This window comes from Uloborus diversus, chromosome 8 (assembly GCF_026930045.1).
Source record: "Uloborus diversus isolate 005 chromosome 8, Udiv.v.3.1, whole genome shotgun sequence".
In the NCBI taxonomy this organism is placed as follows: domain Eukaryota; kingdom Metazoa; phylum Arthropoda; class Arachnida; order Araneae; family Uloboridae; genus Uloborus; species Uloborus diversus.
Window position 1 is genome coordinate 114,849,479 of NC_072738.1, and position 72,089 is coordinate 114,921,567.

Genomic DNA, 72,089 nt, shown 5'->3' on the forward strand with positions numbered 1-72,089 from the left:
AAGTCTGCTTTCGTGCATCATTTAGCAATTCAGGAAATTTTTTTGCAAAGATACTTGATTCTGCGGGGAAACAGGTGAAAACCTCTGAAATTCCGAAACGTTCCACGGAAATAACCAGTAACGTTTCGGAATTTTTTTACAGTGTGACGCTGTTATTTCTTACTTTAAAACTTTTAACACAGAGGTATTAGAAGTAGTATTAGGGTGGAAGAGTCGGAGTCAGAATTCGAATGCTTTAGAATTCCAAGAATCGGAGTCTGTCATTTTCCCTTGGGTCTGACATTCTGCCAAGGCTGCGGAATCGGAGTCAGAATTGTGAAGTCGAAGTCGGACTGATTTTGGGGCACATAAGACGGAGTCGGACGCGGGAGTCTATGATTTTAAAAGCGACTTTGCAGCAATGCAAAAACATTTGCTCTATGAATCATTTAGTTCTGATCAGTCATATTTATCTCTAACTTGCGTCAGTATTAAGTCTACTAGATATGCTATTTCGATTCGCACGGCAAAAGTAGATCCTTAAAAGGTGCGAAACCAATACGAAATCCATTATAAATAAACAACTGTGGCATTGGAATGTGTCTAAATGATACAAATATAGAATAATGTATCTAAATAATATATACGGAAACTTTACGTCCGGGTCATCAATATGCAACTTAGGATATGGACGTGATTGGAATAAGCGATGCGTGTCATTGGCGGTTTTTGATCCACGCACCTTTGTGATGTTAGAGGTAAAGACCACAGTGCTTTACCTCTAAATCAAAATGTCTTTAAGATTCGGGGGCCAAGCTGGGTTATGTGCTCTCTGAGTGTGCGCCACAAAAAACCAATACTCATCCCAATTGAAAAGAAACAACTATGGCAATACACAATAAAGGTTATATTGTATATGTTGCTCGAAATCCATATCCTGCAATAGTTTAAATTAATACAAGCATATATAAACCATCAATTTCCATTATTATTTTTTTCTGTCTTTTAAATTTTGAATTTACATCTAACTCCCTCAAACACGTCATAAGTACATTCATGTAGATAAAGAATAATGGTTGAGAAATGCCCAAAAGAAAAACAAAATATCAACGGTTAGAAACAAGTCCTTTTATAAAATCCCTCGTGCCAAAAAAAGTTGTAGTTTTTCTAAACGTCGATAAAGATTACACAGGGAAGCTTACTTTTGTAAAGAAAATGAAAAGAATCATTCCGTAAAAAAGAAAAAGGATCTTAAGAGAATGCAGTTAAGGGATCCTAAAGGATCAGTAGATCATTAAGAATAAGTCTGACGAATGATCAGAACTGTTAATGACGGGCCATTGCAAGGCTTTGTCTTCTTGTTTCTTTTTATATATGTTTTTTTTTCTTTAAGTCGAGGAACTTTTCCAGTTTTAATGACTGAAAAAAAATGTTCGGATCTTAAGCGCTTCACCTAATTAACGATTAAGACTTCCGAAACTTTTTTCATTTAAATTCATTTTTTTAACAATGCTTCAAGCTGTTTAATTTTCTTGAGTCAAATTTTGTAAAATATTCTAACGGAATGCGCGAAAATTCTTTGTACATGTGAGGCAGTGAGAAGCAAACGGATGCAAATAGCAAAATTAAATATTTGGTAATAACCAGTACAAATGGTAGGTGAACATCTCCTATGTCTTGTGGCAAGATATAGTACTAGTAGCCCGGTAGGTTCTGTTATTCATCATGATTTGGAAAAACTTTTCAATGAATGCATACCCAGGGGACTTATCTTTAAAGCGTTTTACTCAAAACTGAAAATGTCTACTTATATCACTTTGCTTCTCACTGCCGCATATGGGTTATAACTATGTGATGCATTAAGTATCAAAACTATCTAAATCCCATTTTTATAAATTTTACAAAAATAAGTACTTCCTCCTTTCCAATTTCTTAATCCATGATGATATGGATTTTTTGCGCCTTCTAGAGAAAGCTATTGCTCCCTAACTCATTAACTGACATTATACTTGTTTCTAAAGTATATCGTTACAAGTATGGATTCAACGCTACATCAATCAGCAATGGGCATAATTAAGTTCGCATAATCGAATCACCCGTTAATTTAAGATCATTCAAGAACTCGATTTTTACGAGTTCTCGACTATCCCAACTCGAGTTCTTGATTATCGTATCTCGGTTCAAAATAATCGAGAAGTCAATCGCCGGAGATCTCGATTATCAACCGCTCGAGTTTTTGATTTCGAAAGATCTCGATTGCAATCAGTTCTGATTTCAAGAGATTTCGCACGACAATCTTCGAGTTCTCGGTTTCGAAACATCCAAATTGTTAATCACTCAATTATAAGAAGTACTCGATTCTCGAGATCTCGATTATGGCCATCACTAATATCAGATAATTAATTAATTAATTTCTTTATTTAACTCCCACCAACCACCACCGTACCAACCCTGATAAGGGTTTAACCGGAAGTGGTGATACTTTTCACTTTTCACTCCAGAGTCCCTCGTACCTACCCGGGACCGCTGCGAATCTTAGAGAGAAAGGGGAAAAAATCTTGTGGGCCTGGACCAAACAGATTAAATAGCATCTTAAATAGCGCTAAGCGATGGGAAATTTCTTTTGTCCAGTATAGCAACATGTGTATTTCTTGTGATCTTTAATTTGCATATCGGCCAAATTTTGCAAAAATTATCACATATTCCACTTGATGTTTTTAATGCTGTAAGCGTTCATTATGCTTTGTATTTTCAAATATTTTAAAAATTTTTTTCTTTGCCTTAGTTTTAAGAAATATTTTTACTTTAAGACAAAATGCTTAGGGCATGATTATTGAAGGTAATTCAATTGAATTAAAGTCAAGGTTGAATTGAAGTCAAACGTGCAATGAGGATATGCTAATTAACTAATTTTATGCTTTAATGAAATCGCAAATGATGTATTCAAGAACTAACTTAGTTAATCTTGCAGCGTTTATATCAGAAAACGTCTTCATATGAAGTAAATGAAAATCTTTTAAAATATATGAATGAAATATAATTTGGCAAAATTACTATTTTCAAAATTGAGGGCAACTTACTTCGTTAAAAGTATTTGTCAGTATTACAACCACTTCAACAGCAGTAAGCAACCGCTTCATTTTGAAAAGCTTCCCTCAAACCAGGATACACAATTTAAAGGATATATCCATATTTCTGAAGAGTTGAAAGTGGGAGGAGGTTCTAATGGAAGTAGGTGTGATGAAAGAGGAGAAGAGGGAGGATGATAGTTTGGCAGATACTTGGCGGGCAAACTAGATATCATAACTTTTTAAAGCTGAGGGTTTTGGGGTTTAGAATGAAGACCTTCGTTTTTGTGCAGAAAAGTTAAAAGGTTTTCTTGACGGGGAAATATTTGCAACAGGGATGTTTTTGATGAGATAATAACAACCTGAGTATTGAGTTATTTGTTAAAGATCGATGTTGGTTTTTGCAACTACACCGAAAAAGAGGAAAAAATTTACCTTTTTACATTTATATTTCTGGATGTGCCATGCAAAAAATTAAAAATCACTTGCACTGTCACTCTTGTGCTAAATTTTTATCCTCAGACAAATCAGTTTTGCTTGATATGGCAGAAGAAACGACAAAGAAACTATCTATTTGATATTGATAGGGGGCGAATAACCTATCCCAATCCAGAAATTGTGAAAGCTTTTATAATTTGACATAAAATGTTTCAGTTTACTTTGAGAAACCAAGAAGAATTATTGTTTTTGCAAACCGTGAAAGGTGTTTTAAAAAGTACAGTTAAACCAAAGCTTCCAGAATATGACAGCACGAATGAAGAATGAAAGCTGCAATCGCCCTGTGATAAAACTTGTTTTGAAATGCGTTTCTTTCTTTCTAAATATACTTTTGAACAATTACACAAGGATAAACAATTACCCAAATGTAAACAGAGGAACGAAGCGTAAGTAGACAATTGTAAAGTCTAGTGCAACAGAATAATATTTTTTGACATTAACTTATCAAGTAAAAAAAAATCTAGTTACATTAATGAAAAATCACTTATACACCTAATACAGCCTCATCGATATCTTTAGGGATGGGAGGAGGGGTGAGAGAGTAAAGACCAACCATAATTTCCCGTGGAGCCTCTCGGGAACGCTTTTTCTCTTTTTTCTTTTTCAGTAGACAAACATGACATTGGCAAATATCAACAATTTATAAAACGCGATTCGAAATGTTGAAGTGGATTAAAAAATGCAGGTGTTCTATTCAAAATAACACGTTCAAGTTTTTATTTAATTGTTGGAACATAAAGTTTACAAGAACAACAATTGCTAAGTATTTAACTGAAGAAATTATTCATAGAGCAACGAAACTTTATTAAAACATTGTTTAACGAATCGCCTGTTTTTCGAGGATCAAGCCCTTAAAATCCCCCCCCCCCTTATCTCTTAAGATTCGCGGCGGTCCCGATCTACCACTATTTGTGGCTCAACCAGTTGGATGGGACCCTGAAGACAGCTCTTATTTTTTGAACTAGAAAAGAGACCTAGCAATCCCTAGTCCAGCACCCACAGAGGTATCGTTTCACTTGGAGGACTTTGTGACCACGAGAATATTTAACGTCCCCCAGTCACCATTAATGAAGAAGGTGGAACTTCGAGCAGCGAGGATCGAACCCGGGACTCTCCGGTCCTAAGTCCGACGCCTTACTATCAGCCCACCTCGGCCCCATCCGGATGTGGTGATAGGGGGGGGGGGATAGAACGGTTTAGGAGCAACCAAGCTCATGCTGTAACAATTTTGATATGTGCAGATACACATACAAACAGGATTTACATAGAAAGATATGAACAGGATCAATAACATTATCAATAGTTATTGAATTAATTTATAAGCAAAATAACTTTAAATGGCATCATATCAATACTGCTTCAAAACTACAATAAGATTTCAGACCGCGTAGTAAAACAGTAAAAAGAAAAAAAAAAAAAGAAAGAAAGGCAGGGCTATGTTACATTTATTCTTTCGATTATTACACTCTCAAAAATGGACTTTCAAATTTGACGAAATTTTCTTCGTTTTTGACGAAACCACTTCCAGGGATATGCTCCGAGCGAACATTTCGTCAAATTGAAGAAACTGCTTTTGTTAGTGGTTTGAGGATGCGAATTTCGTCAAATGTAGCAAAATATTTCTTCACTCTAGTTTCGTCAAATTAACAATCATTTTCGTAGTTTTGAGAGCATTAGTTTCATCAAATTAATTTCGTCATATATGAGGACGTTAATTTCGTAAATTTGTAAGAAAATTTATTTCCTTTTTTTTTTTTATCTTGGAGCACATTAGTTTTTTTTTATTTTTCAGAATACAGTCGAACCTCGTTAATCCGAACACGCTTAAAACAAATAACTGCTGAAATGAACTTTTTTGCAATTCTTGTCTTATTGTTTTGTTTCTCGGATAAAGCGAACGACGTTTTTAATCGATTTTAATGGTCCCTTTAAGTTCGTTATAAAGAGGTTCGATTGTATTTTATAAGATTCGTGTGCGTGTGATCAAATCGTAACTTCAGAAGCTTACCACCGTAGTTTCCCATTTAATGCGTATGGTTACTTTCACAGGCCCGTCATTTATGGGGTCAGGGGGTCAATTGACGCCCCCCTCCCTTCCCGTCTTGATTTTTGAACATTCATGTTTTTACACATGACTGGCCGTCGTTTTACTTGGTTTTCTGTAAAATTTTTATTGAGTACAGACTCTTTGCCATATTTGGGAAAAAATATAACGGGCCTGCAGCTCCCCCCCCCCCATCAAAAAAAAAAAAAAAAAAAAAAAGACAAGTAATTGTTGAAAAAAGAGGCACATAAAATATGTCAAGCAAATTTTTATTTATACAAAAATGCAAACAAACAACTTCTTAAAAAAAGGAAAACAAATCATTGCAGATTAAACTCCCCATGGTATCTAATTAAACCCCCGAGGTTTTTAGATGCTCTAGAATCACGCAGGGTAGTTTTCATCACTTTATAAGGAGGTGGGGGGGGGGGGGGGGTCCTTGAAAAAATCTAATTTTTGTCGGATTTTTCCAAAATTTGGCACAGAGGTTCTTTGATGCCTGGGATTCACCCAGAGTAGTTTTCGTCCCTCTTTGGGAGGGGGGGGGGCAACCCCTATGGTAGTTTTCCTACAAAAAATCCAGTTTTTGTTGGATCTTTCCGAATTTGGCACAGAGTTTCGTTATTTGATGCTCAGGAATTCTCATAGGGTGATTTTCGTTCCACTATGGGGGCAACCACCATACGGGGGGGGGGGTCTTATAAAAAACAGTTTATCATATCTTTTCCAAATTTGGAACAGAGGTCCTCTGATGCTCGGAAATTCACACATGGTAGTTTTCAACCCTCTATGATGGGGGGGGGGGGAGCAACCCCGCATTGGGGGTTCTCCTTATATAAAAAAAGTTTTTGTCCCATCTTTTCTAAATTTGCCATAGAGGTTCTTTGATGCTCAGGAATTCACGGAGGTTAGCTTTCGTCACTTTATGGGGGGGGGCACCCCGATGGAGGTTTTCCTTGAAAAAAATTCATTTTTTGTCGGATCTTTCCAAAATTTGGCATAGAGGTTCGTTCATTGATGTTTAGGAATTCTCATAAAGTAGTTTTCGCGCCGCTATGGGAGACAACCACCAAATGGGGGGTTTTCTTATAAAAAACCAGTTTTATCAGGACTTTACCAAAATTGTCACAGATGTCCTTTGACGCTCGGGAATTCCCGTTTTCGTCCCGCTATGGAGTGGGAAACCATGTGTGTCGAGGGGGGGGGGGGTCTTATAAGAACCCAGTTTTCGTCTGATCTGTTCCAAATTTGGTACATTTGTCTTTTGATGCTTGGGAATTCCCATATTGTAGTTTTCGTCCCGCTATGTGTGCCAAACCCCACAGGAGTTTTCCTTATAAAAATCCAGTTTTCGTCGAATCTTTTCCAGATTCGGCCCAGATGTCCTTTGATGCTGGAAATCTACATAGGATAGTTTCCCATGGGGTAGTATTCATATGGGTTACTACCCCATGTGATTAAAGGACCTATGTGCCAAATTAGAAAAAGATTTGACAAAAGCCTGGATTTTTGTCAGGAAAACTCCCCTAATGAGGGAGGGGAGTGCCCCTAAAGTGGGAAGAATATTTCAAACTGTTTGGACTACATCGCGATGTAAGGATGGCGATGCATCACGATGTAGAAATTCCTACATCGCCCTGTCCTACTGGGAATATAAAAGTGCTACTTCCTCAGCTGACATTGGGTTCTGGAAAAATAAAATCATGTGCCACTTTTATGCACAGTTACATCGATATATGCTCGAAAGAAATTTGCTGGGAATTTTCTTCTTCATTGCATTGCATAAAAAAATTCCAGGAAAAAAAAATAAAAAAAAGATTTTTATCCAACTTATACCACAAATTTCAAAGAAAAAGTACAATAAAATGGACAGTTTTAAGTTAGTATATCTTTGTTCTAAAATTAGATACAGAAAGTAAAATTAGATTATTTTAAGAAAAAGTTTACCTTTTTCTTTTTCCAATCAATTATTTGTTTTATTAATTTTGCTTGTATGTAGAATGTTTATTTGGCCAAATTTATGTTTAATACAGGAACTTTATCATTGCATGCATTTAATACTTCATACTTTGAAAACAATTCTCTGCCAAAATTGCAAAAGGTATTTGAAAATATGAATCTTAAAAAAATTCAGATGTGAAATAAATCTTTTGGTAAAATTAATTTAGTGTAATGTTTGCTAAATAATTATAAAATATACCTTTGCTTTTTACTCCTAAGTTTTTATTATTATTTCCAAACATGTGTAACATGAGATCAATGTATAATATACGAACACTCTGAATATTGTTATAATTATGGAAAAAATCTTCGTCTGTGTTGATTCTGATTATCTCCATGATGTTGGATCCATCCTAAAAGAGTTTTAAAAAGAAAATATATGTATAATAAGTAAATGTGTAAGTCCATGGGTGTATGCCCTCATGCACATTGATCTTTTTTCTATTTCGAGGCAAGTTTTATGATTAAATGCAGCAACTTATTTCTGAAATAAAGCATTTTTCCACAATTTCTTTCAAAATTGTTCCCCTTTAGTTAAAAAGCTACGACTCTCTTGTGACTTTAAGGAGTATCTGATTTCATTTTCATATTTTTCAAAATATGATTATTTCGACGGTGACAGCTATTTTTCCAAGCAGATTGCAAGAGTAAGTAATTTTTACAGAGGATGGGCAAAATTTTTATTTAGGCAGACAGACAATGATTTCTCTCAGTTGGTATCTGAAATTAATTTCTGAATAGCGTTCTGGAATTGGAGTTTCTTCAATTTATCGACAATCAGCATTACTTAGCCATTAAACTAGTTAATTCCTTTGCATATCAAGTCGTGAATTTTCATTTTTTTTTCGAGCTATAAAAAAAATCAAGGGTGCGACAATTGTTGATCTGTAATTTTTTTTTAATTTATTTTTTATTTCAGACGACAGCCAAAATGCACCGATTTCTCCCGACTTTCGTTTTCAGATTTGCAGTTTTCTTGACGAATGTTTTCTGAAGTACTCCCTCCACCACAAATTAGTTCTATTAAGATACTAACAAATTAAGTAGTACTGAAACTGATGTGATTATGATTTATTTTTACTTTTTTCAGAAATTTTATTGTGTTATGTTATCAATAAGTAACATTTACTTACCGAGCCTTACCTCCTTAAACCACTACCAAATTAGAGTCAAAAACCAAGGGCTCCAACACTCGATTAATTGATAGTATAGTACCTTGAAATCTTTAAAAAATATTCAAACAAAATCATAAAAGCGTCAGAATTAATCACTGGTACAAAAATATTCAAACGTCGCTCTACTAGTTTGAGACGGAGGGAGTATTACCAAGGAAGTATTATCTTTTCCCCAAGCATATTTGATTTCTAAAATATGTAATTTTCACGCAGTAAATAAAAAACACGCTAAGGGAGAAGAGTTGCCAAAGACAGGGGAAACCCAATAACATAGTGCATTTCATTGTTTGTGTCTTGAGAACTAATTGACAGATATCGATGGATTTTCTTTTCTTTTTTTTTTTTTTTGATTATCCTTTCAATTTTTCAATTAAAGTATAGTTGTTCGGTTAAAATTTCAGATATTTTACTTTGCACCCAGCAAAAATCACAACTGTAATTTACATTTGGATTGATTGGTAGTTCATCTATAAAATGCTTCTTAGTCTGGTTTCATGTAGACCCGGATTTCTCATTTTTTGTTGACAACACCTTGAAACGTGAAATATGGCAATAAAATTAATGCTGCTTTAATTTTAGCCGTAGAAACTATGTATAATAGAAGAACTCATAATTATCACAAATCATGTAACACAAATTGTCATAGAAAAACTTATAAATTTAGTGTATTAAGTGTGGAAATAAACAAAAAATGCTTATCATTATTATTTTCAAAACATGCTGCTATATATGTTTTTTTTTTTTTTTTAAATCGAGGTTAAACATTAAAACTCTATTTTCATTAATTTATTTAATTTGCGGAAAAATTGAAAAAAATATTGAAAATATTCTGCTGAAATATCAAGCACAAAGATAGAGTTCTTTACGGAAATTAATATCTTCTCTAACTTAAAATGATTTGTATTAAATTGATATTTACTTTACTTCATGTTTTATGCAAGTAAAAAAAAAGGCTCCACAAATAATGAGCATAAGCACTTATTGCTAGAAACATCTGCCGTAGGAAAAGAGATTATATAAACAACACGGGGTAAGCATTTATAAGTGCTGTCTACGAACATAAAAAAAAAAAAAAAAAGAGGGTATCATTTCGGATCCAAAAGCTGATATAAGCGATTTGCATTTATTTTTTATTGCATTAAGCGCTTTTTTTCCTCGAGTTTCATCGGTTTTATTTAAAGATTATAAGAGCAATATTTCATTGAAAATGATAAGTGTACGAACACTTTTGGGAGCAACTGTATAAATTATAACATTGAATAAAACATTACATGTAGAGTGGAAGAAGAAAAAATATCAATACTTATTGGGGAATGGGTACATATTTGTTTAAGAAAATAAAAATGCAGAGTGAAAAAAATTTTGAACTATTAAACTAAAAAATAAACTTTGTTTTACAGAATTATTTTTGTAAAATTTATGGAGAAGAATGAAAACACATAACCATGCAATATATTCAACGTTGAAATTAAAAGCTTCAAAGTTCTATGCCTTTTATAAAAGCGCTGTATTTATCATCCGCGTTAGTTTAGCTACGGTGGAATTTTTTTTGTAAGTTTAAATTTGTACAAATTCTGTGGTCATGTTTGACATTTTTTAACGAAATAAAGGAAGTACGTTTTTGGAAACTAATGTCAATAAACCAACATTTCCTTTCTCAAATAAAAAAAACAACGCTAGTTAAGCCTAACGTGGAGGTGACTCAAAGTTAGTTCAAAAAACACACAGAGTTCTAAACCTAATCGAACGGTTCGTTTCCAATTTTAATGTGCTTTAAACACAACTATAAACAATACTAAACAAAAATGTAACAATAAATAAAAGAAAAAGCACATTGCACATACAAATTTTAATAAATACTAACCTTTTTTTATGAATCCTTTAGGATAATTTAACGAGCAAGTACAAGACTGAAACGAAAACTCCCAGAATGCACTGCAATATGAGGAAATCGGGACGAAATAATTTCGTCAAAAAGTTGAGATTTCTGGTTTCGTCAAATATCACGTGATTTGGTAACGAAAGGATCGTCGAAAATAACGAAATAGTGCTCGAGGATTGCCAGATCGTCAAAATTGAGCGTTTCATTTTTGACAGTGTACAATCCACTTGCTAAACACATTGTGCTCAATAACTGTAACGGCTTGGAAACTCTTTAAAGAGCTTTTTTTTAATTTCCTTTCTGTGACAAATTTTGTGACAGCTTTTTCGCGCTTAAGCACATAATTAGTTAATAGGCGGAACTAATGGAAGCCGTTAAGATTCTTATAAAAAACTGAAAATGTTACTTCGGTCGAGCATAAGGCTAAACAACCGTGATATTTTCTGAATTTCGAAGAGTAGAAAATTTTAAACCTTCTTTCTTGAGTGCAAAGAGAAATAGGGCAGCTCGACCAGTAAATGAACACGTCACAGTTAATGAACAGTTCATTTAGAGCAATGGTTTTTTTTTCATTGGATGGATTGGCAACAGTTATTTCCTTCTATTTCTCAAACCATTTGCCCGGGTTTCACAGTTCTGCGCATTTGTTTGTACTTTATTCCTGGACTTTTAATCTTTATCTTCCAACTGTAGTAGGAAAATTCAAATTAAGGTAACATTATGTATCATAATATAAAGCATCAACTTAAAAAAAAATGAACTCCCAAGTCACGTGACAGATTTTCAAGCGAAGCATTGGAAGAAATCGGGATTCCTTCGCTAGTTTCACGCAAAACGTTTCATTCATCGTTGTTGAAGGTGACTTGGGGTTTTGCCTCAGCTTTTTAATAAGCAAATGATTGGACTTCCTCCATTTACTAGTAATCTACTTCCATTTAATAATTCCTGCCCTAAGATTTGTACGCGCTGCAGATGTGTTCGTACGACCACACCCGCAACACATACAGATCATTATTTTTGAATTACAATAAAACTTTTCAGCACTGTAAAATTTTTTTTTGATACGTTACTGTGTATTTCCTGTAACGTTTCAGGATTTCAATGGTTTTTATCCACTTCCTGGAAATATCAAGTATCATTGTCAAAAAGTTTCCTGAATTCTTACACGTTCTCCGAATGCAGACTTCTCTCTGTTGCAAAAATTATTTTTAGCTCCCAGTTTAAAGATTAACATAGATTATTTATAAGGTGTATCGGCTTCGCTTCTGCTGCGACTCGTCCATGCTGATTTAACTACCAAAGGGAGCGAATAAGTGTGGACTAGAGCCCCTTGAAAAAGACAGGCTGACTTATCCGACATTTTGGTTCCAAGACAGAATTGGATCCAACCTCGTTTCTAGTATTTATAAATACGTCATAATATTCGCTGGTTGCTAAGTCGTAAAATAATTGATGATAAGTTGAGTAAAATGTCACTTTAGGTAAATTTTGAAAGATAACTTCGTTTACAAATTCAGCTAAAATGTATCGGGAAATGTTTACGGTAATAAACCTCATTTTCATACCTTATTTGTTTTTAATTTGTATTAATTAAATTGTATTCATCCACAGAATAAAATAATCAAACATCAATCGGGCAACACACCTAAAGTTTGGACACCAGTTTTCTGCAATGAGGCTTTTGTACAAATGTTTATTTTTTTCGCCCGATAATTTTGGAACCAAAATGTCGGATAAGTCAGCTCCCCTTATATAGGAGCCTTAGTGTGGACTACGTAGCATTGCAATAATTGCAATCAAGCGAGATGTTTGATACGTACTTGCGATTCTGGCTTAGCTTTGGCCATGACTGCAATACTGTTTTTGGAACAGTCTTGATAAACTAGGAAGGTGTCAAGCTGTCATATTATCTGTACCTAAGATGACTCTGATGTTCCAGAGACACGACTGGTTTTAAACGAGATGATTTCTGTTTTTTTCAGGAAGGTTACTGAATTTCAGCGGAAAACGTTCCTGGTTTTTGCGAGATATGTTACTGGCAGAAAGTGGACAAATCAGCTGCCCATTATTTTCCAGAAAAGTTTCTGAATCGTTTTTACAGTGAGAAAGCTGAGACTAACTCAGTGTCGCAAAACCCTCCCAGATTTTCTTTCTTTTGTAAAACAGTTACGTGCTTCAATCAAAAGGCTTTTAGTGGCATTTGCCAAGTTTACAGTTTTTACACGATGTTATGAGTTTTTGTAAATGACATTGTGGGTAAATATTCATTCACTGGTCATCTTATCCAATATCTATTTTTTTCTCATACTTATTTATTATTGGATGGGCAGAATATTAGGGTTCGTAGGCATAGCTGTATTTTGAAGCATATAAAAACATTTAAAGGCATTTCGAAAGTAATGCTAGAAATCAGATTTTATAATACAGGGTAAGCATTAAAGAATATCCCAGTTTAAAAAAAATATATTTCATAAACTATTGCGATTGTCACTATAATTGATAGATGAAAATACAGATAAACTAGCTAAGTTTTTTTTTTTGAACGTAATTAACTGCTTAAACTTGCACGTTCCGAACCAGAGCAGCCAGAAATTCCTTCAGGAACAGGTTTGTTTTGGTCTCAACAGTCCTTACACGTGTACTAACTAACTGTATTAGGATTGGCAACCACTTTAATTCCAAGACTTCCCAAAGGTTTTGGTTTTAACATTGTCCACCCCACATGGTTCTAACATAGTCCACCCTCTCTTCGCTGCACCACTAACGTTACGCAACGCTGGATTGGCCGTGCAGGTGATAGTGATTTACCCTTTATACGTTGACCAGTCAGATCCCCAAACATAATCCCATGTGATTTTTTTTAAATGAGGTTTCGTCAAAGACAGTGTTTATATACCACCATTGCCTACAACACTGCAAGAATTGAAAAATCGAATATGTATAGCATTACGAAAAATTGACAGTGAAACACTGCAAAATGAATGTTCTAGATGTGTGTCGCGTTACGAAAGGCGCACAAAGTCAAACATTTGTGAGTGAAAAAATAAACTTGGACAGTTTATCTTTATTTTTATGCATCATTTTAAGTGGTAAATGTAATAGTTTATGAAAAACAAAACCCGGATATTCTCTTATGATAACCCTCTATGTTACAAGCAAAACATTAATTTTTTAAAAAATATCAGACTAACATTATTATTGAAGTGGTGGTGTGATAAGTTTGTCTAAATTTAAAAATGATGCCCCGGAGAAACGTAAAATTGTTTATTAGGCCTTTTATGTCAAGTCAAAAAAATAGATTTGAACGGTACAAAGCGAACGCTGTATGAAGACTGGGTCGAGAAATCCCTAAAATCGTCCGTTCTTTAAGCCTTTGGCTCAATCTGACTCTTTCTTTTATTCCTTTTTTAAATTTCATTGTCTTTTGTTTTATTGTCACATTTTTTAATTTTTCATTTTGTACTTGCCACGTGACAACAACAACAACAAGTAATTAATGTATTTACTTTTATTATTGAAAAAATAATACACAATTTTGTTTCAAAGCAAAAGTAAGCACACATATTTTGGTAGTAAAAAAGAAAATTTTATTTTCAGCGTCAACGGGAGGAAGATTTTTTCAACCAGACACAGGAAATGAATAACGAGAGAAAGCAAAAGAAAATGTTCCTTAAAGCTTTTCCCACTTTTTGTTTTCTTTATGTGTTTACTTGGTTCATATTTGTGTAAAAATCTTTCGCAGCTGTGATTTGAACTCTTCCTTTTGTATATTTCATACTTTTGAATTTCAGGGATAGAAAATTTGCGGTAAAAGGAATTTCTTCCTCAAACAGCATAAAACGGATGAAAATATGTTATGTTTACAGTATGTAGTTCTGAAAAAATATATCAAGATATGAAAAAGATAAAAAAAAGGGGGGGGGGGTAGACATCGTATTCTTCAGTGAATTGAGCCTTCTGTTGTTCTGGAAGTTACGATTTCCTTCGGACAATTTATTTTCGGAAATATAAAATGTCTCGTAACAGATAAAATGAAATTTTCTTCAAACAATGCATCTACTCGCTAGCTGACAGTGAAAGTCTGCGTTTTTGAAAAATTGGGTTACATTTATTTCTAAACGGTTTTTTTAATTATGTGTATACGAACGTTTTCGAATAATATGAATTAAATTTAAAACTCTTTAAGATGTGGAATAATTTATTTTTTGAGGAATCGAGAGTTTGAAGCGAATAAATAACTTCGCACAAAAGTTCAAAGTAGGAAAATAAATAAATAAAGATAAATGAATGTACACACATGCATAAATGTCAATATTATTTGCATTAACTTGTATCTATAAGCAAATGCATTGTTCAATTTCAAATCTTTACTGTAATTGTTTAAATCTTTTCCCTTTTTTATGATTTATATAATTATTCCGTAGGTGCAGTTCTAATCTTAATTATATTCCGTCCTTTTTGTTTAGCGACCTTATTATTATTAGATAAAATATCACCAATTCTTTGAATAATGATTGTTTTCTTAAATAGACCTTACATCTAAACATAATATGTCTACAACTAAAATGAAAATCCCTTAATTTAAGTGGATTTCTACACTGAACAGAACGAATTGCAATTTCACTTGCTTGCTGAGAAAAAGTACAATTTGTAAATGCTTTTATGAGTTATGAATTTTAGAAATATGTGCGTAACCGTAAAAATATTCAATACAAACTTTTCTAACATAAGAAAAATTACACATTAACATTTTTGATCATGTACCCTTTCAACCTTTTATCAGGATTTTAAAGTAAATAATCCAGAAAATACCCACTTCTGTGCTGAAAAGTTCAATAGAATTCAGATTATCAAAGGCCGACGTCGTGTATTGTGATAAGACAAACAATAATCCCACAGCTTGAGAGAAATCACATGTAACATAAGCCGACATTGGTCGATATAACTTTGCATAACGCTTTACACGTGTACTTAGGCAGTATAATTATATTACTAACCGAATAACTATTGATGTTTCAAGCTAGAAGAAGTATATGTATATTTAATATAACCCAGAGAATAAGTAGAAGAGAAAGAGCTAAGTGCAAAAACATTTTTTCAGATTAGTGAAATCACGCAAATAAGTCAATTTTAAACATTTTATCAACAACAGGAAAATAGTGTCGTTTTTTCCAATTTTAGAACATACGTTTAATAACATAACTACAAAAATTGAAAATGCGTTTTTTAAACATATCCGATTAAAGGTTTAAATAATAATAATAATAAAACTGCTTAAGCTGAATAAACATGGGAATTACATATTCTTTAAAAAACTTGATACGATTAAATATGATAGAGAAATATACTAACGAACTTATATACAATAGAAAATCAAAATAAGAGCTAAGGTTTGTGCTGTAAAGATTTCTTTGCTTTGACGTAATTTCCAATTTAAATTTTTTATTTTTTATTTTTAAAGGGGGGTAACTCTTATAATGATATGATTATAATATTTCTGTTGGTGGTTTCAGTGCTGAATTGAGTTATGCAACATTAAAATACTTCATTTACTTTAGCACTGAAAACAGGACAAGGGGTCATTGTTTTAAGCTATTTAAATCTCAGGCTAACATGGATATTAGGAAAAATTATTATTATAGCAGGGTAGTGGAACCTTGGAACAGCTTACCGGAAGAAGTGGTAATGAGCAAGATAGTAGATAGTTTTAAGAGGGACATTGATCTTCACTGGGGATTGTAAATTGACTAGGACCAGTCTAGCTGGTCCCAGAGCCTGTTGCTGGTCGTCACTTTTGTATTTGTATTTGTATTGTTTTTGTATAATTTCTTTTGAAATCTCATCTGATTCTTTGAAGTTGCAAGATTTTTGGAACACATTTCACTAAACCTCCCCCCCCCCCTTTTGTTCGTTTTATGAACTGTCTAAATTCGATCATAGTTTATAAAGGACTTTCTTATAAAGCTCTAACCAGTCATTAGAGTTTAAAAGTGCAAACATTTACTTATAAGATATGTCTGCTGTAATTGGCAAATTTGCTTTTTTTAACGTTGTTTTTCTTACTTTATTTACTTATAGTACTTCTAAGGAACTGATGCACTTTCAAACAGTACTGGTTTTATCGTCACACTGAATGTGAAAACGAGTAATTTTCACAATTCTAGCTTAAATGCTGTCTGGTCATGTGATATAAATGATGAGAAGTCAATGAGAGGAATTAATAATAATAATAAAAACTCTTTTGTGAGAAGGTGTATCTAATAGTCATCATTAGTTTTCCAATGAATAATTGCAACCGGATTTCCTTTTGAATAATTTTAATTTTTCATTAAACCCTAAACGCAGCAGATGCATTGTTTACCTTTTATCGTTAAAGTTTATTTCAATTTCCCTATTTATTGTAAAAAAAATCATCGATTTAACATCAACACTTTCATGAAAGAACAAATTGCTCTACGATTAACGAAGCTCCAAGGCCAAGTATTCTAAATATTTTCCCTTCAATTCAATTTCCCCGAGGTTATGAGGATTTTGTTTGCACTGGGAGATTTCAGTTGGAGCTTCTGAAAGGTTTTTTCTTGACATAGAAGGGCGTAAGAATGAAAAGGAATTGATTCAAAATACATTGAGTTACAAAAATAAAATTCAATTTATTTACTTTTTGGCAGCTTTGTTTGCGAAAAGAAGAATAGGTGATGTATGCACAGAATTTCACTCAAACCAAAGAAATTGTCTATTGTAGGAAATACGTTACACAACAATGTTTATTGAAATTTTGATTTTTTTTTTTTAATTTTGAATTTACGCATAACAATATTATTTGCAAAATGTTTTGGAGAATACAAATAATTTCAAAGAAAATTAGAAGTTTTTGCGTATACATCGTACAAAATAGGTTTTTTCTGTATTAGAGTTTCAAAGTGCTACATTTTTTTAAATTACGCTTCTTGAATATATTTTTTTCTTTGGAAACAGAAAAATGTAAAAAATTGAAATAAAATGACAAGAACAAGATTAGTTTGAGTTTTATGTCACTTATTATTTGTTTACATTTTGATTTAGAATAATGTAGTAATCGAATCATCTATATGTCATGTGCAAGTAGAACAAGTTGCACAGCAAAACGAAAATGGAATTTCTCAACGATGTTCTCAAATCAATTAGCTTTGCAAAACAGCTGTCTAGACTATTGACTCATAGAATATGTTTTTCTTTTTTACAATCGTTAACATAATGTAAGGAAATGCAAATAGTAATAGTAGAAAGCATTCTAGATTTTTATTTTCCTCATTTACATTAATACTTATTTGGTTTCCCATTCAAATTGCTCAAATATATCATACAGAGATATGTTTACTACAATAACTTATGTGTGAAAATTATAATGGTAATAGAAATTAGTTTTTACATGAAAAAAGGGGTTCAATATTTTTCTAAAGAACAATGAAATATGTCTTTTACAGGGAATGGAATGAAATTTGCATTTAGTGCAATACAAAAAAAAAAAAAAAAAAAAATCGAGAAAAAAAAATCGTAAGCAATTAATATTATAATTATATATGAGCTAATCGTGATTAAAAAAACAGGCAAATAAATATAAAAATCTTTTATGGTATATCTTAAGGGATTTTAAAAGTTACGTCTTATTAAACGCAAGCCGAATAATAACTCAACTCTTCAAATACTAATGATAAACAAATTTTTCGTTTTATTAAGAAGAAAAAAAAACTGTCGAAATTTACTACCGTTTGAAATTTGTCCAGTTTTAAAATTTAAGACTTATGTAGTGGCTATCGTCTAGCATTGGCTGTCGTAAATAAAATAATCTCATCAAAAACAACCCTGTTGTAAAAATTTCCCCCGCCAAGAAAACCTTTAACTTTTCCGCACAAAAAAGAAAACCTGCATCCTAAACCCAAAACCCCTCAGCCATAAAAAGTTATGATATCTAGTTTGCCCGCCCAGTATCTGCCAAAATATCATCCTCCCTCTTCTCCTTTTTCATCACAGCTACTTCCTTTAGAACTTCCTCCCACCTTCAACTCCTCAGAAATATGGATAGATCTTTTAAATTGTTTATCTTGTTTGGCGGGAAGCTTTTTAAAGTGAAATGGTTTGCTTGGTGAGCAAAAAGCTTCCCACAAAACAAGATAAACAATTTAAAAGATCTATCCATATTTCTGAGGAGTTGAAGGTGGGAGGACGTTCTAATGGAAGTAGCTGTGATGAAAAAGTAGAAGAGGGAGGATGATAGTTTGGCAGATACTGGACGGGCAAACTAGATATCATAACTTTTTATGGCTGAGGGTTTTTGGGTTTAGGATGCAGGTTTTCTTTTTTGTGCGGAAAAGTTAAAGGTTTTTCTTGGCGGGGAAATTTTTACAACAGGGTTGTTTTTGATGAGATATCACATCTTTTTGCATTAATATTATTACTTTGTCTGTATTTTTAGAATTGGGAACTTTAAGTCAGAAAAATTTCAATTGAAACAACGCTGTTTTGTGTTTTTAAGGAACAATAATGGCTAGCCTAATTTTACGTCAAGTTATTTTCTGACTATTAAGATTCTATGTTCCTTTTGCGAGAATTGGGTGGTTTAAATTTTATTGAAATTCTTGTATCCTCTCTGTTGCAAAGAAAACTTCTTGGATAATGAAATACTATATTTTAAATTATATTGTTTTCGAGTATTTTACAATTTCGCAATAAATTCTATTAGTTTCTTTATTTGACAGATTATTCAACATTTTCATGAAGGTTTCTTTAAATGTTTTACAGCTTGAGGGCTATTTTAATCTAGCTTTTCACTTTTTCTTTAATTACATTTTTTTTTTTAAATCGTGGATTATTTTACGTTTTTATGGGATAATTTTAATTGTTTGGTGATTTTTTTTCTTGATAGAAGTCTTTGTCTTGTTTAATATCTAGTTTTGTTTAAAAGTTCATTTAAAAAACGAAATAACGCATGTTATCACCAAGCAAAAAAAAAAAAAAAAAAAAAAAAAAAAAACTAAGCCATAAAATATTTTGAATTTGAATGTGTCAGAAGATCTATGCAACTTTACTAAATATCAAATCGCGGATATCCCAAATTTGCCATAGCGAATGCGCATGTTGCGCGCGGACTAAGCTCATTAAAACATTCATATTTCATATATTTTCAATTCATTATGTGTTGTTTGTGAAAAATCCATTAAATTCATTACGTGTTGTGTGAAATTTTAGAAAATAAACAAATCAATAAAAAAATGCTATTTTTCGCTTTTAATTAAAAAGTTATATGTGCCGTATTCATATGCGTACAGTTTCATATAATTTGTCACGTAAAATATTGTAATGGTTTAACCCCAGTTTCGCGACGACATTTAAAATTTCTTCCCTCCATAAATATATCAAAACTGAAAAACAGGGGGAAGGAAATTTCGTATTGGCAAAACTTGGGGGGGGGGGGGGACAAAATTCTAATCTCATTCATTAATTTGTTTCTCTGCTTAAATATAAACAAACAACATGGAATCTTAAAAACAGAAAGCCCAATGAACCAAGTCCGCGCGCATGCGCAGTCGCTGTGGCAAATTTGTGATATCCGCAATTTAACGTCTAGTTGCAACTGTTGGATATGTTTTACTCTTGATTGAATTTCATTTCCTAAGACAACTTTGGAATAACTGTTAGATCTGTTTTAATCTTGCAATTGCAGTCCGAGATAAACAAACCCTATGAGCTGAGAGTAAGTACATACGAATTTAGGGAAAATTAGTGATTTTCAAATTTCAATTACTCCGGCCCATAATGTCCCTGGGGGTTGAATATATATACTCAATGGCCCCCCAAGAATATGTATACAAAAAAATCATTACCGTATCTGTCCGGGGGGCTGTGATAGAACCCCGGGAAGGTACAATTTGGGGGGTAAAAAACGAGGGGGGAAGGGGAGGGGGGTCAAATGGCACAGAAGGCACATCAGTAGGGCACAAGGAATGTGTCTGCGAAATTTCAGCTTGATTCCTTTTTTCGTCTGGGCTGTAGCCCTGTCAAAGAAAGCGAAAACTTTTTTGAACAGCGATTTTAAAACTTTAATACCTCCTCCCCCTGATGGTTCAGGGGATTGAATTTTGGTTAACGGCGTCAGGGGCCCCTAGAGATTGAGTGTACCAAAAATTAACTCTGGGGGTCTTCATGGGGCTGAGATACAAAGGGGTGAAAAACCCAAAAAACCCGAATTCGTTCTGTCGTGTAATTTTGTTCTTGGTCGCTTTTATTTTCTTTCGTCTTTGGCGGTGGATTTGCTTCTGTTGGCTGCTGACGTTTGGTTTCCTTGGCGGGACGGGACGCTCCTGCGTCCCGTGATTACTGCATGAATCCTTACTCTTTAAGTAAGCTTCCACGTAAAAAAATCAAAAACTGAACGCTACCTTTCTAGCAAGCGTTGCTCCGAACAAGTCAGAAGTGGTGTTCTTTGATGACACTCGGGAGAAATTTTTTTTTTAAGATCGATTATTTGGAAATTTACTCTATTTTTAGTGCTATATTAAAATTATCTAGTATTTCTTATAGTATGTATAACTGTGTATTTGTTAAATATGTTATGAAAAATAATATTAGTGCAGTTAAAATGAATCTGTACAATTATTTGAAAAATAACGAGTTATACAGGTGAATGAATGAGAGCATTTAATCAGATTGTGATAAGTGTTCTAAACTCGTCTCTGATAGGATATAAAATGCGCATTTTAACTACACAAGTATACTTAAAGAATGAATCCAATGTAGAAAAAAATCAACTTTTATTTAAATTCACACTCATATTTATTTTCAAACTATTACACAAAAACAAAAAAAAAAAAAAAAAAATAAAATAAAATAATAAATTTCGTACACAAGATGATATTAGTGAAAAATAGTCTATTGAGTTAAACAAAACATTATACTCGTCATGTCGCTACTTTCATAACATTTATGCGATTAATATTGATCCTTATTATGGTAAAGAAAAAATTATGGTATCGAAATGGCAAACCTTAATTATAATATGGTTCGCACAAAATAATTAAGCTAATCTTTTACCTAAATGTTACTTTAACCTCTCTCTGAGTTTACATGTAATTAATTTGCACTAAAATATGACTTAATTAGGCTAAATAACACGCTTAACAACTCACTTAAGGCAGTGCAACTACTTAGTGTGAATTATACATTTCCGTTATAGCGATAATATTTCCTCATTTTATCAAAATGGTTCAAAATAATGAGTGAAACAAATTCAAAACTGTGGTAAGTGCGTTTTGTAAGGATATAGACGTATAGATGTCTTGCTTTTTTTTCTGCTTCGAATCGTTTGGAGCATATTTCATAACCAAAAGTGACTTCTAGGGAGGGAAATAGGGTAACAATACTTCAAAGTAAATATTAATGACGTCACTCTGGATGGCCGTTGTGAAACTGAAGCCGTTGCACTTAATAAATACGCTCAGGTAATCTTTAAACTGGAAGCTATCAAACTATTTGGGAAAAACCGGTTAATATTCAAGAAGTTCATTTATTTCTGAATATAATGGAGTATGGCAAGTGACAGAATATTAAGTTTTAAAATTCAAATGTCATGTCGCCTTGTTCCTGGAATTCACCAAGAACATTTTTTTGAGGGAATCCAAAAAAAAAAAAAAAATGCTCACAGAAAAAAAGAAATAATCTTATCAAACAAATGAAGAGGGAAGAAAAAAGAACGAAATAAATTAGCTTTGCTTTGAAAAACATTTCTTAGATTAGGAACTTTCTAATGATGTCACCCAAACAGAAATATTTCCTTAAGAAAATAAGCTGAAACTAAACTACTTCCACACAATGAAATTACTTGTCATCAGCAGATGTTGTACGTCTTGAACTCGATATTTGATCATTAAAATACAAAGCCTTTCTGAAAATATTATTTAGTTTAAAATGTTTTCTTACAATTTATCAAACTTGGGAAATTATAATCTTCTATAATACTTATAGAATTTAAATTTTTTTTTTTTTGAATCTTTAGTAGAAAATGAATTTAAAATGACAAGGGGGTGGGGAGCATTAGTTAATCTGCCTAGTTAAATGAGTAGACACTTTAGTTGTCTTAAATTTAAACTTTCTATAAAACTTGAAGTAATTTAATGTTGTATTTGGTTGTGAATTTTCCCTATTTTGGAGGGAGGAATAATTTTGCATGCAATGGAAAAAAATGCAACAGAGGTTAAATACCTTATATTATGCTTCAACTATATTACAAATATGTGACATAAATTTCTTTATATATTTTAATTACACAAAATTAATTTGTTGTACGGAAAACCCAAGTATTGAAGAGCATATCTTGAAGAAAAAAAAATATAAAAGTTAAGTGCATGAAATACACTGCCAGCTCAGTCATTTCCAGCCGAAGACTGCAGTTTCGTGCTTACTAGCATTCATCAGCCCGGCATAGGAAAGTGATTGAGCTGGAGATGGAAAACCTCTTAAGGAAGTCAAGAGTGCCAATCAAACAGGTAGCTAGTACAGAATTAGCACAGACCTAACGAGTGACCGAAACAATTGGTCGGTTCACCTCGAAGTTTGAAGGCAAAGCATTGTATATTCAGTAAATTACCACCAGTACGCAGGGCTAAAGCAAAAATACATCGCAAGCTCAGTCATTTCCAGCCAAGGACTGGAGTTTCATACTTATCAGCACTCATCAGCCCGGCATAAGAAAGTGACTGAGCTGGAGATTTAAAACTTCTTAAGGAAGCCAAGAGTGCCACACAAACTGGTAGCAAATATAGAATTAGCACTTGTGCTACTTGCACTTCTTCAGCTCAGTCACTTTCCTATGCCGGGCTAATGAGTTGCTAATAAGCACGAAACTGCAGTCCTCGGCTGGAAATGACTGAGCTGGCGGTGTATTTCATGTATTTCTGCTTTAGCCCTCGCTAATGGGCGGTAATTTAGTGAATATTGCCTTGCCTTCAATCTTCGAGTTGGACCGAAGCAGTGGTTCGGTCCAACTCGACTGGTCTGTGCTGTACAGGGGAGCATGACTCAAGCTACCCAAATTCGATCTGGCAAATCTGCAGGAGATTCTCTAAGGCTTAGTTTTCCTAGAATAACTCTAAAAAGGATTGTAGAACAGTTTCTCCAGAAGCAACTGTTTTCTGAAGCCGTTGCTGAAAAAAGGTTTCGCTGAAGTCCAAGAAAAGGAATTGGTGCAACATCTCGTATTTGACTAGCTTTTTAGCGATGTTTAGGTCTTTGAACTTTATTACTCTGAAAATGACTTATAATGAACAATATACAGCAAAACCTAGTTTATATGGACTAACTGGAACCAAAGGCAGTCTGGAAGATCAGAAATCCTACTAATCCAGGTAGTATAGGTAATAAGCAAAGAAAATTCTTAAATAAGCAGAATTACCGTTCATTACGATAAGAAACCATATTTTGAAACAAAGCTAAATAGAATTATTTTCAAGATTCTGAAGAATATACAAACAATTTTTCACACTATCTTCTAGGTCACACACGTAAGCTTCATAATAAAGCCCTATCATTCATACACTTTTTCATTATAGATCAGATGCAATGGTGTTGGTTAGAGATCACAGTAAAACCTGTAAAGTTGACCCCCCTTGTAAGTTGATCACTTGTCTAAGTTGACCGCTATTTTCAGGCACAGAATTATATCTTAGCATATAATTCAACCTTTGTAAGTTGACCACCTGCTTAAGTTGACCACTAAAGTAGTGAACCGTAAGTGGTCAACTTACACAGGTTTCACTGTACCATAATTTGTCATACTCTCTATGTAGGATCTGTAAATTTAACTAAATAAAAATCAAATGTTTGGTGCACTTACACTGTAAAAACGATTCAGAAACATTCCTGGAAAATAATAGGTAGCTGATGTGCCCAACTTCTGCCAGTAACATGTCTCGCAAAAACCAGGAACGCTTTTCGCTAAAATTCAGTAACCTTCCAGAAATCTTCCCGTTTAAAGTCAGTCGTATATCTGGAACTTCAGAGTAATCTTAGGTAGGGATAATGTAACAGCTCGGCACATTCCTGATTAATCAAGACAGTTACAAAAGCACTACCGCAAACGTGGCCAAAGCTAAACAACGAGTAAGTACCAAGCATCTCACTCAACTGAGATTCTTGCAAAGCTGCGTACTCTATAACTAATCACTCCCTTTGGGAGTTTAATCAGCATGGACGAGCCGTAATCTAAATGAAGACAATACACCTTATTAATACTCTACGTTAATCTTTAAACTTGGAGCTAAAAATATGTTTTACAACAGAGAGAAACTGCATTCGGACAACTTGTAGCAATTCAGCAAACTTTTTGACTATGATACTTGATATTTCCAGGAAGTGCATAAAAACTATTGAACACCCGAAACGTTACACGGAAATACTCAATAACGTTTCGGAATTTTTTTACAGTGTGTAATTCAAAGTTATAAAAGTAAACATAACATTTTTTTTAAGGCTACAAAGTTGATCCGGATAAACGAGGACCGGATAAACAAGATTTTTCTATGTTTCACCTCACCTAAAATTTTACGTAATATAAATTAAAAGCTGAAAATATACACTGTAAAAAAATTCCGAAACGTTACTGAGTATTTCCGAGTTACGTCTCGGGATTTTAGTGGTTTTTACCCACTTCCTGGAAAAATCAAGTATCCGTGTCAAAAAAGTTTCCTGAATTGCTACAAGTCGCACGAATGCAGATTTTTCACTGTTGTCAAACTATTTTTAGCTCCCAGTTTAAAGATTAACTGAACGTATTTATAAAGTGCATCGGCTTCAGTTCAGTTACGGCCCGTCCATGCTAATTAAGCTTCCAAAGGGAGCGAGTAAGTGTGGACTACTTTGCTTTGCAAGAGTTGCAGGTGGGTAAAATTCTCGTCATTTACTTGCAATTCTGGCTTAGCTTTGGCCCATGTTTCCAATAATGCCCTTGGAACTACCTTGGTAAATCAGGAAGATGCCGAGCTATCATACTATTCATTCCTAAGTTTAATCTAAAGTTTCAGAGACACGACTGGCTTCTAACGGGAAGATTTCTGAATTTTTCAGGAAGCTTCCGGGATAATTTTAGGAAGATTACTGAATTTCAGCAGAAAACGTTCCTGGTTTTTGCAAGTTCTGTTTCTGGCAGAAATTAGGCACATCAGCTGTCCATTATTTTCCAGGACCGTTTCTGAATCGCTTTTACAGTGTACGCTATTCCCATGGACTCTTTTTAATAGTAAGATTTACATAGTTACTTTAAAAAGAAATGAAAAAATAATAAATCAAAATATACACACAGTGGACCCTAAAAAATTCGAACTAATTGCCACCGTAGGTAGCTTGGATTTAAAAATTGTTAGAATTTTCGAAAGTAACCAAGAAAATACCGTTTGGAAAAATAGTATGCCATTTAATCAAATAAAGTAGTTAACACTATGTAGTATACATCATAGCGCTTTTTTTTCCAACTAAAAAAAATCTCATTGTTTGCAGAACGTAAAAGGAAAAAATATATGAACTTCTTGGGAGTGGGTTCGGATTTTTGTCGGATTTTTGTCGTTCAGATTTTTGACATTTACTGTAACTAAGTCCCCCCCTCCTTTTCAGACAAAAAGTCTATAAAGAAAATAGAGAAAAAAGTCATCACAAATATCATTTTTAGTTAGAAATATTCCACACTGTTAACTAAAAATCACTTTTAACTCTATATTTTGGATAATATACAATATTATTTTTGATTTGTCAAGCCCCTGAAGTCGAAAAAAATACATGTAAGTTAAATTTAAAACATTAAAAAATGCACATTTTTTGTCTATTAAACATTTTTATCCCGACACTTTATACAGAATGAAAAATTACTATTCTCTTTTATTTAATTTCTGGTTGCAATTTAGATTATCCTAAGAACATTTTCAAAAACTTTTCATGTCCGAAGTCATTATTTTTTCAATTAAATCCGAAGATCGATTATATCTTTTATGTAGGATGGAGTCTTAAGTATTGATTTATGATAAGTACACAATATGTGGGGAAAAAACACTTTAAGTAAATTTAATCAAAGTATTTTGATTAATCAATTCTATAAGAGGAGCTTTTTTGGAATTTAGTTCAAGATTTAGATTTTTTTATAGCTTTACATTAAAAAAAGTCCTATTCAATGCAAAATATGTTACAAACATTGCAGTGACTAAAAAACTTCACCATTTGTTTTTTGTGGTAAATGGGAAAGGAACGTTTCTAAATATTTTATACTTAATGCAGTTAATTAAGAAATATATAATTTTAGTTGGTAAAGGGAATAATAAAATTAATGATTCAGAACATTGATTGTAAATTTGGTTAATTTTAATTACGTATTATTTATGCGATGGAGTACAAAAACATTTTTTTCATTCAAATAAAACTATTAGAAGATGGTTTTCAATAGTCTTTTAATTGAATATTGTATACAAAATACTTATATTACCTAGATTTGACATTGAAATGTGCACTTACACTGACATATGACAGTTCCTCGCATTTTTTTTTGCACAAACATGACTTAAATGAACCTTAATTATGTTTTATAAATACACTAGTGGCACCCGCACGGCTTTGCCCCAGTAGAAAATTAAAAGGTCTTTTGGTTCTCCTATCTATTTACAAATAATGTATGATGAATTTCTCGCCAACTGGTTTGCCCATTACGGTTCCACGTTATGATAACTTGGTAATTTACTCGTCTATTTTATGATAATTTTGCTCGGGAAAATTTTCTTAAATTTTAATAGAAAAATAACAAAATCGAATTTTCTAAAAATCGCTTCGAGGTGCATACCTTCATGCAACAAGCTAATTTGTGCCAAATTTCATGAAAATCGGTCGAATGGTCTAGACACCATGCGCTTCACAGAGATCCTGACAGACAGAAAGAGATCCGGACAGAGAAATATCCGGGCAGAGAGAAATCCAGAAAGAGACTTTCAGCTTTATTATTAGTAAAGATCACACAAGATAAGGTAGAAATCTTAGGAATTTTAAATATATTTTTTAATGATAGCCAAAAGTAAATCTTACAGCATAGGATTGACAACAAAAACAGTAACCGATTACACTGTTTTAGGTTTTTGATTTTCACAGAAACTTAGTTGAAATGAGACAAAAATTTATTAATGATACAAAAAGTAGTTTTCCATTAATCATTAACAGTTCAAACTCAGAGAGAAATATCATACATGAGGCAGTGAGAAGCAAAGGGATGTAAGTGGACAAGATTAAGTTTTTAGTAAAACGACTTTAAAGATAACGTCCTAGGTAGACTTTAATTGATTTTTTCCCTAAGCTATCATGCTGTACTGCAGTACTTACTAGGGATGCTTGTACTATCTCTCGTCCCAAGACAGAGGAGGGGTTCACCTACCCTTTGTACTGGTTATCACCATTTTTTTTTAAAATTTTGCCACTTACATCCTTTTGCTTCTTACTGCCTCATATGGAAACTCAAAATATGAAGTACGTCTAGCTGAGCCACATGAGCTAGATCTAACACGTAGCTGCAATCTTTGGTCAATTCGCAAGCGTTGCCATTCGATGAGTTGAAATGAGGCGTTCACGCTCCGGTTTTATATATATAGATGTCCCTCTGTAATTATATAGCTTTTAAATATTGAAGGAATTTTTCGAATAGGTGCAGTGTCACCTTTTGAACTGTTTTATACTAGTTGTTTCAAATAGGTGTAGTGGTCCCTATTGGAGATTCCCCATGATACAATTAACATACAAAATAAATTTTTAATAAATGTAGATATGTGCAAAATGGCATTGTAACGTTAACAAACATGGAAATTATAAATTAATTGAAACGGCGCACGTTATAATGCGGCTGACTGTTCCATTGTTTTTCACTTTTAAGTTGGGTCTAAGAACTCCGTCTAGTTTGTCACCAAATTCTTATGTAATTGCTCTCAATTAATAGTGGGTGTGTGGCTGAAGTTGCCAACTTTTTTTTCTCCTAAAGTAGTCTTAGAAAGTAAATTTCAAAAATAAATCTACGATTCGCGTTGTTATGAAAGTTAAATAAACGTGATTAATTTAATCTAATAAAATTTATCAGATATAGAAGTTGTAAAATTTTCGAAGGATCAGGGTGGTGAACAGTTATTTAGAAGTCAAAAAAATAATGACATAAGCTTGTATATATTGTGCAGGTCATTGGAAAATACTATCATTTCTTGAAAAGGAAATATCTGATGTATAGAATCCAAACAAGTTTCGTTAAGTTGTAATACCTTATGATATGTAAACACACGTTTTCCCGATTAAAAACAAAAAGTGCTGACATTTTTGCAAAAGCTTTTAAACTCAAATGACCTGAGAATTCTGAATTTAATTTTGCGCGTAATACTACTTTATCTTTGTTGGATGCGAAAATGGAAAAAAGGTACTTCATATTTGGTGAACCCTAAAATGTTCTATTGGAACAGCTATGTTTTATTTACTGAATAAAAGTAATGTTACTACTAATTGCAAAAATTATATAGCTAGCGGTGCTTACTTACATTTTTCCTCTTGTAGTTCAATGATTTTTGATCATTTTCGTCACATAAACTATAATTTTTAATGTTAGTACCTCGCTGACCCATGAAAGTATTCCCGCTTGAACACGCTTCAAGCATATTAACTCTAATTAAACAATGTATACTTGAAGTAAATCCGACAGCGATTTAGATATGATAAGGAATATAGAATGAATGTTTGGTTGAATCTTAGGTATTATAATTTTTAAAACGTGATAAACGTATACGAAAACGATGAACGCGTGTGCACATTTACAGCTCCTTTTTACATAAACTATTTTTTCAATGTTAGGTGAATGTACTTAGATTTCTGCAGCACTTTTTAAAATAAAGTGCTAAACTTTGTCGCAGCGAAATTACTTTTGCTATTTTTGTCTTCCCTAGATGACAACACCGGTTTGTTTTTAGGAGACACTTTCTGTTTAACCAATCGAATTCATCGGAAATCTGTTTTTTTTTAAGTGTAGTTTTAAAAAATAAAAAAAACAGACAAAATATGATTTGTGCGTTTATTTTTAGGCGATAACGGTAGACATAAACTTGATAAGAATGTCTTACCGATAAAAAATTATAAAGTATATATTGCTCACCAAAACACCTTCGAGAAAAAAATGTACATGAATTTTATCGAAGTAAATGCATTATTCATGTCAGACTGTAAATAAACAATGTGGCAATAGAACCACTTTTTCTTAGACAATATATTAAGATAAATATTGGCATAATGCCTCAGAGTGACATATTAGAATGAATACATTTGAACATGCAGTGTATTTATCAACAGCCCAGGCTCATAGATTTTCAAAATACGGCTTTGTAATTTCAATTGTTTAATAAGAAGGGTTTTTAAAGGAAGAACATTAATAACAAAAAATATCAGTTTTTAATAATTTTTCATAGTTTTTGTCGTGAAAAATGAATATCATTAAATAACAGCCATAAATTTATGTAAGCATCTAAGTATTGCGAAAATAATGTCAAATAAAATTACATACGAAATTCATTATCTTTCTTATCGATTAGGGGTAAAAAAAAAAAAACTTCGTATATGGTGATGCATGGTTTTAATTTTCTTGCCCTGACACTATGGATAGCGTACTTATGAAAAATTGCATATACGTCCATAATTACTGGTCACTGTTTAGGGCTCTCTTTCGAAGAGCGTTTTCAGAAACTCTTCCTTCCTCTCATTATTTTTTCAATTAAACTCACTATGATCCATTATTAACTGATGGAGCGGGCTAGTTTTTGCATTGATTTATGGTAAGTATCGAATTTATGCATAGAAGCACTTTGGCAAAACTAAATGAGGGGAAAAAAGTTAATATTTAGGCGATGAAAGCAAATTTCCAGCTGCTTTTGTCAAAAAATAGAGTCATTTATTTAGAGTTTTCTTTTCGTTCGAGGTTTCTTTTCCTACGTATTGAGAAAATTTCATCAATCAGAACGAGCTGATTATTTGGATAAAGTATATTATTTACTCTTTCGTTTTCTGTTTCGAGTGAAAAAGGGAAGGGGAAAAAATTGATTATACTTCAGTAGCTGATTTCAATTTTTATACGAATTTTTTTTAGGCAATTTAACGAAAAATATTATTGGATGTAATGAGATACGGATCATTACATGGTCTAAGCTTTTGTAGGCATTTTTCGCGGTTAACTGGTTATTAAGAGTAAATTAGTTTCTGTTCCAAAATTTTTTTTTAAAACAATAAATAATGCTAAATTAAAATCTAATGAAATATAGAAACGAAAAGAGTTTCAGAACTGGATGATTATTCACATAAGATATATTATTTTTGCTTTGGTTTTCAGTTTTGACTGGAAAGAGCTAAAAAAATAAATAAATCTGGCCTATACTTCAGTTGCTGATTTCAATTTTTGTTAGAACTATTTTTTTTTTTTGAAATATCAATTTATATTGAGCATTGTTGAATAATATGATTGGTAAAAAGCAGGGTTGGGTTTTGAACTGTCCAAAACTGGTTTAGGACAGGACAGGTGGTTTTATCGTCCGAAAATGTCTTATGCTGCCCAGAAGTGTGATAAAGCTAAAGGAGTGTAATCTAATAAATTCGTATTTACTACAACATTCCTAATGCTTAATATAACTATTAATAATCTTTAATTAATGAGTATTTGATAATATTTTTCTCCGAAATGCTCATTTAAAAATGTTTTGTTAACAAAAAAATATCAACAACTCTATTACATGAAAATTTCCTTATGCAACAGTTGGTGAAGTTATGAAAGGTAATTCCCATCACTACCAAGACAACTAATTTTAGTTCCATTTATAACTCAAACTAATGGTGTTATATGTACAATATTTTGGTTCAAAAAAAAAAAAAAAAAACCCTTAGTTTTTTTTAATGGTTTTTGCATGAAAGTTTTACATGATGTTTTAACGAAAATTCGTTTTTAAATCTTAAATTAAAGAACAATAAATTGATGATTTAAAATATGCACTTGTGTTTCAAAAATTGTGCAACTTATTTTTCAAAATCATATTTTAAATATAATACTGTAACTAGAATAAACAGAAACTGTAGTAGCTTGACAATTTTTAGAAACAAATAGACTATACATACATGTCAGTGTATGACCTATTCATTCACAATCAAATTTTTATACAGAAAACTGATTACTAAGAGTAAACTATTTTTATTCCAAAATTTATTTAAAGCAATAAAAAAATTTTAAAGCTAAAATCTGGTGCTATATGGGAATGAACAAGGTTATCGGAAGGGGATTATGATTTAGATAAAGTATATTATTTACGCTTTCGTTTTTAATTTTGAATGCAAATAGTTTAAAATAAATAAATTTTCACTACTGATTTAAATTTTTATTTTATTTTTTTTTGTCTTGCAATTGCAATTTATAATGAACATTGTTGAATGTAATGGGATTCTAGTCATTGTATGGCCTTTTAATTCACAGTCAAATATTTACTCGGCAAACTGGTTATTAAGGGTAAAACATTTTTTGTTTCAAAATTTGTTTAGAAAAATAAACAATGCTCAAATTAAAATCTAATGTAATATAGGAACAAACAGAGTTTCAGAATGGGATGGTTATTTTTATGAGGTACATTATACAAGCGTCGGTTTTCAGTTTTTACTGGAAGGAATAAAATTAAATAAATCTGAACTATACTTCAGTTGCTAATTTCAATTATTTTATGCAAATATTTTTTTGGAATTGCAATTTATGATGAGCATTGCTGAATGTAATAAGATTCCAGTTAGTGTATGACCTATTAATTCACAATCAAATATTTATAGGGAAAACTAGTTACCAAGAGTAAAATTTTTTTTGTTGCAAAAATAATTTTTGTTCTAAAATTTTCCAATAATAAGTAATGCTAAACTTAAAATCTAGGGTAAAATAGGAACGAATAAGGTCATTAGAATAGGTTTGTGGTTTGGATACGGTATATTATTTACGCTTCGGTTATCCGTTTTGACTAAAAGGAGTTTAAAAAAAATCTCATCTTCATTTGCTGATTTATTTATTTTTTTTTTCATTTGAAATATCTTTTAGTGTATTTGCATTTTATGAAAAGCATGGCTGGATGTAATGAGAAACTGGTCAGTAAGTGTCGTGTTATCTCATAGTCAAATTTTTGCCCTGCGGACAGGCCATAAGGATCAAACAAATTGTTGCAAAAATTGTTTAAAACGATTAGTAATATTAAAACTTAAATCCAATATAATATAGGAACGAACCAGGTTATCTGAAAATTTCTGATGGCTTCATAATACTAGCATCATAAATACTAATTATTTTAAAATTAAAAAAAAAATGTATATAAATAATTAAAAAAATAAAAAAATAACCAAAACAAAATAAATAAAAATATAATTTGAAACAACATAATTTCAAGTAAGTAACTGTGAGATAAATGAGTAAAAGCAGAGGAATAATAATAAAAAACTAAATTGTACTTTAAGCATAGAATTTAAAAAAATGATATAACAATGTAATCCAACTCAATAAAATAGGGTTTTTCGCGTTGTATAGTTTCTTTTGTAATATAACCTACAATGCAACACATTTTGGAGTTCTTTAAGTTACGTTTAATTATTTAATTGACTTGATAAGATTTCTTTCAAACACTCCTTGACGGAATTCTACTTTCCTGTTCACGATTATACTTTAAAACCAGTAAACGATTTTTAAAGACCAAAAACGCGTCTCTAAAATTTATTTAAGCTTTGAATACGAAATAAAATTTAGCTTCATGGAAAATGGGGGATAAAAAGCAATTGGAATTTGTTTTAAACATTACATTTAAATGTGTTATATTTGAAATGTGCAAAATGTTCTTCTAATATAAAATCTTCTATATACTCAAAATGGTTCACATGTCTCTTTTCTTAGCTGTCTTCCAGTTTATGCTTAGAAAGTTAGTTTTTTTTATGGAACTTATCCCTATTATACTGTTCAGTGCTTTTGAATATCTTACTTCCCTAAGATCATCCCCTAAAATTCGTCAAGGAATAATTTCAAGCGCCGAAGAAATTCCTTTCTACACCCCACTTTGCAAGAACTTATTTTTAACTTTAATAGCGACATTCACACAGTGTATAAAAATTGCACTAGTATAAAGAATTTTTTTTTTGTAAAAAGTATTTTTTTTTTCTGAAAAAGTATATCATTCACCTATCCAATTTTCAAAATCTTTTTTGCAAACAATTATTTCCGTAATTAATGTATTTTTTCAACAGTCTGAGGGTTTGTCACTTTAAAACCATTTTTTTAGTGATATTCACAATATTTTTTCCGGCATTCTGCAAACTATCTATAATAACGGTTTAAAACTAGCAACTTGTCGGTGGTCGTTTTTGACGCTATTCTTAGGTATTGGGTATATAATAATAAAAATTATAAAAGTAAGCGCAAACCCTGTTTAACCTATCTTTAAATTTGTGTAATGTTTGATGCATGAAAACTTACATAAACTTAAAGCTTAAGCTTTTTTTTCCTAAGAGATAAATTAAATTTCTGCGAAGAAATCTCATTAAAAACACTTTCGGCGGAAGATAATATATTTTCTCAATATTTTAAACTAAACAATCAACAGCTATAAGAAATATTTTCCAATTTATCACACTAAAAAAATGTAACAAAAACTCAGAGAAAGCATCAAAGTAAACACTTAGTAAAGTTTTGCAGGCTGGTAACAAATTGCTGCGCTTAAGGTGAAGGGAGAATCAGGGAGAGTGGAACGATTTTTCAAGAACACGCGATGTACAGTGTCATGCTGCGAAAATTAAACCCATATATCACTCACTGATGAAAGCGCCAAAGCTTTGTGAGGGAAAGTTGGTGAAACTAAGGAAGAGAAAATGCTTAAATAGCAGATGAATGGTTTTTTAGAGAAAGACTGCTAAGCAATGCATTTAGGACTTGTAACGCAATTTCAATAACGAATGATGCAGTTCTTCTAAATATTTGCCATTTACAAACGGCGAATATTTTATTTTAGTGTAGTAACAAAATGGGAGCATTAATTTTATTTGTAGTAGCTTCGCCTTAATAAATGTACAGTCATTCAGATAAACTTTGATCCGTATTTTCTCTAGTTTTCATTGCTTCTTTTATATTATGCTAGTCGACCCGTGCGGAACTCCGCACTGTGCTTCAAATCGTTTCATAAGGCATTTCGCTCTTTAAGAATTTCAAAGGAAGAACATTATGAAGAAGAACCGAAAAAAAAGTAAGCGCAGAAGAGAAGGCATGTAATTTAAAGACATCAGTAACAAAACCTCGTTAAATACAACGTTGTGATAATTTGATCATAGATTCCCTTTTAATCGTACATATTTTCAATGCAATCATAAATGTCATTAAAAGTGTGACTGAGTGGTGACTCGTGAAAAAGCAATAATTGTGCATGTGAAAAAACAGGTTGTGGCAAATACAGTCCTGCACATGTCAGCATCTGACGGGAAAAAAAGAAACATTAAAGATATATTTATTGGCACGTATTCGAATTGGCGCCATTCTGACTAACAGCCCGACACCCCAACAAACCTAGCAAGTGCACCTTCCTTTTCGAAAGCTATTCATTGAAGGAATGCGTAGTAAAAACAGCAAAAAAGCTTTTTGCCAAAAAAAGAAAAACATAATAATAATAAGATCATGCATCTGTGTTTTGTCATTAACCAGCATGATACGATTTAAAATTATTCGCAAAGCATGGAATTTGATTAAAGAATGACGAAGATCTCACGTAGCGATTGAAACAAACATTCTAGAGAAGTAATAAATTTGATTGAAAATAAGTGTTTTTATCTTTGAATATTGAACTATTTCACATAGAAGGTTGCTTTAACCGTTACAGCTTAAATGCCCTCACAGGTTTCTCTTTTAATCGAACACTTAAAATTCAAAACCAAAACCAGTTGAACTGAGTCCGTTCTTAAGTGTAATTTTTCGAATGTAGACAAAATGTATTTTTTTTTCAGCAGAAAGCAGAGGAGTAGAAAATAATTTCTTGCTAATGAAGTTGATAATACTTTTAATGCTTTATATCGTATTCGCGCGAATAAAAAATTAAAGGTTTACTGAGTGAAACTCGTAGTTTTAATCGGGCGTAGTATTTTTTCATTTATACAAAAGGTCGAACACTGCTATTAGAAACATCTACATTTTAGCATACAATAAAAATGTTTTTCTGCACAAAAAGGATTTCTTTAGGTAAATCTAATACTTTTTTATGCTTACATTATGTTGAGTGGTCTGGATATAGTCAAAGAACACAGTTCGATTAACAATCAACTTATCCGAATGATAACTGTAGCCTGCATAAAGGAGTCGAAACACCAAGTAGCATTCCCACTGCATTTATTTTATTAGGTGTGTATGTTATGAGCACATGTAATGCGTAATACTAATATAAATTTGATATTATGTCGGACAGCCCAAGCTTGCCCGAAGTTCAGATAGTTTACAGCCGAACGCTCTACCGAAAAAAACTTATCAATTAAACCGAACAACTAAGTCCAGTGCTGTTAAGCTTTATTAAAATATGAACACACACAAAGGCTTTTTTTTTTTTTTTTGCCGAAAGCGACGTAAAAAATGGAAAACTGCATTAGAACTTTGCTTTAAAAAATGCATAAGAACTACAGGCAGCATCAAGGTTTTGAAACAGCAAGAGGCGATTTCGAAAACTTGAATTTTCGACCGTAAGTCTTTTTTTTCGTCATTGGACAGCCTGATAAGTTTTAAAATGAGAAGGGAATAATATATAAAATAAGATATTGAAGAAACATTTTTTTATTTTTGAAAATTTTTACAATTTGTTATCGCAGGCTGCTTAAACCGTTATAACTTAGATGGCAGCACGTGTTCATCATTTAACAGCACGGTTAAAATACAAAATAAATTGAACTATGCTCTTTTTTAAGCGTAGCTTTTCGAATGTAGTAAAAATGTGATAAGCTATTTGTTTTTTAGCAAAAAGAAGAAAAAATATATATTTTACCCTTCAAATTGAGGTAGTATTTTATTTATTTGTACAAAGAGTCAAAACCTCATTAGAAGAATATATATTTCAATATACGATTTATTATTTTTTTTCTGAACAAAAAACAATTCTATTGTAGTCTGAAATCTTAAACCTGTTACTTATATTTTCGCTTACATTATGCTTTAATTTTCTTTCCAGAGCCAAAGTTTCAAAAAAAAAAAAAAAAAAACACGTGCAATTTCGAAGTAATTTAGCACAAAATCACTGAATATTTTCATATCAGCAAGGAGCATTTCCTTCTCATTTATTCTATTCCCTCATAGTTGTTAGTCATTTAATTCATTGTTCATGTAATGCGCGATATTTCTCTAATTTTTTTTGTTGCAGATTGTCCGGACGTGGGCCCGAACACGTAATCTCCTGGTAACGAAGAGAACGCTCTGCCGATCAAGCTACTCAGCTCTGTCGATCATAGCGCAAATTAAAGTTATAGGTTTGACCGAAAACCTTATTCTGGTTCTTTAAAACAGGTTTTTCGGCTTAAAGAAACAATTTTTAGACCTCGGGTCTATTTTTCGTCAGTAGCCAGCACCATAAGCTATAAAATTAGCCGTAAATCAAAGAAATCGATCAAGAATTGAGGGAAATTTGGCGTAGAAACCAAAAACAGGCTACAGAAATAATATATAAGGATCAGTGTTAACTATTGACGTGAAACAAAAAATTAAACCTATTCATCACTCGTTTGGACGAAGCCTGCCACAATACGAAATTTCTAATTTTCTTTTTTTTTCTCTTAAAAGGCTTCAAATGACGTTTTCTTCTTTGGAAAATAATTACAGATATTTTGTTCTAATATCAACCACTGGTGAGCACAGGAAAACTTACTTCTCTTACAGTACATTGCCTGAAGAGTTAAACTTCAAACGCGTTTCCTGTGAAATTACATTTCTTCGTAGTGTGGCACTCTCCTTCCATATGAGCGATATGGCTCACTGATTAAAGCGCCAAAGCGTTGAGAGGAAAAGTTGCTGAAACTAAGAAAGAGCAAATTTTTAAACAGGAGATGAATGTTTTCTAGAGAAAGACTGCTAAAAAAAGCAATGAATTTAGAACTTGTAGCGAAATTTCAATAACGAATGTAGCTATTCATATAAATGTTTTCCATTTGCAGGCAGCGAATATTTTTTTTGCGTCTAATGACAAAATGGAAGTATTAATTTTGTTTATAACAATAGCTTTGCCTCAATAAATATACAGTCGTTTAGCTAAAGTTTGATCCGTGTTTTCTCTTGTTTTCATTGCTTCTTTTATATTTTATTAGTGTTAACTATTAACATGTAGTAAATAATTAAACCTGTATGTGGCTCACTGACTAAAGCGTCATAACTTTGCGAAGGAAAGTTGCTGAAACTAAGAAAGAGCAAATTCTTAAATTGTAGATGAAGGGTTTTTTAGAGAAAGACTGAGTAACAATGAATTTAGGACTTGTAACGCAATTTCAATAACAAATGATGCTGTTCTTCTAAATATATGCCATTTACAGACGACGAATATTTTATCTGCGTGTAGTGATGAAATGGAAGTATTAATTTTATTTGTATGACTACACTGTAAAAACGATTCAGAAACGTTCCTGGAAAATAATAGGCAGCTGATGTTTTCAATTTCAACCAGTAACATATCATGAAAAAACCAAGAACGTTTTCTGATAAAAGTCGGTAACATTTCTGAAATTATCCTTGAAACTGAATTATTGGAAAATCTCCCCTGTTAAAATCAATCATGTCTTGGGAACCTTTTAGTAGAAGTTAAGCAGGTTTAATGCTATTGACCAGAGCTTTCCTGGTTTACCAAGAGAGCTAGCTCTAGAAGCATTAGAGCAACCATGGCCAAACCACGCAAAAATTGCAAGCAAAAACCAAACATAACCCTGCCTGCAAACCTGCAAGTGTCCAGTGACTTATTTGTCCCCTTTGAGCACTTAGTCAATCCGGACAGGCCGTACTCAAGTTTAAGTCAATACACTTAATAAACACTCTCAGTCAATCTTTAAACTGGTAGCAAAAAATAGTTTTCACACCAGTAGAAAGTCTGCATTAGTGCATCTTTTAGCAATTCAGGAAACTTTTTGGCGAAGATACTGGATTTTACGGGGAAATAGGTCATAACCTCTGAAATCAAGAAACGTTCCACGGAAATAACCAGTAAAGTTTCGAAATTTTTTTACAGTGTAACTGATGAAAGCGCCAAAGCTTTGTGAGGGAAAAGTGCTGAAACTAAGAAAGAGCAAACACTTAAATAGCAGACGAATAGTTTTTTTAGGCTTCGGCAACGGTTACGTAAACCTTGTTTGGGAGCACCTGCACTATCCACCATAACTCTTGGTTTTGCGCCAAGTGACTTCCGTCTCTTTCCGGCTTTGAAGAAGAATCTCGGCGGACTGCGCTTTGGAGGCAATGATAAGTAACGCTTCTTTCGTAAGCAATGACTTGAATTTTTCCTGGAAGACTCTTTGAAGCTTGTCGAGCTGTATAGAGTGAATTCCAGCAGTAACGGGAAGACAGTTTTTACAAAAAAAAAAAAAATCGATGCATTTCTGTCTGCGAGCATATCGTAATACATATTTTTTTTAAAGCTCATGCATAGACTTTTATACACATCATAGTAAGTATTTATACAAATCTTAGTAAGCGAAAGCCAAGAATGTTTCGTTAGTTCCTTTTTTTAAAATCAAATTTAAAACACGGCAACGGAAGTAAATTTTTGCGACATGATTTTCAGTCTGTCATGTTCTCCCCAAAAGTTCAACTAAACTATAAAAAGGAAAATTGTATAAAAATTAGAGCACATACGGAAGTGTTCAATCATTACAATTTCATCTCTAGTTTTAAAAAATAATTATTTTAAGCAAATAAATTATGCACTTGTTAAAGGTAACGGAAGGACAAGAAGTCCAAAAAGCAATTAAACTTGGTAAATTTCAACTAAAAAACATTTATTCAATTAATACAGCAGTCAGAAACAATGACATTTACTCTGTAAAAACGATTCAGAAACGTTCCTTTAAAATAATAGGCAGCTGATGTGCCCAATCTATGCCACTAACATGCCTCGCAAAACCCAGGAACGTTGTCCGTTAAAACTCAGTAACTTTCCTGAAAAATACAGAAATCTTCCAGTTTAAAGCCAGTCGTGCTATTGGAACTTCAGAATAATCTTAGGTAGGGATAATATAAAAGTTTGAAACCTTCCTGATTTATCAAGACAGTTCCAAAAACTGTAGCAAACATGGCCAAAGCTAAGTCAGAACTGCATATAGGTATCAAGCACCACACTTGATTGCAATTCTTGCAAAGCTACGTAGTCCATACTTATTCACTCCCTTTGGGAGTTAAGTCAGCATGGACGAACCGTATTCGAACTAAAGCCGGTACACCTTATAAACACTCTCAGTGATTCTTTAAACTGGGAGCTAAAAATATTTTTGACAACAGAGAAAAATCTGCATTCAGACAACTTGTAGCAATTCAGGGAACTTTTTGACAATGATACTTGATATTTCCAGGAAGTAGGTAAAAACCATTGAAATCCCGAAACGTTACACAGAAATACTCAGTATCGTCTCGGATTTTTTTTACAGTGTACTGCCAGAGCCATCTGCTACAATTCTGAATTCTTTAAATACTCAATAATTTTATACGAATCCACAGAACACTTACCTTCTTTCTCAGGAAATACAAAGATCCTTCCCACATTATTATGCATTCTCAAACAAGCTATTTATATTCCTTTATTTTCTATATGAGTTCCTGTCCAACATTGCTCTTTGTAAATTTCTTTTCCTTCCCTCCAACTAACAAAACTTGTCCAAACCTTAATGAATCATTTGATTAATTCTTTATGATTTGGTGCTTTTGATTCAGCTGTATCTTCATTTTTAACATTATTTAAAACAGTCCTCAGTCTGTTGACTTTGAAGTGAAACCGTCTTCGATTTGTTGAAGGAGTACTTACTATATTCAATAACATAACTTGTTACTGGGTTCAAATAGTGCATATTTTGTGTGTCAGGATAATAATGGATATTACTCCATCCTTGTGAAAGTTGATCTTTGAATTTACTGATCTCTTCGTAGTATGTTTAACAGTTAAACCTGTGCTCTCAACAGTCCTTCCTGTGACTTGTGGCAACAAATCTGAAAGCTGGTTCAATATTGTATTGTTCCAATATAAATTTCAAGTTTGTAAGCAAATGTTTCTGCTTGAATTGGCTTGTCATATCCCAAACATGTCATACCAAAATGATTTTCACATGTTTAGGAATTTTTAAGTGTAGTTTTCATGATTTTCATCACATACATTAGAAGAAATAAAAATCACGAAACATTTTTTAAAAAAATTACATTAAAGTTGATTTTTTAAATGAACTTATAATTTTTGTTTAAATATTACATATATATGTTTTAAATGTTACTACTAACTTTAAACAATAGTTTGTTTTGTATTAGCATTCCTAAATATTACCCTGTATCAGCTTATAGATAAATGTCCTTCCGTTACCGTTAAAAACCATATAAATTAAATCTCTATTAAAATGTTAACTATGCCTCCTTGGCAAGGGACAAAATTCTGCTTTGCATTAAAAAACATTAGTTTCTATAACCCATAGGTCTTGGTGAACCAGTTGAGATGTAGTATTTAGGTAACGGAAGAACATCAAATTGTCTCCTCAGTAATAGACCTATTTCATGGTTGAAATAAAAGAAATTTGAAATTACTTACTAAAAAGTTTAACTAGACATTCAAAAGATAAAAGTTAAGCTAAATGTTATTTGCTAACATTAAATTTATTCAAATTACAGTATGTAACAAAACAGAGATTTTTTATCTATAAAAACATAAAGCGAAAACTTGATTTTGTACTTGATTTTCTGAAATTCATCAAATTATTTGGGAAAAACTGGTTATGATTTGGACAGAGAAATTCATTTCTTTCTGAAAGGAATGGTACACGGTATGTGGCAGAATATTAATTTTTAAAATTTAAGTGTCATGTCTCCTTTTTCCTGAAATTCACTATAGATGACATATAGTATTTTTCATCTGTTATAAACACTTCATATTCAGCCAAAAATAAATAAATAAATAAATAAATAAATAAACTAAAATTAACAAATAAAATAAAATTCAATGAAGAAACCAATTATACCTTTTGAAAATGCCATTTTTTTAATACTTTGTTACTTTTGATTAATTTGATTCAAATATTTTGACACGATTATATCGCTTTGACAAATTCAAGTAGTTGAAAATAACGGTTTTGATCATTCTATATAGAGGATGTTCCTTTTGAAATCCTTTTTTTTTCTCCAAATTGAACTAGGTTTATTTCATTTAAAGTTCTTCAAGATTTGCTCATGCAGTTTAAGAAAGGATAATAAAAGGCAGATAGAGGAAGCTGTTGCTTATACTCAAACAAGCGTAGGAGCAAGCAACTTAATTTTTCCTGCGAAGGAACTCAATCTGCTTGAGATAATAGATTTTATCTGTTACGCTACATAGCATTCTAAATTAATTTTAAACAACGAATTTTTGCACCAAATAAAACTATCACTTTTTCAATACTTTTGATAACTTAATATTTTTTATGCTGAAAATTATACTGGCATTGAAAAACCTAACTACAGTAAAAATTTGGTCGAAATTAAAAAAAAAAAAATCCGAACTACTGCAGATATTACAATATATGAATGTAAAGAGAAATTTACTATTTTTTTTTAGTTAAAAGTGTTTGATGTGTGCGAAGTGTGAGCTTTTTGTTCGACGACAAGCATCTAATTTGCAGTTCAGTCTGTTTCATATCTCATGTGTCTTCTCATTTTAGGTAGGCTTGCCAGATCTCTGAAATGTTTTAACCGGGACACCGTCCCCCCCACCAGCATCGGCAACATTCCGAAGGGAACACTGCCCTGACTGGTTTGTAGGGTGTTTTATACGGGGCAGTTCATTCTCAATGCTATGAATAAATTGTTGCTAATTATGAACCTAAAACAAGGGTACTTAGAAATGACAAAAGCAGATAAATTTCTTATATTTTAATATTTACAAGTTGTTTTGATAAAAAGAAACGCTTAACGGGGAAAAAAATGTTGAACAACATTTACATATACTTTTTATTGACTAGAACTTTTTTTGGAAATTCTTTTTTGGTTTTAATTTTGTTGTTAAAAATCTTTACAAGCTAGTCCGATAGGAATTTTAATTATCAATGTTCTAATGAGAAAGTAGTTATCCTAAATATTTCTTCGCAGTTAATTATCTTTAGACTTTTTTTTTGTTCTTCTAGAACCAAATTTCTCTTTTCCGGGACGCGAAGTAAACCGGCCGCGAAACCGGGATTTTGTCTGAAAACGGGGACTATACCGGTCAAACCGGAACGTCTGGCAAGCCTAGAATTAGGTAAAGGACACTGTTTATCAACCACCGGTGCTGAAAACAGTTTCTAGAACTTCAATAACGAATTTGCACAGCTTTAAAAACCATTGATAGTGTTGTAGTGGTATGTATTATTTTTTTACATCAGCACCAAGGACAATGAGACATTTGTCGCACCACTTGAAAAGCTCAAAAAGACCCTTTAGGAAAAACTCAATGCTTTTCCTACGGATACTGCAAAATGTGTGGAATAAACTGGGCTATGAGCTAGATGTTCTCGTACAACAAAACGTTCTAACATATGATCATTTGAAATTAAACGTTGTGTACAATGTACTGACTCATTACATATTTGTGTCAGGATTGAAAAAAACTAGGTATATTTCTATTTGAATCCATACATCACTTATTCTAATATTCGCAGTTGGTTTTGTAAATATGACCTTTTGAAATCGGGTCCATAATTTACGCTAACCCAATATGAGGCAGTGAGAAATAAAGGGATGCAAGTGGACTATTTTAAATTTCGAGTAAAACGCGTTTAAAGATCAGATGTTAAGTAGACTTTCATTGAAATTTTTTTACTAAATGATGCTGTACAGCAGCACCTACCAGGGCTACTAGTACCATCTCTTGCCCCAAGACAGAGGAGAGGTTCACCTACCATTTGTACTGGTTATCTTCAAATTTTTAATTTTGCCACTTGCATCCTTTGCTTCTCACTACCTCTTATGATCATAGTTTTCAACTTCATTTAAAACTTTAGTCATACACAAAATTTGTTAGGAAAACGAAATATTTTATAAGATTAAGAATAGGTTGATACTGATGACATGTGTGGATTGTGTTCACATAGATCTGTACCTCAGAGCCAGAAGGACGCAAGTTCCACGATGGTAACTTTTCATGAGAGAGGAAACACGTTTTCCCCAGCATGCAAAGGATGGGACTCACGCTCTTTTAACCCTGGTAAAAATTTAAAATGATTTTTTAAAGAATCACCTTCATATGGCTCAATGCGGAATAGACTTATACATAAAATGCACTAAAAAACGGAAAATCGCAATTTTTGGACTTACGTCAGTCTGACTCTAAGGTACAGAAATAAGTTGATGGGAAAAAAATGTTTAGATTGAGAAATTGGCAATTGTTTATGAAAGTAAAAGTTATAAAATAAAGTTCCAAAGATTTTGGGTCCTTTCCTTTTTGTTTCTTACTTCACTCTATTTTAATCTAAAATTTGTAGAATAAATTCGGTGGATTATAAGAATTTTGAATTTTTAAAGTTTGAGAATTTTGCGAGTTTTAAGGGTTGATGCCGCATTATGACGTTTTAATGTATAATGTTAGTTTTCTTTCTTTCTCTTTTTTTTGGTGCATGTGTCTGCATTTTGTGGGTAAACTCTTTTTTAGGGACTCTATTTGAAAAGAAATGCTAGGATCCAAAAGAAGTCCAGTATTCAATTGTATTTTGATCAAAACTAGTGGTAGTTGAATTTGATATTAATCATTTTAATGAGGTAACACAATAGAATTTTCTTTTGACAACCGTAGCTGCTATGTGCCGAAAAGTAAACTATCCAACAAATATTATAAAATTGATTTAAAAAAAACTTGAAAGTATGGCTGCTATTTTAAACAAGGTTCAAAAGTTTTTTTATTTACGATTAAATTGCTTAATTTTTTATCATTTTCTATTTATTGAAGGAGATATAAATGCTAATGTGAAAGAGTAATGTCGGATAATGTCAACCCTCATCGGTGAATCTCCGAAAACTTTCGGTTTCGCTAATGTCGACATTTAGTAGATTTTGGGTTTTTGCTAATGTCGACACTTAGTAGATTTTGGGTTTTTGTAGCAACATATAACATATGTTACTGCAAAATCAAATGTTATATGTATTATGCATACATATAAAATTGTCTGAGTCAGTCTACAGTTTCTGAAAAACTGTTGGAGTCGGTAAGGTTGGCATTAGATCTTTAAGATAATTTTTTCTAACTATAAGTGAGATGGTAATTTTCGGCTAGGAACTTTTAAGATAATTTTGAAAGTTTTTACTGTAATGGAAAAAAAAAAAAAACGAGAGAAACTTAGTTTCCACATGAAGTTCTTTTCTAATATAGTCACGTATTTCATCGCTAACTTGGACCTGAAAAAAAATCTGAATGCCTTTACAAGATCCGTTAATTAACTGAAAGAATTTACATTCTCTCTCTCTATCTTGCACATTTAGAGTGAAAAACTTTAACTTGGCAAAAACTAAATTCCTTAACACCAGCGACTGAGAAAACATCACACCAAATAAAAACAATAAAAAAATACACAGAGAAGAAACGAAAAAGTTCTAAACTGCATCGAATCTAAAAAATACCTCACCCAAGGAATTTAATCTCGCTGGGTTAAAAACATTCCATTTCCGGTTTCTTGAAGACTATCCCGAAAACTCACTTTAAAACAAAGGAAACATTTCTTTAAAAGAAATCAGAATCTTAATTGGCACTTAGATAAGATTTTGTTTTGTATGCTTCGCTGAATCGTTATGGATAAGAGTAAGGAACAGAAAAACCAATTAATAGCATGCGCGAGATTTACCGTGCTGTTCTTTATTTTGCTCAACTGGAATAAATTTTTAATCTTCCAATTTGCGTTGCTTGTGAAAATTATTTCAAGCTGTTTGTTTTGCTTGGTTAATTAAATGAAAATAAGATTATTTTCATTTTGATAAATATATCTTTCATCGCAGTGCTTGGCAATGTGCAACAGTCTTTTATTTTATTTTATATTTTAAAAACCGATTTTGTTATGTGATGAGGATTTTCAAACAAAAGATGTTTTGTTGTTTTATGCTTGTCTGATATTTTCATTTGATATATAATTGCTTTTTTTTGGAAGCCTAAATTGCCATTAATTATTAAGTTACTACTTGTTAATACTTTATTCATGCAGTGTAAAAATCAGTTTAAGTTGTTTTATCTTTACAATATGTAGTCTATACATATAATAAAATAAGATGTTTGTGTGTGTGTGTGTGGCGCGCATCCCGGGAAAACGGTAAGGCCTAGAAAGATGAAATTTGGTATACAGGTGTAATTTTTGCTGAAGTTGTGCACCTCGGGCTTCGATTTTTGATATTTTAATTAGAAAAAAAGTTATTTAATGTTTTATGTGTTTTTTTGCACTTTTTAGTACTTTTTACCTCACAGTAAACGAACCAATCGCACCACACAAATATTTTTTGCACTATAGTGTAGGAAATTTAATTCTAAATATGATGAATGAAAAAAAATTGAAGATAGAGCAATCTTTGTATTTTTTACGAATTTTTGAAAAAACTTTTAATTTGCATTTTTTCCCGGGTTTTACTTTTTTCTAATATCATCCTGCGAGAAGTATCAAAGCCCCATTTCTGAAATTTAAGTTGGTAATAGTAAAAACATTTCGCCCTCTTCAGAAGAAAAAAGTTCTTCAAAATACGCAATAGTTTTTTTTTTTAACAATTTTTTTAATGCTGAACACATTATGCCTCTCCACTCATCGGTCGAAAAAAAGCGTTCTTCAATCTTTTATGCCTCTGACGTCACTACTTGGATTTCGATTCGAGATGAGGCATCGAATCTTAATCGCTAAATTGTAATTGGAGGACGAATTTTCTTTGCATTATGTCAAGCTGTGCGTTTAAATTCTTGTGTTTTTTTATTAGCGATGTTCTGAAGTTGGCCATGCTGCGACTTCGTCATTGCTAAAGCTAAGAGTTTGATCATAAATATCTTTGATTATTAATATTAAAAACTGAATGCATTGTTTGTTTCATTTATTTTTTTTTATTTTGTTTCAGTCGATACATTGTTGTGTAATATAATTCAGCTCTTTTTCTTTTAGCGGTTTGGTACATTAATTTGTTCTATAATGTGAATAAAAGTTTTTTTTTTTTTTTTTTTGAATTTCAATCGAATAGGTAGATAGATATACATTGAGTGTACAAATTTTTTTTTTTAAATTTTGTTCTCGAATTAATACTTTTTCTCTTTGAAAAAAGATTGTTAATTACTATCAGAGGTAAATTTCCATGGATCTAGAAAAAGATAAATCTACAGGTCGATGTACAGTGAGAGATAGACAGACTCCGTTTATTTAAAGAACAACAACGGGGGTTGGGGGGGGGGGCGCTGCTGTGATTTGAAAACATTGTTAATTACTGTCAGAGGTAGATACGCATAGATCGTATAGATAGATAGATAGATAGATAGACAAATGCAGAGGTCGATATAGTAGATGGAGAGCAAGAGACATGCCCGTTATTTAAGGAACTTCAACGGGGTGTCAATGCCCCTCCCCCCACACACCATGTCTTTGAAAAAACAATGCTTTCAAGTAAAAGTGGAAGTGTTTTTTGTTATTTTTCGACAAAATTTGCATAAAGTGCAAGCAGTTTATGTCTCCCCTCCCCCTCCTTTAAAAATATTCCAAACGACGGAACTGGAGATAGATCTAGGAAATATTTTATTTAAATTAATAATGATATAGATATAGATCGATTGATACCGCCACGAAACTTATTTAAGCAGCCGCCGAAGGCGGCAACACTGGCGTAAAAAAGGCAGATGATAATAATGATATGTAGAGAAAAACATTGATTAATACCGTCGCTGAAATGTCTAAGCAGCCGCCGAAAACGGCAACCCTGGCGTAAAAAGGCGGACCAGCTGGTCGCCGAAGGCGGCTAGTTAAAAATAAAATTTTAATGTTCTTGTTCATCTGTTTTAAGGTAGTTCAAGAAAATTTGTAATTTTTTTCGCTCTCATTTTTATTATAAAGATTGGTTCGTTTATTTAAAAAATACTACGTATGTTTTTTTGCAGTTTAGTATAAATTTTAACACTTTTTTTTTTAATTCTTCATTTTTTTTAACTTGTCAACACTGTCGGATTTTTTAGCGTGAAAACAACTGATACAAGAAATAAAACGAAACATAATACTTAAACATTGTTTCAGATTTCTACGGTTGGTTAGTATTTTCTAACAAGAGCAAGAGTCATCAACGTGGGAGGCAAACCCCTCTGGGAGTGGGATGCAAATGTGTACAAATAAAACTAAAATTAGTTCAGTCGATTTTGTGTTTATATGTACATAGTTTTACCATCTTCTTTTTAATGATAAAAGTTTTTAGAACTACCAGTTTCATACATATATCTTAATTTTCAGCATTCCCATGCATAAAATTAAAATACCAAGCAAAGCTGGCCATTGAAAGTCAGCTAAGGTGTTTTTTGTAGCAGTTAGAAACTACGAATACTAATCGAAAACCTGTCAAAAACAAATAGAGGCAACACTCCCATGGGTGTTGTAAAAATTACTAGCATTACATGCCAACCTCACCTACATCTTAGGTTACCACTTTTCCACAAATTAATATGCATTTAGTTCTTTGATACCTTAATTTCTTAACTTCTAGTAATTATATGTTGAAAGTTAAGTTATGTATTTTAATTTTTCAAATTTATTTCCAAATTTTCTATATTTAAATGTATATCCATTTTAAGCAGAGCCTAATTGTGATATTGAGGTGTAGATCTGCAGGTTCAACATTTTTTCGCAGTCCCCTGTCAAATCCGATTAACACAGGAGCCAGCAGTGGTGACTTCGGGTGGTGCTCAACCCCTCGCTTAAAATGATTTTTGAGGTACAAAGAATCATGCCAATTAAATAAGCAGAAGAAAAAACGAAATAAAGGAAAACTACCTTCATTTTTTTTTAAAAATTCCTAAACAATATATTTGAACTTAAACAATTTTAGTCATTTGTAGTTCGCTTGGTAAAGATCTAATTGGTCTATTACGTAAACAGTTCCTGAACTTAAGCGATTTTAACCAACTTGAGTCTTAAATTTCGATTGTGGTTCTTATATTCATAACATATGATGAAGGTCAGGAAGGGGACAGACTTCAGATCAATGTTCAAAGGTCGAAAATATCTTACCCAAGAGTATAATTATATATTACGTAAAATACTATACAGTGTGATTCGAAAACATGGGACGGGCTTTTGAAAGCTATTCAAGGGGATGATAACAAGCAAGGATCATAAAGGAACATTAAGACGCAAACGCAATGCTGACTCGTTTTATACAAATAAAGCCACAGTTGATGCGAAACAGGTCACAAATTTATATTACACAAATACAATTTTACTTACCATTTTAGAAAGGTTTAAGGAGGTGTTGATGTTAGCGGCATGTTGCTGTTATTACATGCTTCGGGATTATAATGTTACGACTCTACTGTAGCAGTGACGAGACACACATTCTGACAAGCTTCTGTCGATCACTGCTATGTTATTATTCTACGCGTATTTGATATACAAGCCACATTTTTAAACAATAACTCACTGTAAAAAAATCCGGAACGTTACTGGGTATTTCCGTGTTACGTTTCGGGATTTTAATGGTTTTTATTCACTTCATAGAAAAATCAAGTATGATTGTCAAAAAGTTTTCTGAATTGCTACAAGTCGCAAGAATGCAGACTTCTCAACTGTTGCGAAAAATATTTTTTGCTCCCAATTTAAAGATTAACTGTACGTATTAATAAAGTACATCGGCTTCAGCTCAGTTACGGCCCGTCCATGTTAAATAATCTCCCGAAGGGAGTGCATAAGTGTGGACTACTTTGCTTTGCAATAATTGCAGGAGGGTAAAATTCTCGTCACATAATTGCAATTCTGGCTTAGCTTTGACCATGTTTGCAATAATGCTCTTGTAACTTCCTTGATAATTCAGGAAGATGCCGAGCTATTATATGATACATTGAAGTGACAAAATTCATGGGATAGCAATATGCAAATATACAGATGGCAGTAGCATCGCGTAGAACAGGTATAAATGCGCAGTGCTTTCGCAGAGCTTTCATTTGTGTTCAAGTTGTTCATGTGAAGAGATTTTAACGTGATTATGACCGCACGACGGGTATTAACAGATTTTGAACGCGGAATGTTAGTTGGAGCTAGACGCATGGGTCATGCCATTTCGGATATCGTTAGGGAATTCAACATTCCCAGGTCCACTGTGTCAAGAGTGTGCCGAGAGTATCGAATTTCAGGCATAACATCCCACCATGGACAGCGCAGTGGTCGACCGCGTTTACTTAACGACCGAGACCGGCGACGTCTGCGTAGAGTTGTGAATGCTAACAGACAAGCAACACTGCGTCAAATAACCGCAGAAATCAATGTGGGACGTACGAGGGACGTGTCCGGTAGGACTGTGCGGCGAAATTTGTCTTCCTTGGGCTATGCCAGCAGAAGACCGACTCGAGTGCCTTTACTGGCAGCACGACATCGCTTTCAGCGACTCTCGTGGTCACGTGAACATATCGGTTGGTCCCTAGATGAATGGAAAACCGTGGCCTGGTCCGATGAGTCACGATTTCAGTTGCTAAGAGCTGATGGTAGGGTTCGAGTGTGGCGCAGACCCCACGAAGCCATGGACCCAAATTGTCAACAAGGCACTGTTCAAGCTGGTGGTGGCAGCATAATGGTGTGGGCTGTTTTTACATGGCATGGACTTGGTCCTTTGGTGCGACTGAACCAAACAGTGACTGGAAATGCTTATGTTCAGCTACTTGGAGATCACTTGCAGCCATTCATGGACTTCATGTACCCCAACAACGATGGGATTTTTATGGATGACAATGCACCATGTCACCGGTCCACAACTGTTCGCGATTGGTTTGAAGAACATACTGGACAATTCCAGCGAATGATCTGGCCACCCAGATCGCCCGACATGAATCCCATCGAGCATTTCTGGGACCTCATCGAGAGGTCTGTTCGTGCCCAAAATATTGCACCATCAACACTTTCTCAATTATGGACGTCTATAGAGACAGCATGGCTCAATATTCCTGCAGAAGACTTCCAACAACTTGTTGAGTCCATGCCACGTCGAGTTGCTGCACTTCGCCGGGCGAAAGGAGGACCTCCACGATATTAAGACGTATCCCATGACTTTTGTCACTTCAGTGTACATTCTTAAGCTTACTCTAATTTTCCAGACACACGACTGGTTTTTAACGAGAAGATTTCTGAATTTCTCAGGAGGCTTCCAGGATAACTTCAGGAAGGTTACTGAATTTTAGCGAAAAATATTCCTGAATTTTGCAAGATCTGGCAGAAATTGGGCACATCAGCTGCCCATTATTTTCCAGAAACGTTTCTGAATCGTTTTTACAGTGCTTAAAGCCTTTCTTAAAAGCAAAACTAACTGTAAACTTGCTCTAAATGAACTGCTGTGTAGAATATTTTTCATGCAATAGATTTAACCTGTTTCGCATCTGTCAGTGTTTGGCTTTTGGTGCATGTAGTGCACCTGCATTGCTTTTGTGTTCCTTGACGTTCCTTTATGATATTTGTTTGTTAACGATCCTTCTAACCTCCTTCATGGTATGGCCAGACGTTTTTGCTCATCCTGTGCTTTTTTTTATTCGTTTTGGAATTTATAAATCATTTTCTATTGAAAAAACTGATTATCTTGGTATACCGAAGATATCCTCTGTGTATGAATAAAGAAGCTTCATTTGGTAGTATTACAAGTTAAGGAAAAAAAAAGTTAAAAAAAAAATTGTTTGTCTTCATGTTACAAAGCTCTTATTATTGTCAAGAGACTCTGTGCAAGTCTTGATTACGACTTTTATCTTTTCCTTAAAATACCTTTTTTTTCTATTCCCGTAATGAGTCCCAAGATAATATCAAAATTGCGAATTTATTCTTTCATGCACACTTTTTTTCTTGTATTAGATAAAAGAAAGTTTCTTTTGTAAGATTAGAGTTCTAATTTGTATTATTTCGTTTTGAAAACGAACCTCTTAATGAGCTTAAAACTTAACGTATATTGGTTGAAAAGGGACCTAATCTTTCTCACTTAAATAAAAACTAGGCATTACTTCCTAGATTTTCATCATTTAGTTTATTCATGTTAAGCACTTGTTTTTTATCTTTAGGAATATTGACTATCGTTAATTATGATAGTTTATTAAAGTATGGTGCGGTATAAAGTCATCAAAATCATTTGTTTTTAATCGTTTTAGACAGCAAAAGCGAACATTGGTTCTAGTTTAAATGCTAGAACACAATTTTAATCTCGATTCACATTGAGGCAATGAGAAGCAAATGGATGTAGGTGCTTGAATTTAAATCTTAGAGTAAATCAGTATAAGTGAAAGTAGAACATCATTTCTGTTTTAGGGCAAGCGATGGTATCAGTAGTGGGTGCAGCTATTCGGATAATTTAGGAAACCATTTCAACAAAAGCCTATCTAGGACCTGAACTCGAGTGAACGCGTTTCACTCGAAATTTTAAAAAGTCCACTTACAGTGCTGGCCAAATTATTAGACTAAGACTGTTTTAAAAGAAAATTCTTTATTGATTACGTAACTATAGACACATTAACGAACACTGAAATAATTATCTGATATTTAGTATGCATTCCCTTGTTCTTGATGAGCATTTTAAGTCTTTTTAGCATAATTTTCACAAGGTTTACGCCAGTTCGTAACTTTTTAAAAAAGGAGGTAAAAAAATGTTTATACTCACTTTATATATACTTATATACACATACTCACTAATTACCTAAAACTAACATTAAATATAACAGATCACACTAATAAAAATAACTAATGAACTGTTTAAGCTGATTGAGGTTATGTTCCTGGTAGGTAGATAAACAAAGAACATAAACAAAGCAGACAGTGCTGCTACCTGCAAACATTAAATTATGCTAAAATAACGTAATAATCAGTGTACAGTATGTAATGTACATTAACAGTAAAATAAATAGTATTTTAGTACAAATAGTGTACAAAAAAAAACTGTTTAGTTTAATAATTTGGCCAAAAAGTATATTCAAAGTGAAAGCCTTCGAACATATATATATATATATATATATATATATATATATATATATATATATATATATATATATATATATATATATATATATATATATATATATATATACATATATATTAAACATGTAAACATCAAAATTTTTTTACTTAGAACATGGCAGTGGACCCCCCAGAAGGAGGGGTCTACTGCCATGTACTGCTATGTACTGCATGTGAGGGCTGTATAGGGGGGAGTGTTAAACCCCTGTACATAAGACTTAGATTTAAACTATGTTTCCAATCTTAGTATGGTAATATTTTATGTAAATGTAAAATCACACGTTTTTGCATACATGTACATATATATCTGTATATATTGGAAACAAATTTCCTCATTACTCATTGTGAAAAAGGTTGATATTAACTTATCTTCACAGACATCAAAATTTCATTGTATTTTTCGTTAAAAAACAACATGCTTAACATTTACATTCTCGGAATTTTGTTTCATCATCCTTTTTACAGAGGAAAAAATATAAGTAATTTAATTTTTAGTTTTTGATGATGTAAGGATGTAATTTAGCGTTTTCAAAGAAAGACGTTAAAATGCAGTGAGCAGAAATTGATTGTTAGACAAGTCGGTTTAGTATTAAATTCAAATGATTATGCAAATAATTATGTATGATAATGTGTAAATGAAGTTTGGAGCTAGGCTAAATAAGTTATAGTAAGCATATTAGGAACGTCATAATATTAATGAACCAAGTGTATAAACTCAAGTATTTTCTTCAATAGCGCTGGACTCTACCTTCAAATAAACTCTTGTACTGTTTCTTGAAATAAAGTTTTTTTTTCTTTTTGTTGAATGCTTAAATAAGATTCAATATTCAGCATTTAATATTTCCAGATATTGACTTGAAGTAAATCATTTTCTTTGAGAAAAACTCTTCATCCATTTTACTTTGAGAAACTTCATCGCAAAGTTTCTTCAATACTTTGTAAAAATATCCCATTAAATCTCGATGTAGGAAGAATGTTTTTTTTCTTCGTTTAGAAAAAATGAATTTTGTCGCCTGTCTCATTATAAATGATCTTCTCAAATGTCAATCCTCGACAGCGCAGTATAAACTAAATTTTACTATATTTATTTCTAAGAAATTCGGTTTGGACGTCGTTAGCTTTTTTAGGTTGTCCTTAGTTTTACCCTTTTAAGATATAAGAAGTAGTTTTTTATTTTTTAGTTTTTGTTGAAAAACAGCAATTAGTTCATATCCTCTCCAAGCATTAATAAGGACAAGAGAAACGTGGGGGAGGAGCCATTTTATTAAAAAGTGTTTTTTTTTTCTTTTTTTTTTAATGTACAAAATAATTTTGAAGGATTTTAGTTTTTGAAACATTGATGCATATTTAATTTTGTTGATAACGTTTTAGCCATTATTCTCATTAGGAATTCAGAAACCTTATCAATAAAATCCAGTCCTATTTGTGGAATAAATCAGGAACCTTTAGAGAAAACTGAGATAAGTTAATAGTACTACACTGTAAAAACGATTCAGAAACGTTCCTGGAAAATTAATAGGCAGCTGATGTGCCCAATTTCTTCCAGTAACATATCTTGAAAAAATCAGGAAAATTTTCCGCTAAAATTCAGTAACCTTTCTGAAATTAATCTTGAAACTTTCTGAGGAAATGCGAAAACTCCCCTGTTAAATCCAGTCATATCTCTAGAACCTTCTAGAAAAATTAAGTACGTTTAGTGTTCTTGATTAGAACCTTCCTGATTTACCAAGAAGGCACCATAAAAATCAGAGCGAACCACGGCTATGCAAGAGGGAACCAGCCATATCTCTCGGCTGCAATTCTCTAGCTATCCATTGACTTTTTCGCTCTCACTAGGAGCTTAGTCAACCTGTACAGGCAGTAAGCAACCTTAGGCTCATACACTTAATAAACACGCTCATTCAATCTTTAAACTGGTAGCTAAAAATATTTTCGACAACAGTAAAATTTGGCACGCGTGCAACTTGTAGCGATTCAGGAAACTTTTTTGTGAAGATACTTGTTTTTACGGACAAATAGGAGAAAACGTGTGAAATCCCGAGACGTTCCACGGAAATAACCAGTAACGTTTCGGAAATTTTTTACAGTGTAGCTTAGCCCTTTCCTGTTTTTCACGCAGAGCTTCTAAAACAAATATGGCTGAAGCTACGGTAGAATTGCAAGCAAATACTGACCATCATGCTTGCCTGAAAATTCTTCCGAAGATGCATGGCCCAAAGACTGTATCTCCTCCTCATTTTAAGATTAGTCGATCGATCAAACAGGGCCATAGCACAGCTTTAGAGCAAACACCTAAGAAGGAATCTGATTATATCTTAAAACTATTAGCTTTTATTTATTGTGCATTTTTTAAGTCTGCATTCATGAAAATTGTAACAATTCAGGAAACGTTTTAAAGACAATTTTATTTTTAATGAAAATAGATGAACGCCTTTAAAATCCCGGAATATTTCTAGAAAAAATCTGTGACGTTTCGGAATTTTCTTAGTGTAGGGTGTTCCATCGTTACATGTAGGACACTTTAGACTAAAGGTTTCTATCTATTTCTATTGATATACAAGTTAATAAGAGCTGGAAGTTCAATATTTGGCGACACAGTAAAAGTACTTTAATTGTTCGATTGTTTAGTCAAGTAATTTCACCTGTCAGGGGCATTGCACGCTTTTAGACATCATCACATATACAATAGCCAAAATCACTGATCGAGTAACGCTCTGACGGCACCAACAATAACACTCGCGCCATAGCATTCGTGACGGAATTATTTCACTGTTGAAGCACCAAAAATTCAGGAAAGTTATTTTTTATCTGATAATATTTTAAGCAACGTTTGACATGCAAGGAAGTGCCTTATTTGACAAGGCTGAACTGGATCTGGTAACTTAAATGTTTTACTGGTAAGACTAACTTTTGGAAAATGAAGAAACGAAAAAGTGGTCAACAATGAACGCTATCGATTGAAGTTTAGGATTAATTCACTGGAGTTAGGGTTAAAATTTTAACTATAAAAATATCACCAAACAGGCAATTGCTTCGTAAAAATGAAGAAGCGATTTTTACCCGTCATACCTTGACGGGCGAATTTCTAGTTAATATATACAGGGATGTCCAAAAGTCATGACAAACTTTAAAAATGAATAATTCGAAAACGAGAAAAGATAAAAAGATGCGGTTTGCATTGAACGAATAGAAAAGAAGCCGGGTTTTGTGTGGCAACGAAACAAAAATAGATCTGTTTTCGACCGACAGGTGGCGCTATTGCTTTTTATTTATCCATAATTCTTACAATACAGTTTAACTATGAGGGCTTTCTCAACTATGGACAGAATGTCGATGCATATAAGCTTCGACTGGCATTACCTGCTGCCGTTGCTCCTTTTTGTATCGTTTGTTGCTTTGTATGATCCTACATCAAAACCCCTACAGTACCATCTGTTGGTCGACAACAGAACTATTTTTGTTTCGTTGTCAGACAAAACCTGACTCATTTTCCATTCGTTTAGTGCAAACCGCATCCTTTTATCTTAATTCGTTTTCGAATCATTCATTTTTAAATTTAGTACTGACTTTTGGATCACTCGGTATTTTGAACCACCATAATTCCAGTTCCGAAATAAACCAGAAATCGACTTTCTTAGTGGACTTTTCAGTTTAAAATACATTTCAAACGACAAAGCGACCACTTATACGTTCATAACATTTTTCTTATTCTTCTTTCCTGATTAAAGATTCCGCTCTACACTGTAAAAAAATTCCGAAACCTTACTGAGTATTTCCGTGTAACGTTTCGGGATTTCAATGGTTTTTATCCACTTCCTGCAAAAATCAAGTATTACTGTCAAAACGTTTCCTGACTTGCTACAAGTTGCACGAATGCTGTTGTGAAAAATATTTTTAGCTCCCAGTTTAAAGTTTAACTGAACGTTTTTATAAAGTGTATTGGCTTCTGTCCGACTACGGCCCGTCCATGCTGATTAAGCTCCCAAAGGGAGCGAGTAAGTATGGCTTACGTTGCTTTGCTGAAATTGCATGCGAGTAATATTTTGGAAACTTGTTTGCAATTCTGGCCATGTTTGCATTACTGCTTTTGAAACTTCCTTAATGATTCAGGAAGTTGCCAAGCTTTTATATTATTGCTACATAAGTTTACTCTAAAGTGCCAGCAATACGACTGTCTTCAAACGGAAGTTTTTCACGAAGACCATTATTTTCCAGGAACGTTTCTGAATTGTTTTTACAGTGTAACCAATTAAGTTGCACAAATAATAACCAAACTTTCAATAATGCCAGTAGGAACGAAATTCCGGCGAAATTGACGGGCGATTTTCTATTCAGTTTTAGATTTGTCAATGCTAGATATATATTATCAGAATCCATCAGTTTTTGTGGTTTAAAATCTTTCCCCCAACGAGTTTAGATTATGTATTCCTGAAAGTTTTCATCAGGATTTAGGGCTGAGGAAAATTAATTATCCAAACACAACATTTCTGGACTATGGGGTGGACCAATCGTATGACTCTCGCGTTACTAACAGGACGCTCTCATCAAGTAGCTCAGAATCCTGCATTGAATTCAGATTACATATTAATGGAAAATAGCATCAGAATTCAGATGAAGAAAATAAATATTTTAAACGATATTTATTTTTCCGATGGGGATTTGAACTGCAGACCTTTGCATTAGTAGTACGACGTTAAAATTAACTGAACCAATTATTGAGCATATGCCCAGTAAAAAATATGCATCGTCTCTTTTTTTTCAATGAAAGCAGTGAAACTTTTTTTTTTAAACTGATGCCTTATTATGAAGTTTGGTTAAGTATTGAGAGAGTTACGACATAATTAGAAAAAATCACCTTTGAGAAATAATATGTTTAATGTTATTTCTGATTTTTTATTTTTTCACATTTTTGCTTTTTAATTAAAGATAACAAAATGAAATAGTATTATTGTACCAAAAATTAAATATTTCTTTTCAAAAATAACCTAATTAAAAAAATAACAATGCTGTGAAAGCAAAATTGTTTTTTAAAATGATGATAAAATATTTTCATAAAAAATAACATAATGAAGTGCAGCCAATTATTAATTAACGACTTCATTTGTGGTCTTTGGAGTTTCTTTCCAAAGAAAAGTCATTTTTCAAATCCTTTTATATAGAAATTTCTTGCAGCAAGGTTTCCACAAGCTGAATCATAAATTAGCACTTTTACGTTAAAAATCTCTGATTTAAGGCATTTATTTTTTATTCTCGAACATTTAAACAGAAAATATTACATCTTAGCAAACACTAGTCAAGCATATTTTTGGTGATGTTATTTTTTAATAATATTTTACCTTAACGTTTTCGATTTTTTTAAACTTCATACGCTTACCTATTCTCAAAAAAGGAGTTAGCGTGTTTAACTTACTTTTATGAGTCCATTAAATATATTTTTAAGCTTAAAAGCGGGAATATCTTATGAATGTTTAAAACAACGATAATGCTAGATAAAATGTATGTCAAAGATATTCTCAGAAAATGTTTTTCTCGTACTGTGAAGAGTACGGTAAAATATTGACTTCAGAAAAAGTAATCTAAATTAAATATTTTTTCATTAAATAAAAGTTAAGGTTTTTTCTCAATCTCAATACTGTCGTCCCTGCTAAATCGAATATCGTCGGTTCCAAGTATTATTATTTTATTAAGCAGGGTATATGATTAGGCGGAGAAATATTTCTTGCCTCAACATGTTTTAAAACGCAATAATACTAAATCAATAGCTATATAAAAAGTAAATAATATTGTTACAAATTCTGTAAATAGTAATTATTGTAGTAACGTAACCTGCAAATAGTTTCCTGTAATGAATATACAGCCCCTTTACATTCGGCCGTAGTATATGGTCCCCTATTTTTTTCATTGATAAGATTTGTGAAAGAAAAGAAATAAGAAAGTGTGGAACGGTGTAGCATTTTCTGGAATAGTTGAGAGATCTCTTTCGGTGTATATAAAAAGCCGTTATGGATGATAAAAAGTTAGTTTCGATTGATAATTTGTACTGAGAGTGTATTAGCTTTGTTTATTTCGAGGCATTTCGCTGTGTTGTTTTTCGTGTTTGGAAGTAAATACGTGTGTAACCGTTGCGTTTACAGTGTTGTGTGATATTTGCTTAATTGCTGATGATTAATTTAGCAGTTGTTGACGATCTTTCCTGTACATAGTGTAAATAAATTTCCTGTGCTTTTAATCAAGAACTGTGTCGTCCTTTCAAGAAAGTTGGGAGTCTCGCCGGATCCGTTACAATATTATTGGTAAAATGTTTTTGAAATTGTGACTTAAGTCAACAAAACAGTTTAATAATCAGTAAGCAAGTATATTACAAGCACGTATGAAAATTATAAAATGTAACTCACAAAACATATAATCATGAAATCTTTGTTTTGACACTTTTTTTGAGCACATTATTTTTTGAAAAATAACCTTGTTCAAGGTTATTTTGGGAACACTTTTCTGTGACTCCCTTTTGCTCCTCCTCTTATACCGTGTTTTACATTTAATGATTTTATCAATTTATTATCGTCTAAAATGTGTATTTCTTCATATTATTTAATTTAATTTTCAACGGAACTATCAACTTTTTTTTGTAATGGCAAAGAAAAAAAGAAATTAAATAGAATGGGGGAATTATTTTAATGGAATATGAATGTTGTTTTTCTCGCCCGTTGTCGGCGAAAAATATTACTTTATATTTTTACGTCAATTATTGGTCTTACTTAATTCGGTTCTAATATATTCAAAATCAGCAAGCATATTTTGCGAAAACTGATCGATATTATTCGATTATCCGGGAAAATTATTCGATTAAGCGGGGATCTTTAACATTGCGTCTGTTAGGAAATATTCGGTTCCGGGAGGTTTTATTCGTATAAGCGGGGTATTCGTTTATCCGTTACCCGATTAAGCGGGGAAAACAGTACTTTCAAACTGTTATATGATTTTATTTCTGTAAGCGAAAATTTCAGCGATTTTGCCTTTTTTTTAACTTTAAACTTCAATGTGCGGCTTCTGGACCGCATGCGCGTACGCATTCGTAACTGATTCAGCACTTATTTCTGCACCATTGATATTACATCAATTTTATCTTAATATTTATTTATTCAAATGAATTTTCAACCTATTATTTATTTTAATTTTAAAGTCAGAACGTTCTTTTTCATTAATAAAAATGTTTATCTTGTAATGTTTCTACTTTTAAGAACAATGTCAGCACAAAAATAATGTTGCTTAAATTTACTATTCAGCGGATGGGTTAAACTGAAACTGCACATTCAAAGTGGAGGAGACAAGCCGAGTGGCTACTCGAACTTTTACCAGTATCAGCTGTGCCTGACATTTTACAATTTTTGGAATGAAAATATTAGATTAGAGCTCAACGGATTGTTCGTTATTAATAGTAATGAGAAGAAATCATTTATTGTTGCACTTAATTTTTTATCTGTTGATATATTTACTTAAGGCGATAAGGGGGGTAACAATTTTTCGTAGTAATTTTTAATGAATTTCTTTGAAATTTTCAGCATACTTATTTGATGCTAATCCCAACTTGAAACCTTTGAACAATGAAAACGTAGATTGAATTTTTTTTTAAAATTCAGTTTGGTTTTTAAATTTACCCTTTGATTTTATAACGCTTTCATATTACTAATATTGCATGAAATGTCATCAAAATTATAAAATACTTGCTAAACATGATATACGTAAAACAATCGAAAGTAGAATTTTAGAAGTACTTTTTCAAAATGTTGTGGTAAAGATAAATAACGAAACAAAAGCCGAAAACTACACGTTTTCGGTAAAATATGTCCAGATTTCAGTAATATATAGCAAATATATTCCACAAAAATCTTTCCCAACAAAATGTTGACAAACCTCTTACGTACTTAGAATAACATTTTCAGCAAATTTCAATAATTGTTCATCAGACTGGAATAGTTTGAATTTTCTAATTATGTCGAAAATTAGGTTTTAAGAAAATCAACATTTTCTATTTTCATGTTGCAAATTTCATTTTTGAATCAATAATTTAATTTTTACTACAAATTCACCACGAAGGAGGTCTTATGATTTATTTGAAATGGTATTAGTATTAAAAATTAAAACATTATGTGCATTTTTACACATGCATTTTATATGCATTTTTAGTAAGCAAAGTGGCATGGCTGCCACAGGAAATGTCATGACTTCGCCAGATTTCCACCGTTTCATTTTTTTAACGGTTCAGCTAAAGGTCTAGTTTTTAGAAACATAATAAATGAAAAACCGCTTGTTTGACTAATTTTTATTCATTTAAAAGTCCCTTATCGCCATAATTTTGTTATTTTGTTATTAACAGTGTGGGAAAATAGCATACGAAAGGGTTTGCTTTACTCAGACTGCTTTGAAGCTTAGCTAGACAGTCTACTTGAGCGCAAAAATCTCGAGAAAGCCTAAAAATACTAAAAAATCCCGGTAATCATGTGAAAATACCTTCAACCTTAACATTTTCTTAAGAAAGTTTTCAACCACATTTTGTAGGCATCTGTTTTTAATACTTTTTAAACATGCTGTCGTTACGTTTTGTTTCGATCCGAACTTTTGACCAGTGCTTTAGCATTTTTTTAAAATTAATTAAAGAGCAATTAAATTAATGAGAACCAACAAGTTTACCGATTACCCTACGAAATTTGCTTATATTTTTTTTTATAAAATGGAGTCAGTGTTCAAAACCGATTATGATTTTATCGGATTTTTGTTTTCAGATTTTGGTTTGATGTAACTAACCCAAATAACCCCAAATAGTGAGATCTGTATTAGTCATTGTAATGCTTATCATAGAAGATTCCGGCATCAGAAAGTGTTTAAAAGTTTAAGTTCTTCTTAGGGGTAATATAAGGGTATGTTTTACTACTATTATATATACAGCGTAACAATTAACTTAGATTTACAAACTTGGCATAAAACTGCAAAAATTGTAGAACCATTGCTTAGTTTTTTTCATTACAGATAGTGTTGATATTTGTCGCAATTGGCTTTTGTATCTTTTCTTTTTTTTCTTTTAAATCGCAAACTGGTAATTCGAAAACGATGCACTTAAAATTAAAGTGATAAATGAAACTGTTTTTATCAATTGCATTAGACATATGAGGCAGTGAGAAGCCAAGGGATGCAAGTGGACTATTTTAAGTTTCGAGTAAAATGCGTTTAAAGATCAAGTCCCAGATCCTAGTTAGGCTTTCATTGAATTTTGTTTCTAAATCATGCTGTACAGTAGCATCTACTAGGGCTACTAGCACAATCTCTTGCCCCAAGACAGAGGAGAGGTTCACCTACCATTTGTACTGGTTATCTCCAAATTTTTAATTTTGCCATTTGCATCCCTTTGCTTCTCACTACCTCAATGTGAATATTTCAGAATTTAGTATATAAACGTTCAAATATCATGTGCATTTTAAGTTAAAATAAAATTTATAGGAATGTAACTTAAATCTTTTTCTATTTACGTTTTTCTATTACAGTAAGAACAGTTTAAAAAAAAAAAGGATATTTCCTTGCATCTATTACTAATCCCTGAGCGCATAGACCAGTAAAAAGTGAAGTTTTTTTTCCTTCCAAATCCATTACTTTCACCAAGAAAAAAGAAATTGTAGTCAGAGCCGAATCCCTAAAGGCGTTACCTTGTCTATTGACTCAAGCATTGGAAGACTTTTCCTAAAGTTTGCGTCTGCAGTAGGAATTCTGGTAAGCAAATAAACAGCGTTACACCCAATATTTGTCCCTGTTAAATAATTTCGTCATGTGTAACACAGATATTTTCTCTTACTTTTTCTTCGCTTTCTGCAATGAAATTTTCGAGGCATTTAGTATTACATGCGTATTTTATTAAAAGAGTTTAAGATCTTTTACAAGTCATCATTGAAACAATTGAAAGCATTTAAAATTCATTAACATTTTAAAGAGAAAACTTGTTCCATCAATGGGAACTTTTTAAAAAATTTGCTTCGCTTTTTATTTACTAAGTACTATAAATTTATTCATATTCATACGTTTTATTTCAATGTAGCGCTTTCTATGAAATTTTCCGACATTTAAACGTACATGTCTGGTTTTTCTTAGTTGCAAATTGTGTTATTTTAGAGGCAATGAACAAAGCAAAATAAAAATCAATACAATTTTGCGTTACTTAACGGTAAATATCCCAAATATCCATGGAACTGCAGCCAGGTATTTTGGGGCTATAAGGAGTGCTATTTTCAATGCAAAAGAATTGAGCGTCTGGATGAAAATACTTCAGTTCATATTTTCTTTACTATTATATTTTTCTTTTCTGTAAAAAGGCAGTTTCTTCATTCCTTTAAAAACATTATCTGCATTAGATAATCAGCGTTAAGCTGCACTGTTATCCATGTAACTGCTAAGACTCCTCTACGTCTTTGCAGTTACATGAATAGGTAGTTTCAGGCTAAAAGTAACCCCTTTTTCAATGCAAAATAATTGAGCTTGCTGATGAAAAGCTGTAATTTCCTATTTTCTGTAATATTATCTTTTATTTATTTTTTATCTAAAATGTGTTTTTTCATTAAAAAATCATATTCCACATTCCACATCACTGCCTATGCGGTTTATGGATTAGGGGTGGCTCAGCTCTTGGTCGGAATAAAAAAACAGAGCTGTCTTCCAGGTCTCATCCAACCGATTAAACCACGTATCACGGTAGGTATGGGGACCACGAAGTATAATGTAATGTAGGCTTACTTTTTAGCAATTAGATGTATTCAATAATGACAAGAGACAAAACTATAAATTATGAAGCTACATTCACATTTTTAAAATATTTTCATATGCGGTGGTGTTTGATGATTGAGCAATAAACTGTGTTCAATTATCAAACGTATGGGCACTACATACGTTTTTTCGGTGTGTGCTGTTTTTAAATATTTTTTAGAATAGTTTAGTTATTATTATTATTATTATTAGAAAATGGCCCGTCATGGTATGACGGGTAAAAATTGTTTTTACATTTGAACAAAGCAATTGCCTGTTTGGTGATTTTTTAATAGTTGAAAACTTAACCCTAACTCCAGCGCATTAACCCTAAACTCCAGTAGATAACGTTAAGCTGTTGACCACTTTTTTCATTTTTTCATTCTCCTAACATGACAGTTTTACCAGTAAAACAGTTAAGTTACCGAATCCAGCTCTACCTTGCCAAAACAAAGCATTTCCCTGCATGTCAAACATTACCAAAAACTATATCAAATCATCATGCCGTGGCGCGAGATTCATTGTTGATGGCATCAGCGTTACTCCATCATTGGCTATTATATATATGAGGATTATTATTATTATTATTATTCATGAAAATTATATTATACAAAAATACATAGTGTTCTGCACTAAATATATGTATGAAATGAATTTTATATATTCAGAATTTGTATCCATCTACTTTTGGGATTAATTTAAAAGTATCGAAATGTACGCAAGAATGATAACTTGAAAAACAGTTTTCTTCTTACCTTTCCGAAATTCTGGATTCTTATTAATATAGGATTCCTACATTAATGCAGCGTTAATGTTCAATAAAAACTGCACCCAATTTAATTTTTTCATCCTTAAAACATTTTTAAATATTCTCAACAACTGTAGCTCCTAAATCCTTTAGAATCGGCTTAAAATGTCTATTATGCTCCTCCGTTTTCCTTTCTGTTGGCCTTTGCCCAAAAGGAAATTGTAAAAAAAAAAGTAGGAAAATATGGACAGAATTCAAAAAAATAATTCCCTTCTGAAAATCGCTTCCTGGTGAACGTCGCAGCTGCTCCAACAATTTTTTGACTTCCATTTTTGTTTCAACTTTGGCAGATTATTGATCACACTTCATTTTATTTCTTAACTGAAAGTTCAAACGCCAAGCGATTTTTCTTATTTGGTATTGAAAATAGCTATTCAAGATTATTTGAAAATAGAAAGAGGGTATTTTGAAGAATAAATGGTGTTCAAATTTTCTCAATAACTTTTGTTTTAAGGCCCATATAGCATTTTTGTAGCGATGCATTCAATCATGTAGAGTCGATAGTAGTTTTGACTTTAATTCAAGCAGTAGCATCTATAAAGTTTGAAGATTTAGCATTTAATATGTCACGCCATTCCAATTTAAAAAAAATTTATGTAAATATATTAAAAGTTAAAAAAGAAAATTGAAATAAAAGTATGGGATGTTAAAGTATGATTATCATAACAGTAGTTATTAATTGCTATATAATATCAATTTCAAACAGCATATTATTATTTCACTTTTTAAATTCATTTCTCTACTAGTATATTAAACTTAAAATCAAAAGTACTGGCGAATATTTTAATTGTAATGATATAAAATTCGACGGCAGAGACATACTGCAGACCAGACAGTAAGAAAAACTTAAAAAAAAAGCAATATGGGTTGAATTTTTTAAAAATAATTGCAACTAATCACTGGCACTAGAAAAAATGCTTAATTAAGGGGGTCCGGGACACAAAAATCCTCAAATTTTGCAATTATTTTTTATAATTTGAAAAACTGCTCCGTTTTTTTCTGCTTAAGAGGACGTTTGAATCTTGTTCCTACCTTAAATAGAACGAAAGTTATAGTTATTTTTGTTGCATGCATCTAACGAATGTGTACATAACTTTAAAACTTTAAACGCGTTTTTCTCCATGATGCAATTTTTCCCAAATTCTTGCATTCAAACTCTTATAAGTCAGGAACCGATAGAGATAAAGTAATGAAACTTGGAGCATATCTTTTTCAAGCAATTTACTTTAATTTTTATTCGGCGAATTTGAAAAAAACGTTTACTGCAAAAATTATGATTTTTTAAAAAAAAAGTATCTTCGAATTTTTCGAAATTTTTCTTCAAATATTTTTTATTTTTTATTGAATCAATATTTTTAAAATCGCCGAATAAAAATTAAAGCTTAGATATTTGTGCATACTTTTTTGAAAAAAAATTGAAAATTGACCAACAATATTTTGAGTTATAGCAATTTAAAGCAACCCCATTTTTTTGAAAAAAACTAATTAAATTTAAATAAAAAAAAATTTTTTTTTCATATTTATGTTATGATTTTGCTTATTAAATAAATGATGAATCAGTTCAGAAAACTTCAAAACTCTAAAGTACATAATAAAAATTTTTTCAAAATGTGTCCCGGACCCCCTTAATTGAAATCAAATAGATGGTTATTCAATTGTGTTTCTCCGCTAATTGTTTTTATTAGTACCACACCATCTTTTATTCATCAACAATTTTCAACATTTGAAGCATTAAATTAGAAAACACATGTAACTGCTAGCTATTTGCCGTAATAAATTTCTAGTTATAATATAATAAACTAGCTGCGTTGTCCGGCTTTGCCCGGTCTATTTTGAAAACGAAAATTGTGTCAAGTGACGTATATTCAACAATCAGGCATAAATAAAAGCAAAAAAACATCATGCAAAATTTCCCCTCCAAACAATGACGACAGATATTAAAATACTTTTAAGAAATTAAAATAAAATGAGAAAGATGGATTTAAAAAGTGTAACCATGGAAACTCAAAATAAAATAAGCTTCAGAATTGAAAATGAGAAAGATGCAAATAATGGATTCAAAAAGCGTTACCGTGGAAACGCAAAATAAAATGGTTAAAAACTTGAATAGAGAACAGATTTTTGAACTTCATTTCATTCGCTTGTAACTTTTTTTCTAATGGAGATAGAGGGTTAAACTTCCGACCATAGGTCGAGTTAGATCTGGAGTAAAAAAGGCAGCCTTTTTCAATGGTGTCAAAAAGAAAACTGTAGGACAATTCCTTCACTTTTTATTGATAAATTTAATGAAGAAAGTAGTGCCTAAATTTCAGTTAAGCCTAAACAAATTCGAGCTAAAAACGTAAATAACTCCCGCCGCAATTAAGTTAGAGCATTGGAACAAATTGCGTAGAACGCGAAAAATTCTTCCCTTTCTAACGATATATAATATTACTAACTGCGAGTAATTTTTCACCCCCATATTCGGGAATTTATGTGAAAAATGGGCCTAAAATGGAACAAAAAAAGAACTAATCATCGAATTGTTTTCGAACTGGTCTGCAAACCTTCTCAGGACTTAAAGGAACAAATTGTGAAAATTTCAGCGAAATCGGCCGGGTAGTTCTCGAGTTTTGCGAGTTCAAACAAACAGACGCTTTTTGGACACTTCATTTTATACTATGTAGAGATAAGCGACCTTTTTTAATGCGTAAAAGTCTGATATTTTAACAGTTAAAATTAAATCTTCCATACGCTTTCTTAACTCATTTAGAGCATCTATATCATTTTGTATAGAAGTAACTAACATACTAATATTACCATCTCTTTCTTGGAAAGATGTATTTGAATCAGGACCATCTTTTCATCTCTTTGCTCCTGTGGACTTAAAAATTGCAAATATTTGAATTCTTTTGATATGTATCAAAAGAAATAATGACTGAGAAGAAATGTATCAAATTCATACATATTATTGATGTACCTTAAATTAGTTATGCTAATTATGATACAGATTGAATTTTATGATACCATGCAGCATCAATAGTAATTAGAGTTATGCTGCCGTGGGCAGGAAAAAGGCAGTACATGCAAATGTTTCATTTTTAATTTTTTTTTTTTTGCATTTTTGTCATTTGTTGTTCATTAGCTTTATTGTACAAGCTTGCTTATTTGGTTTCCAATGGAAAAAAAGGAGCCAAAAAACGTCTAATTCCAAGATTTCCCTATTGTTCGTGCTGAATCCAACACACATTTCTTCAAATATCTCGAAAATTCATTTCTGCAGTTCCTGCCGTTTATCTGCCCGCGACAATATGTATTCTTTTTTAAAGACGTATTAAAAACTAAGAATACATACATCGTTGTTAGAATCGACGTACAGAATCTCAAGTCATGACGCACCCCTAAAATGGAATTCTAACTACGTAAAATGATAGGAGTTTCTTCAAATACTCTTATTTAAAACGGTATTGCAGCAAAAATAAGATAGAAAAATAATAATGAAGATATTCTGTCTAGTTTTCTGTATAAAGGTGGTACCGATTGGATAAAAAAAAAAAGTGTAAATTCAGTGAAAAAGCTTCTTGAACGAGTTTGTTTCATAATAAATCCTTATATATTATTTCTGTAGCCTGTTTTTGGTTTCTACGCCAAATTTCCCTCAATTCTTGATCGATTTCTTTGATTTACGGCTTATTTTATAGCTTATGGTGCTGGCTACTGACGAAAAATAGACCCAAGGTCTGCAAATTGTTTCTTTTAGCCGAAAAACCTGTTTTAAAGAACCAGAATAAGGTTTTCGGTCAAACTTATAACTTTAATTTGCGCTATGACCGACAGAGCTGAGTAGCTTGATCGGCAGAGCGTTCTCTTCGTAACCAGGAGATTACGTGTTCGGGCCCACGTCCGAACAATCTGCAACAAAAAAATTAGAGAAATATCGCGCATTACATGAACACTGAATTAAATGAATAACAACTGTGAGGGAATAGAATAAATGAGAAGGAAATGCTCCTTGCTGATATGAAAACATTCAGTGATTTTGTGCTAAATTACTTCGAAATTGCAAGTGTTTTTTTTTTTTTTTTTTGTGAAGCTTTGGCTCTGGAAAGAAAATTAAAGCATAATGTAAGCGAAAATATAAGTAACAGGTTTAAGATTTCAGACTACAATAGAATTATTTTTTGTTCAGAAAAAAAATAATAAATCATATTGAAATATATATTCTTCTAATGAGTTTTTGACTCTTTGTACAAATAAATAAAATACTACCTCAATTTGAAGGGTAAAATATATATTTTTTCTTCTTTTTGCTAAAAAACAAATAGCTTATCACATTTTTACTACATTCGAAAAGCTACGCTTAAAAAAGAGCATAGTTCAATTTATTTTGTATTTTAACCGTGCTGTTAAATGATGAACACGTGCTGCCATCTAAGTTATAACGGTTTAAGCAGCCTGCGATAACAAATTGTAAAAATTTTCAAAAATAAAAACATTTTTCTTCAATATCTTATCTTATATATTAATCCCCTCTCATTTTAAAACTTATCAGGCTGGCCAATGACGAAAAAAAGACTTACGGTCGAAAATTCAAGTTTTCGAAATCGCCTCTTGCTGTTTCAAAACCTTGATGCTGCCTGTAGTTCTTATGCATTTTTTAAAGCAAAGTTCTAATGCAGTTTTCCATTTTTTACGTCCCTTTTGGCAAAAAAAAAAGCCTTTGTGTGTGTGTGTTCATATTTTAATAAAGCTTAACAGCACTGGACTTAGTTGTTCGGTTTAATTGATAAGTTTTTTTCGGTAGAGCGTTCGGCTATAAACTATCTGAACTTCGGGCAATCTTGGGCTGTCCGACATAATATCTAATTTATATTAGTATTACGCATTACATGTACTCATAACATACACGCGTAAAAAAAATAAATGAAGTGGGAATGCTACTTGGTGTTTCGACTCCGTTATGCAAGCTACAGTAATCATTAAGATAAGTTGACTGTTAATCGAAGGGTGTTCTTCCTTTTTTTAAAGCTCTGACTACATTCAGATCACTCAGCATAATATAAGCATAAAAAAAGTATTAGATTTACCTAAAGGAAGTCATTTTTGTACAGAAAAACATTTTCATTGTATGGTGAAATGTAGATGTTTCTAATAGCAGTGTTCAACCTTTTGTACAAATGAAAAAATACTACGCCAAATTAAAGCTACGAGTTTCACCCAGTAAACCTTTAATTTTTTATTCGCGCAAATACGATATGAAGCATTAAAATTATTATCAACTTCATTAGCAAGAAATCATTTTCTACTCCTCTGCTTTCTGCTGAAAGAAAAATACATTTTGTCTACGTTCGAAAAATTACACTTAAAAAACGGACTCAGTTCAACTGGTTTTGGTTTTGAATTTTAAGTGTTCGATTTAAAAAGAAACATGTGTGGGCATTTAAGCCGTAACGGTTAAAGCAACCTTCCGTGTGAAATAGTTCAATATTCAAAGATAAAAACACTTATTTTCAATCTAATTTATTACTTCTCTAGAATGTTTGTTTCAATCTCTACGTGAGATCTCCGTCATTCTTTAATCAAATTCCATGCTTTACGAAAAATTTTAAATCGTATCATGCTGGGTAATGACAAAACATAGAAGCATGATCTTATTATTATTATTATTTTTTGGCAAAAAGCTTTTTTGCTGTTTTTTACTACGCATTCTTTCAATGAATAACTTTCGAAAAGGAAGGCGCCATTGCTAGGTTGCTAAGTTTGTTGTGGTGTCGGGCTGTTAATCAGAATGGCGCCAATTCGAATACGTGCCAATAAATATCTCTTTAATGTTTCTTTTTTCCCCGTCAGATGCTCACATGGGCAGGACTGTATTTGCCACAACCTGTTTTTTCACATGCACAATTATTGCTTTTTCACGAGTCACTACTCAGCCACACTTTTAATGATATTTAAGTTTGCATTGAAAATATGTACGACCAACAGCTGAGCGATGATCAAATTATCACAACGTTGTATTTAACGAGGTTTTGTTACTGATGTCTTTAAATTACATGGCTTCTGTTCTGCGCTTACTTTTTTTCGGTTCTTCTTCATAATGTTCTTCCTTTGAAAATTTTAAAGAAAGAAATGCCTTATAAAGCGATTCGAAGCACAGTGCGGAGTTCCGCACGGGTCGACTAGTTATGTTTAATGATATTTGTTCTTTATCTCTCATTGGAAAAAGTCAAACGCATAGTTGTAATTTTCCAGTTGGATAAGAAAGAAGATTAGTTCAATCTTTTATCCCGTACTTTTTTATTAGAAAATAGATATTTATTTTTGTTGAATTTAATTCCACGCCAACAAAAAATAATTTAAAACTTAAATAGCTGTTGTAATTTTAATGTTACTTCTAAAATTAAGCTGAATTTGTTTTACATGTTTTGATATCTGTTTCCATAATTAAAAAAAAAAAAACAGATATGAGCGAACAAAACGCATTCGTATATGTTCTGTTAATCAATATTCAAAATTTTTCCTTACTGTAAAAACGATTCAGAAACATTCCCGGAAGATAATAGGCAGCTGATGTGCCCAATTTCTGCCAGTAACATATCTCGCAAAAACCAGGAAAATTTTCCGCTAAAATTCAGTAACCTTCCTGAAATTGTCCTGAAAAATTTAGAAATCTTCCCGTTTAAAGCCAGTTGCGTCGCTGGAACTTCAGAATAATCTAAGTTAGGATAATGTAACAGTTTGGCACCTTCCTGATTTATCAAGACGACAGTTCCAAAAGCAACATTGCAAACACGGCCAAAGGTAAGTCATGATTGCAAGTATGCCACTTGCTTGCAAATTTTGCAATGCTACGTAGTCCAAAGACATACTCGCTTCCTTTGGGAGCTTAATCAGTCTGGACGAGCCATACTTAAACTGAAGCTGATATATCTTATAAATACTCTCAGTTATTCTTTAAACTGGGAGCTAAAAATGTTTTATACAACAGATAGAAGTCTGCATTCGTGCAACTTATAGCAATTCAAGAAAATTTTTGACAATAAATCTTGACATTTACAAGAAATGGATAAAAACCATTGAAATCCCGAAACGTTACGCGGAAATACTAAGTAATGTTTCGGAATTTTTTTACTGTGCTGTTCTTTAACAGTGTTCCCATCCAAAATTAGCTAATCAACATTTCTCGTATGCATTCGACGGGTTTTTTGACACTCTAACGGGGTGTCAAGAGAACAATCTACAGGGTGTCTGAACAGTCCATGACACATTTTAAAAATTCATTGAAAAGCAACAAATTGTCGGACCAATCTGCGATTTGCGTCATAATGGCTCATATTTTTAACATGTTTAAAAAAAGGGGAAAAAAAGGAATTAGAAGTAATTTACATTGACGACTGTATCGTCACAGGAAGTAAAAAACATTTTT